This window comes from Gymnoscopelus microlampas (assembly GCF_963454915.1).
Source record: "Gymnoscopelus microlampas genome assembly, chromosome: 3".
NCBI classification, from domain to species: Eukaryota; Metazoa; Chordata; class Actinopteri; order Myctophiformes; family Myctophidae; genus Gymnoscopelus; species Gymnoscopelus microlampas.
This window is the reverse complement of record NC_139940.1, coordinates 27,251,188-27,322,024: the sequence shown is the minus strand read 5'-3', so window position 1 is coordinate 27,322,024 and position 70,837 is coordinate 27,251,188. Positions and strand designations below refer to the sequence as shown.

The following is a 70,837-nucleotide window of genomic DNA, read 5'->3' as shown; positions in this document are numbered from 1 at the left end:
ATTGGATGTTAGGGGGAATGGTGTTCATAGGTCAGCCTATTTCATGCAGTGTGTAAGGAGTTTAGTTGAAGTAATATGACTAATAATAAATAGCTGGTTCAGAATATGTATCTGTCACAGTGGGGTATCTATCAGAGATTTGATGATCTTTAAGGATTTATTGCACCAGTGCAGGCACATAAAGGTGTAACACAAAGGAAAAAGGTCGTCCTATAGTATGCAGCCACATGCTTACCATAAAGACATTCTTAAATAGGCTACTATGAGTCTATTCTATTAGAAAGTCATCTATGAATTGGAGTTATAATGAAAGTCATCATCATCATCACACTACTGTCATGAAATCAAGTATAATCTATCAAGGTGCAACAGTGCCCTCTTGTGTCTAAAGGTAGATAGGAAAGGTTGTGTCACACAGGGAGGCGGGGTTGTTTATGTTTTGCACATAGTGACACATGCTCCTTGGTTTCCTTTTCCTAATGTTTCGTTTTCCTTACCTCACTGATGTCAAGTTTATAGTTGTAAAGAATGTGACATAACCTGACTGGGCAGTTTGTTTCATTTGACTATTCATCATGCCAAATATGCCAAAGATTGTTAATGCTACTGTAGGCTATAACAGTATCGATGATGTTTGATATACCTTCCACCTGCAAATAGACTCATAAAAGTAACAAGGCTGTACACACACACACACACACACACACACACACACACACACACACACACACACACACACACACTCACGCACACAAATGCGCACGCACACACACGCACGCACACACACACACACACACACACGCACGCACGCACGCACGCACGCACGCACGCACGCACGCACGCACGCACGCACACGCACACGCACACGCACGCCCATGCCTATGAGCACTCATTCTGGGCATAGAAGTGGAACTGTGGAATAACGTCCTTAAGTAATGATCTATTACACTTGGTTAAGTTCACCATGTAAAAGATCAATTCATGTATGAGTTCATCATTAATTAACCGTTAATTACATGTCTGAATTTGCAGTCTCAAGTAAAGTGTGATCGATATAGTCAATTTCTGATAATTGCATGAGTCCTTATTACATGTGTGGAAGTTATTGGCACTATCATCAACTATGTATAAAGCCTTATCTCCCAACACCCTAAATGAAAAGCACAATGTGACAACTGGTCTGTGTACTTTGTTTTTGCCTATTTAACTATTTATGACATCAGTAAGGAAAATGAAACTCAAGGAAAGGAAAACTCAACTTGCTATAAATACAGGCATCACTCAGTTGCACTGCACAACTCTGTTCCACTGGACAACAGGCACAGACTCTGAGCTCACAATGGGGGTCCAGGGCTTAACTACATTTATCGAGAACAACAGTAAGATATTTAGAGATATTCGTTTCAGAAACAGTAAGCTTGTTATTGACGGCTGTAACTTGTATCATTTGCTCTATTTTAACGCTGGCTTGGAACAAAACCATGGTGGCGAGTATGATGCATTTGATGACCTTATTACAAAGTTTGTCAAGGCTCTGAGAGACTGTGGGATTGAACCTTATGTAGTGCTGGATGGGGGGTCAGACCGCTCCAATAAAAAATATGACACCCTGATGAAACGAGCTGAAGACAGGATCAGGAGAGCCCAGCTTGCAGCTATGGGTGGTAAGGGGAGCATCCTGCCAACCCTGGTTAAGTTGGTGCTCAAACAGACACTGACCAACCTGAAGGTGCCATTCGCACAATGCTTTGGAGAGGCTGACAGCCAAATCGCCTCCTTGGCTAGAGAGTGGAGGTGCCCGGTATTGAGCAACGACAGTGACTTCTATGTCTTTGACCTCCCCGGGGGATTTCTGCCCATCTCACACTTCAAGTGGCACGCAGTGTCACAGAGCGGGGGACAGAGCTACATTCCCTGCAAATACTACACCACATCCTGCTTTTGTGCACATTTCGATATTAAACTCCAACTCCTGCCTCTCATGGCTGCACTGGCCGGCAACGACTATGTCAAGCTGCGTGAAATGGGCCTGTTAATACGCTGGCCTGAATACATCCCACCGGGAAGAGAGACCTCGAGCCGCTTTGATGGGATGGTGCGATGGCTGAAGGACTTTCAGAGTCCCGATGATGCTTTGAAGGCGGTGCTGGGGCTAATGGGTGGCTTGAGCAGGCAAACAGATGCTGAGGTCCTGCAGGCCTTGACTCTGGGAATGAAGGAGTACCAGTTCCCTCCAACCTGCCTTCCCCGGTTCTTCAACGACGGTACAGCGCCGGATCTCGAACCAGAGGCGGTGGGCATAGTCCCCGACTGGGCTCGCCTTCCTTTGACCCAGGGCCGGTTGACCTCCGACATTCTGGACGTGCTGCTGCTCGGAAGACTGGTCCAGCCTTGCCAGGTGGACCACGCCCACTTGCCAAGCGCAAATATTACTTCTCGGCCTATCCGACAGGTGATGTACGGGCTGTTGTTGGGTAGTAAGACAAGAACCAGAGTGGATGAATGGGACAGAGAGGGCACACAGCTGTCCAAGATCACGGTCCAACCAATCGTCCATGGAGTTGCTAAAATAGTTCAAATTGACTTACTGCATCAGGTGAGATATAATGTTAAATTACAACATACATGCTTTATTTAGTTTTTTGTTTTTGTTTCAATGCACGTATTATGAGCACATGCAAGAAATTGTGAGCTTTATCTGTTTATCAGTGTTATTATACAGTAGTTAGCCTAACTATTACTAACAAAATAATTCAGAATAAAATTGGAAATACATAGTTACAGCTACCTTCTGTAATTTTCCTGCTCTACCCCGGTTATTTATTTATAATTATTTATTATTTAACTACTGAGCTAATAGAGCCTGTCTGCTTGCTCAGGGGAGACATTTTATTTTGACCCTCAGGCAGTAGGCCTACCACTTGTCAACCACTCGTGTCAAACCAGACACAGGATCTAAATGTCTAAATAGAAGATACAAATACATCCCAATTGTATAAGTTATCCACAAGTTTCCTTGGGCATGGTGGGCATCACTTCCTGTCAATTTGATCCCTGATACCTGATCAAATCGATAGGAAGTGATGCCCACCATGCCCTAGGAAACTTGTGGATAGCATATTAAGATACCATTCCATACAGACAAAATATCATTGTAATCACACGAAATAATTATTAATATTTTATGAATTTAGATGTGCCAATTTAAGAAAAATAAATAAATAGCAGATCCACGTTGTAATGCGAAAAACTAAAAGAATAAACTAAACTAGCAAACTAGTAAAAAACAAATCAAACTAAAATGGAAAAAAAAGAAAAACCTTTAAAAAGAAGCCAAAACCGAATAAAAATAAAAACAAATGAAAAACTACCTATTAACCTTGCTGTTTACTCCTGCATTAACAGACTGAGCAGTCCGTTGTTGAACGGGTATTTTTGGAGACGCTAGGGGTGAGCCACAACACTTTGAGTGGAGTGCCACCCAACCTGCGCCTGCCAGTCGCTGCCACTTGCTACTGGTTGCAGCACAGCAGTCCTCCCCCTGATGAGAAGGTCATTCAGGCTCTACTGCTTGGGATGGTGGCTGGAGAAATCAACAGACAAGGTACGACTGTTAAGAACAGCAAGAGAACTGCTGTAAATACAACTGTTTTAACTACTTGTACAAGGTAGCTTACATTTCTGTTAATCACATACAATAACTATTCCATGATAATGATATAGCACAATTTCCATGACAAATGTTCATTAATCAGTATTATGTAAACGTTCTGTTTTTGTTGAATAACTTACTTGAAGCCCATCTTGCTTTGATTATTTCATATAATACAGCTAAAAAGCTAAGTTCAACATGAAATGGTGGGAAAATGGTTGAATCTTTGATCTCCAAAACCTTTTGGATATCCTTTCCAAGCAGTACACCTTACATGGCATTGGCAATTCAAAATGGTTGTGTGTGTGTGTGTGTGTGTGTGTGTGTGTGTGTGTGTGTGTGTGTGTGTGTGTGTGTGTGTGTGTGTGTGTGTGTGTGTGTGTGTGTGTGTGTGTGTGTGTGTGTGTGTGTGATGTAGATGTGACGGGAGAGATCAAAATGGACGTACATGAACGGCCCAAAAAGGACTTTGATGTGACTCATGCCTACAACCAATGGCAGATCTGCTTTAAAGACAGCATTCACCTCAACCAGCTGCTATGTTTTCCTCTACAAGAGCCTCGAATTGCATGGTAAGGCATCCTTACAGGACTATTGTTACACTACAGTTAAAGCAAAACTGAGGGGGGGCGCCCGCTGGCCTAGCGGTCCAGGCCGCATATCACATACCCTGATAATCCATCTTGATAGCGTGTTGCAGGTTCGACTCCCGATCCCGACGATTTTTGCTGTGTGTCACCCCCCCCCATCTCTCTCCCTGTTTCCTGTCAAATAAAGGCACAAAAGCTCCAAAGAATATCTTTTTTTTTTTAAAGAACACAGAGGATTTTGTTGTGTTAACTGTATCAACCAATGGGCCTTGTCAATCAAGTTTGAGAGGCTACCAGATTGAAGCCATGCAGTTTCATTCCTTTCCTTTATGGTGTAGAGTGAGAGCAGCAGTAAAATATGCTTCATTTCATTGATTGCCAAAGTTACAAGCAACCAATAATAAGGAGTAGAGCCTAGAGCTGCATGATATTGACAAATATATGATATTGTAGGATTTTCTCTGAACATTGCAATAATATTTCAATCATCATATTTGGATGCCTTATTCTGTAGCACTTGAAAAAGCAGTTTTCAGTGATATTCAAACAAACATGGTGATCAACTTAATCTATTTTTCTTTTGCTGATGCTCTGATGTGCCTAACCTTTCATTTCTGGTGATGACCAGGTTGTACAAGGGAACACTGGTCCACTACCTGGTGCATAGGCTGAGGAAGGGGGTGGACCCTGAGCTGCTTTTGCAGAAGGAGACCAGCAGGCAACTCTACAAGGACTTGCTTACGGCTGTGCTCCAGTCTCAGGATGTTGTGTCCACCTCGCCAACCAGGAGGAGAGGAGCAGCTCCAAAGCAGCACCAGCCAGTAGATGACCTGACTGCCCACCTGGATGCCCTGCAGCTCCTGGAAGAAGACCTGGAAAAAGATGGAAGGAGGGGCGACACAGAGGAATACCCAAGCTGGGATTCAGTATCAGTGAAAACACGCTACAAGGCCAAAGACAGGGGCCAATGGTCCAAGAAAGAACTCACCCGAAAGCAGGGGCGTATTGATCGGGACTTCAGCATGCGTCCTCAGACCCGCGGTTAGGAATGTAGGATAGCTTCTGAAGCAACAGATTTGGACGGCCAAATCTTGGATGTTTATCATCAGCTATATTATCTATGTAAGCGGCAATCAAAGATTATTAATACCTAGCACAGATGTAGAAAATGTATATAATATTTTCAGTATTTAGAAATATCATTGGGTATTGTTGTATAACTTGTATTTGTTTTTAAATGCATATTACTACTATGATTCCTAGATTTCCTACCGTTGAAAATAATATAAGTTATTGATTTCTTTGTCTGTTTCTGTTTAATACTGTTTTAACAATAAAAAATAGAGCATGTTAAATGGGGTTTATTTTTGCACACAACAAGAGTAATAAACATACCAGGAGGGTAGGTGTAGAAATAAACCAAAACAGAGCCCTAACTAAAATCCTAACCAAACAAAAAAAGGGATGGGCTGGCCAGAAAGCAAAGTGGAGAGTCTGGTGAGCCAAGCGAAATACAAATGAGGAATCCCATAACTCAGGTGTTCTCTAAAATAAAATGTAAAAAATATATATATCTAAAGATTTGCACCAATTTTCACGTTTTTTCAAAAACAGCAGATCTGTAAGCTCATAGCGCGGCACGAAGTGACCCGCTATGAACTTGTGTATCTGCTATTTTTGAATAGCCAAAGTATAAAATAGTGGTTAAAGTGATTAAAATCTACAATGGCACAGATGCTTTCCCTAAAAGCCGTCAATAACAGCATTAACACCACACTAATGAAGCATTCTCTCTCTCTCTTGTCTCTTAGTTGGTTCATTCTCATGATTGATAATACAATGATTGCAAATAAATTAAAGGAAGAAATGTAAAATCTTCTGAAAGTTAGTGCACCGGCCTCACCCTGTTGCACATCAAATCTTTCCTAAAATATAAGATTATTATTATTATCATTATTTTAATCAAGTTTCATACTCAAACATACAATAGAAAAACAGGATCTGTGTGCGGTTTTGAATGGGATATGAGTGTATGTACTGTATACTATAAAACTGCATGGATTGGATGTTAGGGGACTGGTGTTAATACACATAGACCAGCCTATTTCACACAGTGAGTTTAGTTATATATGACGAATAAATAGCTGGTTCAGAATATTTATCTTCCTGATGGAATTGATCCGGTAAGAGAGTTATATAGTCCGAATATGAATCTGTCCCAGTGGGGTGTCTATCAGAGACGTGGTGATCTTTAATGATTTATTGCACCAGTGCAGGCACATAAAAGTGTAACACAAAGGGCAACGGTCATTCTACAGTATGCAGCCACAAGCTTGCCATAAAGAAATTCTTAAAAAGGCTACTATGAGTCTATTCTATTAGAAAGTCATCTATGAATAGGAGTTATAATGAAATTCATCATCATCTCACTGTAGTCATGAAATCAATTATATCTATCAAGGTGCAACAGCAACAGTGCCCTCTTGTGTCTAAAGGTCGAAAGGAAATGTTGCCACACACAGGGAGGCGGGGTTGTTTATGTTTTGCACATAATGCTCTTAAACACGAGGTTACTATTGGTTTCCTTTTCCTTACCTCGCTGACAGACGGACGGACGGACGGACGGACGCACGCACGCACGCACGCACGCACGCAAGCACGCGCACACACACACACACACACACACACACACACACACACACACACACACACACACACACACACACACAGGAATGCGAGAGCAGTTTAGTTTAGTTTAGTTCATTTCAATCATCATCAACAGTATAACAAAGCATTACATAGTGTATACAGTATAATGTATATGTAACATAATGTGCTACTGGGCCAGTAGTAGGCTAATGGTTATATGGTTAGGTCTGGCTATCTACATGACAATGGTAAAACATATATTCTTTCCCTTAATAGACAAGAGTCACACAAGAAATCAAACTAGGTGGCTACATCCGAAATAGTCTACTAAGTGTAGAGTTCCTAATCAGAAGCTGTGTCATATCCATAGACTGTAAAAATAATGGAAATCTAGTGTCGTAAATTGGTCCATTGATCAGACAGGAAAAAACACTATTCCATAACTATTCCCTGAATGCAAGAAGAACAAGGATCCAGTTCGAAAAGAGGGTTTGTCCACAGAAATGTATTTATTTCTATAGACGTGACATCTGCATTGCCAATCCGATTCAGTGTACCTGAATCACAACAACATCACAATTTATACAGACATACATTTGACTTAGGACCATCCTCCTAGTTCTCTTCTTGACCACTCACAAACAAGCTTTTAGAAACAAAAGGCTTCTTGGCCAGCCTCTCTCAGTCATCACAAGGAATTAGCTCGCCTAGATTTAAACATGTGACAATTTACTTTAACCCTCATCTATAAAACTATACTTTTACACAAGCTCATATTATGAAATCTTTGTTTAACATCTTATTAGCTTCAAATTAAGTCCACACACATTATACATTCACAATTGCAAACAGCAGTTAGAAATATAATGAATTAACAAAGACAACAGTTACCTCAAGACAGAATACTTTCCTTAAATGACATTTCTCTTTGTTAACAACACAAGTAATAGTTATCAAGACTGATAGAAATGTTTTGATTAATCATAATTTGTCTAATGTCCTAAAACCTGCTTTAAATGTCAAATTAATATAATGCTGTCATATTGGCCTAAATTCCATCATGTCTATTCTCCCTATTTTCTCATGTCTCTGTCTATGCAAGGTCGAACTAGTTACAGGCCTTTCTGTGGTTATCTATTGTTTTAAGAACACCATATCTCGGTGTTCTCCTCCAATGCATAACCCTTCTCACAGTTTCACTGAAGTAACCTGACCCGTGACCGGTCAGACCCGAGGCCAACGTGTTGTTCGAGACATGTGGACGCTGTTTGTTCAAAGATAAACTGTCACACCATCATCATCATCTACCATCATCATCCTCATCTGACGATGACGTACTCATCCTATCCACCAATGGCAGGACAACACCTCCGACGGCTGGACGCTCGATGTATCTTCAATGATGTCATATGTTTATGTTAACGGACGCTGTTAAAGACCAGTGCTTTCTCTGTTTAATGGCAGAGAGATGACGACCGATGATGCGTTAACACCTGCTGATACTGTAACCTTCCACTCTCTCTGTCTGAATACAAGATCTTTCACTACATCCATGGCTGCCTGTGTCCTGAGTCTGGTTTTTCTTTATCGCCTTTTATGAAAATGTTCTAATACTTATATGAATATCGATGTGATGTTTCGCCCTGTATCGATATTTATATATTTGGTTGATAGGGAAAAAACCTACTTTATCAATTGGTCCTTCGAGCCGGATATGTTTAAAACAGGGTGGACGGGGGGGAACTGAGCTATTGACCGGAACTGTACGGTCAGACTCTCTTCCCCTGGCAGACCATGTTTTAATACGTATCAAACGAACCAGCCCTGGGTGTAACGATTTATCACTTCTATTCAGATGAAGGTTATCTTTGAACAGTATCACATTTTTATTTTATTTTATTTTGTTTTGGACCTGGACGCGATCGCTGGACCTTTGGACTTGCCCCTTGACTCTCGACATGTCTCAAATTCCAGATGGTCCAGCCATCGGGGTCAGGATCCCTGAACCATCGATTTGATGAGTATATCTTTTTATTTTTATTTTTACCATGGTCCAGTGATTGGGATCTCCACGTAACTTCTCCATGTAAACCTTGATCTGATGAGTATACCTTTTTATTTATTTTATTTTATTGTCTTTACCGAACGATTTGTCTCATAAATTATAAGCCTGTTTTTAAATTACTGTTTAACACAGCTCCGCCAGGGAGTCAGTCAAGTAAAAATGTTTTATCACCTATATTCCTGGGAAGACATTCCTAATGTCTCATAAATTCTCTTATCTAGTGGTCATTTATTAAGGTCGTTTCAGCGATTTCTTACCTACATGTATAATTCACAAGTCAGTCCTTTTGTTATATACTGGTTACTGCTTGTTGTTACTACGTTCTGTTTCGGTGGATTTCGTATTGATTACTATATCTTATCTGTCTCTTTCTCTCACCACCTCCGGTGCGGGGGGTGAGCGTTTAATATATACATATATTTATTTACCTTTGACCGGTTTTATTTTGACCACTGTAGATTAAAATCATCTAATCCATTTAATATATTGAGCTTTAACAATACGTTTTAATGCCTTAATAATAATACATTTTATATTCCTTCGTTTGAACCTTCTGTTCTAATTCATTGAACCAGTAAATATTTTGCCTTAAGCCCCATAAATTCAGATAATTGTAAATACTTTGAATGCTTTGAATGTTTATGAATGTGGGTGAGACTGCGAGAAGAGTAAATTATCTCTTTCTCGGTTGCGCTCCATAATTCATTTCCTTGTAGCCTGCCGTTAGATAGATGACTTCATTTCCCATAAATCATTGCGGGCTTATACTTCAGGGGCGATTTATGGGAAACCCCGGTAGCTTCTGTTTCCGGGGTCATCTACTGTAGCATGCAAAACAAATTTTTGTAGAACTCGCTCCCTCGAAACTAATTCATGCTAAAAATACAACGCTAACCTTTATATCAGATTAATGCTTACAAGGAATCTTTTGGTGAACCTTTTTCTAAATACAGATAATTTTTATAGATCGTAGATCTGTGTTTTTTTGTATATATATACATACGTACAGTATGTGTACCCCGGCATGGGTCTACCTTGATGCCTGCAGGATGCGTACGTATGGATATAAATACCAGTAGTTCTTTGTATCTGTGGGTATATGTATATCGACAGGCATATGTATGTATGTGTGTATATATAGGTATAACTGCAAGATACCATTTATGGTCAAATCGCTCATTTTCCTGACTTTTATGTCGGGTCAACAGAGGGATTGTGATAATCATAGACATTACGTTTCAAGAGTTAAATCTTTTTCTTTTAATTGTAATATTGTTTCATTTATGTTACACAAACAAGACTTTATGAACAGACTACTCCTTAATTTTGATTTAATTTTATTTTGTTAATTTTGATTTAAACTAAAATGTTTTATAACCCCCTTAAATTCATGAAAAACATTCTTGAATGTATATATAATGTATATATATATTTTGTATATATGGTCTAGACGGTCACTTATATAACTCATCATTTATTTTCGTTCTTCAAAACTTTTTGAACGGGGAAGCTTTTTAGGGCTTTGAGCGTGCATAACTCTCTCATTAGTCTGTTAGAGCGCCCGCCTCCACTGCCATAAAGAGATTCTAGACTAAACGTTCTTAAAAATACAATATTTCACTATATATCTATCACTCTCTCTCCATCTCTCTCTCTCTCTCTCTTTTTCTCTTCCTTCCTCTCCGCGGTAAACATTTAGGCTGCTCGTAGTTGCTTTTGTGCTGTTAATGTGTTGACAAGTTGTTGACTGACATGCTAAGGGTAATTTTTTGTGAGAGCAGCCCTCTTGTGCTATGGAAAAGTGTAGGATAATGACGTAAGAAGGTTATATTAACCGCACACGATCTGTACTGGACATCCTCCATATTTTTTTACACTGGTGTTTGACTAAGCAGCTGGATATTCTCATTTCTGAATATTTCCAGTAATTTATTTATATATAGATACTTGTATGAGTATGTATATATGTATATGGATTTATGGTGTACCTCTGATCATATCATCTAGAATAACCCACGATCCAAACCTTGGGTGTTCGATGAGAACGTCTTAGGTACATGTATAAATCATTATGCTGGTCTCACACCAGGGGAGATCAAGTGTAGATAAGTGTGCGACCCCTCGTCATTCGCGTAAATTAATTTTGTGTACTATGTTTGAAACATAGGTTAATGTTTGTCACGAGAACTAATATATCTATTTTACTCTGTAGGATTATGAATATTGGTCGACTTGCATTCACAAATTATTGATTTTCGGGGATATGTTTTTCATAAATTATTGTACGTGTGGTAGACCATTAATCGATAAAAATGGTTGATTTAAGCAATCACAAGAGCTCATTCGTCTGCTAGACAGACTAAGTCGACTATTAAACTCAACCCAGATATGTGATTATTTTCTGTGGTCTCATTAAAAGCTGCAAGAAGCAGCCCTTATCTTATTTTCCCCTCTCACTGCTCCGGCAGTGAAAATGGAAACAAAAATCTTAAACTCAAACCTCTATAACCATATTTTGACTGTTCTAGTTCCATCCCTCGCCACATGTATGGGTATGTCTATATATATAGACACTAGAGTTTCGGGGGGCTACGCCCCCCTCAACCCCAGCCGCACACGGGGCCCAGCGTGGCCGTGTGTATATTGGAGGACCCAAATCGCCGGAGTAAAACTGTGGAAAAGTTTTTTTGAAAAAGGAAAAAATTTGAAGAAATAATATTTGTTATGTTTCAGGGGGTCCACAGGGGGTCCGCGGACCCCCTGATGGTCCACTGACCCCCTGTGGAGTGTTGGGACGCGCGGGGACACCCCTGGAACATTGCGGACCATTTGGGTTTTTTTTTTTTTTTCATGAAGGTGGTTGCTTGTTTCTGGCGCTGGCTGTGCAAACCTGGCAACCCAGCGCATGCTGCCGCACGTTACACCGCGCTGGCTGTGCAAACCTGGCAACCCAGCGCATGCTGCCGCACGTTACACCAGAAATGGTGCCTGGAGAAAATGGTGACCAAAAAAAAAGTTTGGAAAAAAAGGAAAAAACCCCCGCAGCGGCTGCCTGCTGTTGTGGTGATGAGGTCGTGCGCACGGTAAACGGTACGAAGCTGGCTCCCCTTCCGTTTTGTCCGACATTTGGTGAGTAGAATGAATTATGTTGCGCGGTGGAAAAGGTGTAGTGAGCAGTGAGATGTCCCCTACGCGAGGCGTAAATTCAGCGCGGCCGCCGTGGCGAGTCAGTTGGCAACATGTGGTCTGGCGGTGCGTTGTTTATTCGATAACAGAGCTGTGGGGTGTCGCCACCGAGGGTGCGGAAGTCGGACGCCATTTATATAGTTAGATATCCCTTAAATAATAAGTTCTACATTTTTTTTTGATTTTCTTTAATGGTCTCTCTTACACTCCATTTGACTACATTACCCATAATTCATTCAACAGGAAGTATCAGCTTCTCTGCCACGTGACTTTACCACGTCACTCCTACAGATTCCATTACATTCAATACTTATAAGGGTCACTCCTACAGATTCCATTGAATTCAATACTTATCAGTGAATATTAGATTAAATACATTACAATATTATAATATTCTTTATACTATTCTTTGGAAACATTTTAATGATGAATAAGAAGAATTATTTTAAAGTTTTAAAGATATTTGATCATTTTTGACTAAACTTGTAGATCTGCTATTTTATTTTTTTTCCAAAGTTTGTGTTTTCTTTTCAATTTATTTTGATGTACTTTATCTAACTCTTAACTCTTCGCAACGAATATGTTTATTTTTTTTAATTTTGTCATTGTTATATTTTAATTTTAAACATTTTTATCATAATTCTTTCATATATACTGTATCCATACGATGTAACGCCATGTATGGTTATAGGTATCTGAGGGTATTGGAAGGTTTAAAATTATTATATATATGTATATAGATATATGAATATATGTATTTCTTTATTTGTTTTCTTTTGTACTGTCACTTTTGTTGTTTGTCTATTTTCAGAACAAAACACAGCCTCACGTTCCAGGCCAATTCGTATTACGCTGTAAATAGTTTGACCTCTGAGGTAAGTGGGGTACAACCCCACAACTGATTTACATATTGATACGAATCCTGGAATGCATTTGTTTGTTTTTAGTTTAGATGAAAGATAAAAGGATAAATGTACCCTTCAGAATAGAACCTCAAATAAATATTTCCATATTTTCTTTTACATTTTCATGTTCCCATTGTGTTTAAATCTAATTTGTTTCTTTTACATGTCACCTCCATTACCCATTTTGTTTCTTTTCCATGTCACCTCCATTCCCCTTTGAATGTGACAAGGGGAGAGATTTGTAGATGAATAATTGATTTGATTTGCTGAATATACTTTGATTGAAAACATTTGAAAATTACACAAACAGTTTGTATTTACTCAGGTTGTACTTACTTAATCCATTAACATGATTCCTCCTACCAAAATAAACCCCATATACATGCAATCAGGAAGTATTACATTCGGGAAGTATTTCCTGGGTTTTGGGGCCATTCCACTGAGTTTTTCCCTAAATAAAGTAAAGTTATTTGTTAGTGGGGATGTGAATGGTTAATCAACTGTTGCTAAAGGCCGCAGGTGGAAGGCTAGACACAGCCCTACTACCAACAAGTAAAAATACAGGTCAGAAGTGTACCGTTACATTTTAAATACTTAAAAACTTGTTAAAGTATCTGGACCAGCTCAACACGAGGAGGGGTAATTCTCTTATCTGAATTGTCCAGAATCGTCTTTGATCAGTTACGTAGGTGTCTTGTCAAAGTCCAATTTCAAAAACTTGTCAGACTGGTCAATTTCCCCTCACTCTATCAACCAAAACGGCTATGGGTCAATAACAGGTGCTAAAAAATTGATCAAATCTAAACATATTTTGAAAAGGTTTGTTTGGGACAGTACATTAGCTGAGATTTTTTTTGAATTATAATAAAGTTATTTGCAAATTGCAAGGGAAAACTTTGTTGTGTGGTGTCTTAAAATGTCATGAAATATAACCATGTTTTGCTTCCTAATTGAATAAAATAACCATTATATACAGTCCTTTTGAAGTACCATTTTGAATTAATATCTGAATAAATTATACAGTCCTTTTGAAGAAGTACAAATGTGTATGTTATCCGAATAACTAACCATTTATTTTTGCCCTTAAGTCATTTGAAATCTCTGTGTCCTCACTTAGTCACTGTAAGATTTGCCTGTCTGTGTCTGGTTTGGTTTGAATAATGTCACAAGGTACAATCAGCTTGCCCTTTGACCCTATCCAAATCATGATAAAGAGGTAGGCTTGATAGAAATGTTTTGATTAATCATAATTTGTCTAATGTCCTAAAACCTGCTTTAAATGTCAAATTAATATAATGCTGTCATATTGGCCTAAATTCCATCATGTCTATTCTCCCTATTTTCTCATGTCTCTGTCTATGCAAGGTCGAACTAGTTACAGGCCTTTCTGTGGTTATCTATTGTTTTAAGAACACCATATCTCGGTGTTCTCCTCCAATGCATAACCCTTCTCACAGTTTCACTGAAGTAACCTGACCCGTGACCGGTCAGACCCGAGGCCAACGTGTTGTTCGAGACATGTGGACGCTGTTTGTTCAAAGATAAACTGTCACACCATCATCATCATCTACCATCATCATCCTCATCTGACGATGACGTACTCATCCTATCCACCAATGGCAGGACAACACCTCCGACGGCTGGACGCTCGATGTATCTTCAATGATGTCATATGTTTATGTTAACGGACGCTGTTAAAGACCAGTGCTTTCTCTGTTTAATGGCAGAGAGACGACGACCGATGATGCGTTAACACCTGCTGATACTGTAACCTTCCACTCTCTCTGTCTGAATACAAGATCTTTCACTACATCCATGGCTGCCTGTGTCCTGAGTCTGGTTTTTCTTTATAGCCTTTTATGAAAATGTTCTAATACTTATATGAATATCGATGTGATGTTTCGCCCTGTATCGATATTTATATATTTGGTTGATAGGGAAAAAACCTACTTTATCAAAGACTTTAATCATTTTAACTACACACTGCAGACCTAAGACTGAAGAATAATTAAAGTGTATATAGTTTACTGTTTACCCAGTCATCTTGACCTGGCTACCATCACTACACATTTGCTCTGTCTGTGACCTATGCCCAGGAATGATTACTCTGATTAGTTTACATGAATACAAAAGACTTCTTCTGATAATCAAGACAAGACAGAGGTTGTCAATGCCTCTGAAACCAAGGAACAAAAGGTTTATCAAAACGACTGTTGTGCCTCTCATCTCTTACAATGGCCAGGAACTCTGAACTGATTGCATTACAGCTGAGCCCACACGAAGTTGGGTGTAATCTCTCTCTGGCTTACACTATTTGACCAAAGGTCAAACTCAGTCCTAAAATACAAGCAGTGTTTTACCAATTAAATAGAATATCATAGAAATACATGCTCTTATGTTTGAAATGCTACTTTTAATTCTGGATATACCATACTAGCTTTATGCCCCTAGACTCTACAGTCTCTACAAGGGGGGGATGAATGCTATTGGTTGTGTAGCTTGTCAATCAAATCATCCCGCCCCTCCTAGAGCATAGCCTACTTTATCGTCAATTTTAAAATAAATGGGACCATAATTTAGCAAAACGCATATCATGATGATTGAAAGGACACTTTAAACTAGCGACTGGAAGCATATAGTATTTATGACCATTTTTATTAAGGTAAGAAAATCTAGTCTAAAGTTTGTCAAAAACCAATCCGCCTGCATTAAGATAAATTCTTTCTGACACCGGGGTAAAACAGCAAAACTACAAGCCATTCATATGAACTGTTTCTTCCGTATTGGAGTCAATGTAAACATCTCAAGCTGGCCCCTTGGTCGGCTCTTCCTTCAAAACCCTATACTGCTGTAGGCTACTACTGCCATATCTCACTACGCTGTAACTCACAATACTTCTTGCTCTAATCATCCCTTTGTACTCAGTGGTCACATACTTGAGCATACAAATTCATACACATAATTAATGATGAATTAATGATGATGAACTCATACATTAATTCATCGTGAATGTATCATGAACTCATCATTAATTCCTGTTCCTCACCATTAACTAATGGTGAACTTAACCAAGTGTAATATACCACCTCTGATGGTCGTTCAGAGACGACCCTCCTCGCTACTCCTACCCGCCTATGAGCACTCATTCTGGGCATAGAAGTGGAACTGTGGAATAACGTCCTTAACTAATGATGTATTACACTTGGTTAAGTTCCCCATGTAAAAGATCAATTCATGTATGAGTTCATCATTAATTAAGCGTTAATTACGTGTCTGAATTTGCATGCTCAAACAAAGTGTGACCCACAGAGTCTATTTCTGATAATTGCATGAGTCCTTACTGCATGTGTGGAAGGTATTGGCACTATCATCAACTATGTATAAAGCCTTATCTCCCCACACCCTAAATGCAAAGTACAATGTGACAACATTTCTGGACTTTGTTTTAGCCTATTTAACTATTCAACACATCAGTAAGGAAAATGAGACTCAAGGAAAAGAAAACTCAACTTGCTATAAATACAGGCATCACTCAGTTCCACTGCATAACACTCTGTTCCACTGGACAACAGGCACAGAATCTGAACTCACAATGGGGGTCCAGGGCTTGTCTACCTTCATCGAGAACAACAGTAAGATAGTTAGAGATATTAGTTTCAGAAACAGTAAGCTTGTTATTGACGGCTGTAACTTGTATTATTTGCTCTATTTTAACACTGGCTTGGAACAGAACCATGGTGGAGAGTATGATGCATTTGAGGACCTTATTACAAAGTTTGTCAAGGCTCTGAGAGACTGTGGGATTGAACCTTATGTAGTACTCGATGGGGGGTCAGACTGCTCCGATATAAAATATGACACCCTGATGAAACGAGCTAAAGAGAAGATCAAGAAAGCCCAGATTGCAGCTATGGGTGGTAAGGGGAACATCCTGCCAACCCTGGTTAAGTTGGTGCTCAAACAGACGCTGACCAACCTGAAGGTGCCATTCGCACAGTGCTTTGGAGAGGCTGACAGCCAAATCGCCTCCTTGGCTAGAGAGTGGAGGTGCCCGGTATTGAGCAACGACAGTGACTTCTATGTCTTTGACCTCCCTGGGGGATTTCTGAACATCTCACACTTCAAGTGGGACGCGGTGTCACAGAGCGGGGGACAGAGCTATATTCCCTGCAAATACTACTCCATATCCTGCTTCTGCGTCTATTTCAATATTAAACTCCAACTCCTGCCTCTCATGGCTGCACTGGCCGGCAACGACTATGTCAAGCTGCGTGAAATGGGCCTGTTAATACGCTGGCCATCTGGAAGAAAGACCATGAGCCGTTTTGATGGGATAATGCGATGGCTGAAGGACTTTCAGAGTCCCGATGATGCTTTGAAGGCGGTGCTGGGGCTAATGGGTGGCTTGAGCAGACAAAGAGAGGCTGAGGTCCTACAGGCCTTGACTCTGGGAATGAAGGAGTACCAGTTCCCTCCAACCTGCCTTCCCCGGTTCTTCAACGACGGTACAGCGCTGGATCTCGAACCAGAGATGGTGGGCATAGTCCCCGACTGGGCTCGCCTTCCTTTGACCCAGGGCCGGTTGACCTCCGACATTCTGGACGTGCTGCTGCTCGGAAGACTGGTCCAGCCTAGCCAGGTGGACCACGCCCACCTGCCAAGCGCCAATATTACTTCTCGGCCTATCCGACAGGTGATGTACGGGCTGTTGTTAGGTAGTAAGACAAGAACCAGAGTGGAGGAATGGGACAGAGAGGGCACCCAGCTGTCCAAGATCATGGTCCAACCAATCGTCCATGGAGATGCTAATAAAATTCAAATTGACTTACTGCATCAGGTAAGATATAATAATGTTAAATTCCAACAGTACATGCTTTATTTAGGTATTTTTATGTTTCAATGCACGTTTTGTGAGCTTTATCTGTTTATCAGTGTTATTATACAGTCGTTAGCCTAACTAAAACTAACAAAATAATTCAGACTAAAATTGGAAAGACATAGTTACAGCTACCTTCTGTAATTATCCTGCTCTACCCCGGTTATTTATGTATAATTATTTATTATTTAACCACTGAGCCAATTGAGCCTGTCTGCTTGCTCAGGGGAGAAATTGAAATTTGACCTTCAGGCAGTAGGCCTACCACTTGTCAACCACTCATGTCAAACCAGACACAGGATCTAAATGTCTAAAGATACAAATGCAGTTATCCTAATTGTATAAGTTATATCGTATTAACATACCATACAGACAAAATATCATTGTAATCACACCAACAAATTATTCATATTTTATTAAATATTCTAGATATGCCAATTCAAGAAAAAATAAAATAATAGCAGATCCAAAAGCTCACAACACGCTGTGATGCAATGCGTTGTGAGTTTGTAGATCTGCTATTTTTGCTATTGTTAAATCCCGCCCCTGACTAATCCATATACAACCTAAAACTAACACTAAAACTGAAACTAATAAAAACTAAACTAAAACTAAGCCTTCAAAACTAAAAGAATAAACTAAATTAAACTAGTCAAAACAAAATCAAACTAAACTGAAAAAAAGAAAAACATTTAGAAAGAAGCCAAAGCCGAATAAAAATAAAAAAAAACTAATGAAAAACGACCTACTAACCTTACTCCTGCATTAACAGGCTGAGCAGTCCGTTCTTGAACGGGTATTTTTGGAGACGCTTGGGGTGAGCCAAAACACTTTGAGTGGAGTGCCACCCAACCTGCGCCTGCCAGTCGCTGCCACTTGCTACTGGTTGCAGCACAGCAGTCCTCCCCCTGATGAGAAGGTCATTCAGGCTCTGCTGCTTGGGATGGTGGCTGGAGAAATCAACAGACAACGAGGTAGGACTGTTAAGAACAGCAAGAGAACTACTATTCCATGATAATGATATAGCACAATTTCCATGACAAATGTTCATTAATCAGTATTACGCAAACGTTTTGTTTTTGTTGAATAACTTACTTGAAGCCCATCTTGCTTTGATTATTTCATATAATACAGCTAAAACAGCTACGTTCAACATGGAATGGTGGAAAATTGTTGAATCTTTGATCTCCAAAACCTTTTGGATATCCTTTCCAAGCAGTACACCTTACATGGCATTGGCAATTCAAAATGGTTGTGTGTGTGTGTGTGTGTGTGTGTGTGTGTGTGTGTGTGTGTGTGTGTGTGTGTGTGTGTGTGTGTGTGTGTGTGTGTTGTAGATGTGACGGGAGAGATCAAAATGGACGTACATGAACGGCCCAAAAAGGACTTTGATGTGACTCATGCCTACAACCAATGGCAGATCTGCTTTAAAGACAGCATTCACCTCAACCAGCTGCTATGTTTTCCTCTACAAGAGCCTCGAATTGCATGGTAAGGCATCCTTACAGGACTATTGTTACACTACAGTTAAATGAACACTGAGGATTTTGTTGTGCTAACTGTATCAACCAATAGGCCTTGTCAATCAAGTTTGAGAGGCTCCTAGATTGAAGTTGTGCAGTTTCATTCCTTTCCTTTATGGTGCAGAATGAGAGCAGCAGTAAAATATGCTTCAGTTCATTGATTGCCAAAGTTACAACCAACCAATAATAAGGAGTAGAGCCTAGAGCTGCATGATATTGACAAATATATGATATCGTAGGATTGCCATAATATTTCAATCATATTTGGATGCCTTATTCTGTTGCACTTGAGAAAAACTGTTGACATGGGGATAAACTTAATCTATTTTGCTTTTGCTGATGCTCTGATGTGTCTAACCTTTCATTTCTGGTGATGACCAGGTTGTACAAGGGAACACTGGTCCACTACCTGGTGCATAGGCTGAGGAAGGGGGTGGACTCTGAGCTGCTTTTGCAGAAGGAGACCAGCAGGCAACTCTACAAGGACTTGCTTACTGCTGTGCTCCAGTCTCAGGATGTTGTGTCCACCTCGCCAACCAGGAGGAGTGGAGCAGCTCTAAGGCAGCACCAGCCAGTAGATGACCTGGCTGCCCACCTGGATGCCCTGCAGCTCCCGGAAGACGACCTGGAAAAAGATGGAAGGAGGGGCAACACAGTGTCCCTAGAGCAGCGGTTCTCAAACTATGGGTTGCGACCCAAAGTGGGGTCGCAGGAAGGTGTGCATTGGCAACCAAAAAAATAAGAATTTATTTTATTTAAAAAAAGAAAAGTGAGGTCATCGCGACCAGAGCAACGTGAAGATGACGGCCACTACACACACACACAGCTGACAGCTCCGCCTCCAACACCGACCGAGAAACAGCATGGTATAAAAAAGTTTGAGAACCCCTGCCCTAGAGGAATACCCAGGCTGGGATTCGTTGTTAGGAATGTTTATTCTTCACACATCTACTTCCGTTCCTCCACCACATGTGATGCCTGTTCAGAACTTGTATCTTCAACAAGATTTGTGCTACAGATGATTCTGTGCTGGGTATCAATCTGGGTACCTGATTCTCTTGACATGCCAAATCAATATTTTTAGTATTTTTAAATATCTTTGGGTATTGTTGTATAACTTGTATTTGTTGTATTTGATGTGATGCGTTGTGAGCGTGTAGATCTATTTTTGTTGCATGACACCATTGTGCGATGACGTATACATAAAATAATTAGAACGTAGCAGTTAAAGGCACGCATCAGTAAAATTTTATGAATGAATAAGACACTTTATTTGTATTTCCATTTCATAATGTAAGTTTAAATGTAATATTTCAATGATAATTAAAAAAACATATCAGGCCGTTTTTTAAAAGATTCATAGAAAATTTTAATATACATTTTCATCCAGTGACAAAGTATTAACTTCCGCTGTGCTGCACACACAAATTATAAATAAAATATTATAAAGAGAGTGAGTTCATCATTTGACTAATGTCCACGCCTAGTAGCATGAGACCAAAGCAGTAGCTGACTCAGAAAGAAAAGGGAAAGAGAAACTCAACTCAAACAGGAGAAACTGTCTTCCACCAGCCAAAGTGGCAAGGTGCTTCCAATAACTCAAATAGCCCGAAAAACAAGAAAACATGACTTTTAGAACAGAGCAGTATAGCTTGTCATCTACCGCAGTGGCTGGTAGAGTATAGACAATCTTACTAGCCACAGCAAAATTTGCAGCATTTGACTGTGGCTGGTAGTCCCACTCTACTTAGCATTCCAGTTCAGTTAAAATCCTTCCATGTCGGCCATCCCACCCATGACCCAATATTGCATTATAAAACCAAATGCCAGGCGACAAGGATCTCTGTTGCTTTACCGATAGCAATTTCACAAAGAAATACAGCTGGCCAAGGGGATAGCTTTGCATTTAGTTGCTGTCGGGCAAAAACCTTGTATATATTTCAACTTATGCTTTTTCATAAATTAATACCAACTACCATCATACAAGAGTGCTGCACAAAAGTAGTACAAATAGCCAACAAGCTCACAACGCATTACGATGTGATGTGTTGTGAGCTTGTAGGTGGCCATTTTCACCATTTAAAAATGTTTAATAATAAATTAACGGTTTTGGACATACAAGGTTTTCACCCGACAGTAACAATTTAATACTATAACAGAAATCTAATATGAAATTGCAGACAGGAATATATCATATTGTGGTGGCTGGTAAACTTCACCAGTTCTCCCAATGTGCCTGGTAAAGTAAACAAATTTACCAATCATAGCCAAAATATAAACAGCATTTTGCTGCAGGCATTTGAAGCTACTGCTTCCTAACTTATGCCTAGCGGGAGCAAAACTCAATGCTAACTCGGTAAACAAGGCCCATTTGCTCCCTAATGCAGAACACAATTGTATCTAGAGAAAAGACTTTATGTCAATCATGTTTGGCCCCGATACACAAGATACAGTAAGCATCATTTATATAGCAAGCGCATATGAATGTCATTAAGACTGAGACATATTTGCACTTATATTACAGTGTAGACTGTACAAGTTTACATACAGTACCTAGTATCTTCCATCATATCCAAAATTGATGGAAAAGTTTGTTCTGAAAAGTGAGGAAGAGGAATTCCAGTCAATCTTGGGTGGCTGGTTTCTGGATGGTGTGAAAACTTAATAACTGTACATCTGGAAGAAACCTGGACACAGGAAGTGGAATAGGCCTCAAAAACACAGGAAGTACAGGGATAAGAAAGAGATACTTAGTATTATGAAGATTATACTTTACTTTCAAAGTTTATAATAGGAAAAAGTAGCCCTACTTTATATTTCTACTCCAGTTTTAATTTGCTCTATCAGTACAGACATTTTTGTGCAATCTAAGAGCATTGTACCATGGCCAGTGTAGGCTGGGGAAGTAACAAAAACTACAGTTATGTGCCAGTAAGACTGCACGATAACATTTCTCATAAAGCACCACACATCCTGTTTAAAAATAAATAAAAGTAGGGATATAACTGTCGACAGAACATATGGGTAAATGTATCAATCATCTGTAAGGAACTGAATGTTTGAACCGAAAATGTCCATTTAATTTGGATGAGGCCGATATGGGTTGATTCTTTCCCCCCTTCAAGTGTTGCACCTCCTGAACATTTAGTTAACACTTGAGTGAAGATGTGTTTTTGTCCAGTGATGTAAAGTTAAGGAAAAAGTAATTACTTTTCTAAGGCACAGAAAGAGAGAATGAGAGAAAGCCATAATAAAGGTGTCCACATGGTACCCTGAAGCTACCATATCAGTGCTGTCCTGTTCTGAGAACAGATTGTTGCGGTTTTTGAGGACTAATTCCACATTTAAAATGAAAGAATAGTTTGCATCAGGATGCAGGACAAGAATCTAACACCAAGCCCAAAGGCTGATTCATTCAACAGCCACAAAATCAATTGCACCTGCCAAATTCTTAGACACATAACTGTCTGTCTCTTGCAGAGTAAATTAGCCACAGACACATGTTTGCAATGATTTGGCTGTTGGCTGGTGTTAATTTTCCGAACTCTTAGGACAGCATGGCACTGCACTCCCTGTTTTTTCTTTCTTTTTATCACTTGCTCACAGAGGAGCATTATGCATTTGGAATCATAGTAAGTGCAATGAAGCCTAAACATGACATGTGAGAAAAAAACTCACTTTATGATTAAAATAATAATAATAACAATAATAATAACATTTGCTATCGTCCGTATAAACCAAACCATGGTTTCTTTTAATTCCTTAAACAATGTGCTTAGAATTAACCAGAAGATCTAATAGACCACAGAAAATGCTGTATATTCACTTGTATAAGAGTTAAAAGTATTCCACCCATTGCAAATAATTTACCATTATATTCAACCACACAAAGCAGGCTGTGTAGTGGTCAACACCTCCTTAACTATAATACCAAAACAAAACATTGAAAAGAAGGATTGCACACATTTCAAGCCATGACTCTTTCAAATTTAGCCTGCATGATTCCTTGATAACAGGAAGATTAACTAGGAAGTTAAAAGCTGGAATGCAGGAAGGCCAGTGCCAATCTTCCACAAAGCTATGGTCTGGTACCTTCACTTAAGCCAGACAAGAGGGGCAAAGAGAGCACAAGTCAAACAAAAGACATGGATAGATGGTGCGTTGAGCTGTAACAGAGTCGTCCACTGGGCTGAGTACCAAGTCTACAGCGAGCTCTCTCAGCAACTACACTGTCCTCCCACATCTGTCTGGCAAATCCAGCTCCAGTATCCATAGCCTGGGGGCCAAGAGCCATGTCCAGTGCCCAACAAAAACCTCTGCTGGGTCAGGGGGCCCCTGTCAGTGACAAACATGGATCTTTTTCAGCTTCCCAGCAGCCTCAGTTAGTGGTTGCCGGTTGTTATCCCAGACTCAGTGCAGTCCCCAACCACTACCATCCTCATCTCCATCAATCAATCCCCTTTGTCTTTACATCTTAACTCCACCAGTCATTGCCCAAAACCTCTATTGTCCTTTGGCCTGGAGGTCCTTGTGCGTCATACTTCGTGGAAGGACTCTATGGCCATGCCAGTTGTCCTCTCTGCTCCTCTCCACCTCTCTACCTTCTTGATAGCCTCAGAGACGACACAGACAGATGAGGTGAGGGCCACTAGGAACAGCAGGTCTGAAGGAAAAGAGATGCAGATAGGGGAGAGAAGAGTTAAAAAAATGTCCTTCATCTCACATAAGTAGAAGTTGTGCACATCCAGCCGCAGAGAAATCTGTCCACACAACAGTCATCTTCCCCCAAGAATGCATTAAGCTCCCAGTACTTTATGAAAACAAAGCTTCAACCAATTAGGTCTTCACATTTGCACAGCTTTTAGCACCCAACTCCATCCATCAGCGGTTGTTTATTGTATATTGTACATTTTAAATTATAATTTGTACTCCAATTTTTGACAATAAACGTCTGGGCTAAAGCAATATTGGGGGCTTCATTCCAGTCTGCAGACAGGCATACTTTTTTTTTTTGTGTGCCGTCACATCCAAAGTTCCATGTAAGCCAAGCAGTTCTGAATCTACACCGAATGGTGACGTGAAACGCTGCATACTATTTATTGGTGAGAGAATCCTCACTAGCAATGCAAAGACCACGGAGAACAGTTTTCATGGTTGCGGCGCTTGATGACCATCACCTCTGGGAGGAGGGGCTACAAAGAGGGGGGCCCATATCAGTCCAGTACAGTGGAAAAGCGAAGTAAACCGAGTAATGTAGTGGTGTGGCGAGCTGGGACTGTATGTATGGAAAAGGAACATAACAATCTAAACAGGACTTGACATTATTGACCACATGCTAGTAAATATTTTCTCGTCTACAATATATAAAGTCTTTACAATTTTTTTAAAACTTAGTTTGACAGCCAAATGCGACAACACTAGCCACTGTAGTATGCTGTAAAAAAAAAAAACGTACTTGCAAGATGGAGAAATAGAATGTGCTCCTAAACATCCAAAAGTTGAATAGTTTCTAGGCTTAGCTCTTACCAAAAAAGCTCAGGCTCTCAGTCTGGAAGACACTCTGGAGAGGAGGAAAGTAGATGACCAACAGTTGTCCCATAATGGAGCCCAGCACGGCGTAGCAGAACATCCGGTTACTGCACAGACCCATTTCATGTACCATACGGGTCTGAGAAATAGGTAAAGGATGTGTGTTAAAGCTGGGTGCCCAATTTACCTGTTTTGGGGTTTGGTATTGGGGCAACAGAAGCATTCTGATACTCAAAATACTCAAATCCATTAACCCAGAGAAAGGTGTTCTAATATTTGACTCTGATACACGCCCATAGATTCTGAACACGCCTCAGTGGACCATTGAGGCCCCAATACAATGTTGCTGCAGCTCACATAGAATTCAAAAGAAATTCTGGTTTTCCTACATTTTCCAAACAAATAAATACATCCAGGTTAATAGTTTGAATATTGTCTCATTAACAGCTGAGGAGGCTTTAAGTGGTTTTAGTGTACGGTCACGATTGTGTATCGTACCTGTGAGCGGGAACTGAGAGCATTGAACATGTCAAAGAACACAAAGCAGGTGAATGTCATGGTGGTGTCTCGTGGAGTGATGACGTTGTCCCGGAGCTACAACACAACAGAAACAGAAAAGACAACAAAAATCACACCCAGTGTGAAGAGAGTGGTGCCTTTACGTGTTTTTACTCATTTTAACATCTTTTACGTGTTTTTACTCATTTTAAGTATTTTTACTCAAAAGTGTGTGTGTGTGCGTGTGTGTGTGTGTGTGTGCGTGTGTGTGTTGCACTCCTGTTTGTGTGTAACTGGTTGCATCTTTGTGTTGCAATCAGCCGCAGCTGTTGAGGTCATGCTGAGTTCGTGCTCAAACATACATACAGACAGACAGACACACACACACACACACACACACACACACACACACACACGGACACGGACAAAGTCACGTATAGGAGTGGTTGGCACCACTCAAAAATGGTCAAACAGTGTATCCTTCTGATAATGGTTTAAGTTAAAAGACTAAAATAACCACTCCATCACTAAACAAGCACCATATACTGTATTTTCAAATATTTAAATTCCTATCAGGTAGAGCACTGTAGATTTTTGTCAGTGTTTTAATCGGAAGAGACGATTTGGCAAATCCCAATATCAATGCAGCTTAATATTTATCAAATCAAATAAATATGCAAATAATTCAATCAAAGAAGACGACAAGCTAAATCGTCACAAATGTTCCAGAGGTTTCAGTTAAGAAAGAGCTCACCTCTCTCCAGAAGACAAACAGTGTTCCACAGACAATGATGAGTGCTGAGACCAGAACTTTGATGAGCAGACTGCGGGTGATGATGCTGTCTCTGACGTTACGAGGAGGCTTTCGGATCACGTCTCTGTCCACAGGTTCAACCCCCAAACTAAGGAACAGGACTTATATCACTCAATATCCATTGCGTCTATGACACCTGATTTTCCCTCCAGGCAAAAATAAAGGTGTATCTATAAAACACTGGTGGAAACCTCTTAACGCATATATAAATGGAATTCATGTTTTTTTTCTTGGGGTAATTTTAAAATAATGAAAGTAGTTCATGACAGCTTGCGCGCGCTCTCTCTCTTTTCAAGTTTGGACCCATTTTCTTATGCACCTGTTGCTAAGATACTTAAGTTGTGCATTGGCCTTCAGCCAGGTTCTTGGCGTATTTTTCCATTCCAGAGCACATACACCAAGGTTTTGCCCATTGGCTAAAGCCACCAGTGTATTTTTTTATGTATTCATTTTATTTTTTATTTTCTATTAATGATCTTCTCTTATTTTACCAGCCAGAAAGTAAAAAAAAAATATATATATATATATATAATAGAACCGTGCCTCCAAATGATGTAGCAGCAAGAAACTAATGACCCTTGGGTCCATTAAAATCATGCAAAGCACAATTCCATGTAAGATTGTCATCAAAAAGCAACAATATTTTAAAATGTAAACAGTATTGATAATAAGAGCATTCTACATACATTTAATTTCTGAGACAAAGTCTTTCCATTGCAGTAAAATCCATGTTACTGTTACTGTACCTTTGGGCTGGAGGTCCATCCATAATGATGTTGATCCACAGGATCTGCATGGCATTCAGAGGGTTAGGGAAGTTCATCAGTGTTGCCAGGGAAATCAGTGTCAGTGCTGCGATACTCCTGTTGACCACCAGAGGGCCAGAATGCATTAGGGATTAGGAGGAAGAAGTGTTAGGTCACTACCAAAAGCAAACTTTGGTAATTAAGTATTTACACATGATTCTTGACATTTGTTTTATAGCCTGCTTGACGTACTCTGAGTGGGTGGGATTTGCCACAAAGTGGTAATGAATGCTAGATTTTTGACAAACACAAAATTAACGAAAACTGACCTGACTGTGTAAACCCACCCATTGTCTATTAAAAGGAAATAAAACAGTAAATATGATCAACTTCATTCCAATTGTTACTCACGTGCTCAGCTGGAAGCGAACAAAGTTTTTGATGTTGTTGTATATCCCTTTACCTTCCTCTATGGCAGACCTGAGAACAAACCACAAGGACGTACAAAATAAAGACAATGTTCTCCAATGACTTGTCTGTGATGTACACATTAAACTACATTTTAAAGACAAGCATCAGGATTTTCAACAGCACAGAGCAAATATAAAAACAGAAAAGCTAATTTAAACAAATTTACAGTCAGCAATCAAAGCATGAACTCGTCAAATTGAGCCTATGATTCCTATTACATGTTTGCAAAAGAAACGATTAGACATGAAATTCCTGTTAATCACCGTACGTCTTTTCCAGGACTTGTCAGAATCTAGTTGTCCCACCCTCACCTGCCTCTGATTGGCCTACTGAACGCCCCCTTCTGTGACGCACGCGGAAATTTCCAGCTGCCCCCCCCGGAAGCGGAAGCGCGCCCGCCATACAGACGCTTCAGAGCCAGAGGAGGCGTCTACCTTTATATGTCTATGGCCCTTCCGCTTCTGCGAGGCAAGCGGGAAGCTTCCGCGTGTGTCACAGAAGGGGGCGTTCGGTAGGCCAATCAGAGGCAGGTGGGGGCAGGACAACTAGATTCTGACAAGACCTGGAAAAGACGCGCTGTGATTGGCCGGTAGTCACTTTGAGTGGCAGCGTGCCGCCTCTAATATGGCGATCGTGATACAGGTCGCTCCAACGAACTGCAGCGGCCAATGAGGTATCTAGGTTTCTATATCTATGGTTCCGAGTATCTGAACAATGGAGGTGGAAGTCATTACAAAATGTGTTGGTTGCAGCTTGTTTGGAAACCTACCTTTAACAAAATAGGTACTATTCAAGGTTATACTGAACATGGGATGAATTTAATTAATTTTCAAGAGATGAAAATGGCAACTTATGAATAATGAGTATCTGTTCTGACCATTCATAAATTAACACATCAGAGCACTCTATAACGTCAACACCAGAGCATATTTCTGAATGCACACATTATGAAAAGTATTTCTAGGCCTGGAAAACGGAACATGTTATACACAGTTATTTCATTTCAAGGTTCGGTCCCCATACAACGCATCACTACACGTACATGATGGTCTGAAAGTCATCATCGACAAGGATCATGTCTGCTGCCTCTTTGCAGACGTCAGTACCCGACTGGCCCATCGCCACACCGATGTCTGCTGCTTTCAGAGCCACAGCGTCATTAACCCCATCCCCCGTCATGGCAACCACAGCCCCGATGTTCTGTAGCGACTGGATAGACATGGGAGAGCAGGAGTTGATCACAGGTGAAATCAAACATTCACATCATAAAGTGACACATGTAAAGATGGCTTGATATAACTACAAGTTCTGGGTCTCTTTCAGAGACCTACAATGACTCTTTTTAAATAGAAAACTTGAGAAGAGTGTGTAACAGTATAACCTTCATAAGATGACAAAGCAGCAGCGTTAATGTGCAGCTTTCAGGGGCCTTATGTGTGCAATTCAGACCAGATATGCATTTGATACTTCTGAGATGCAAAAATATTTTCTCAACAAACTAATTATCGCCATCATCTTATGCCTTACCTTGACTATCTTCAGCTTGTGTCTGGGGCTGGCTCTGTAAAACACTGCTATCTGTGGAGAGAGAAAATCCAAGGCGGTTACAGCACCCCCAGCCTTTAAAGAGCCATTCTATTATAGCTTTATGAATAAATTAACTTACAAAAAATGCAAAAGCTACAAAGCAAAATCCTCAGTGTAAAATTGCATTGGAGCCTAAAATGTAAAACAAAAAAACACTCTCAGGGTTAAATTAATACTGAGCATTTTAATGTGATTTCAATGTATTAAATGTGTCATTGATATGGGCAGTAGGGCTGCAACTATTAATTGTTTTCTTAGCGTTTATTCTATTGACAATAACTTTTTCGATTAATTGAAAAATAATGGAAATAGCTGATGTACAAGCTCACAATGTGTCACACCCCAAAAATAGATGAATGAATTCTATCCCTTAATTTGTATATTCATTGATTAGTTCAATTAGCTGTTAACCCTACCCCTAATGGGCAGTGAGGAACAGTTTAAACATCAACATTGATGATATGTGCAGTGAGAAAATGGTTGTGGGGTGGACAGCAGGGAAGCCTACCCTGGGGACAATCTGTGATAACTGCTGGATATCCATCTGATCCACCTCTTCACCTGACAGCGACTGGGAGCCCTTAGTGTACAGACCTAGACGACTCGCTGGACACACACACACACACTTTTTCGGTTTCTTGTTTTTCATGAACATGAATTGAATGTGTAAAAGAAGTGAAAAGCTGAGACCACACACACCCACACACACCTTTGCACTTTTTCGGTTTTTTGTTTTTCATGAACATGAATTGAATGTGTAAAAGAAGTGAAAAGCTGAGACCACACACACCTATGGATACTGCTGTCTCCTGGGAGTCTCCAGTGACCATTTTGATGGCCACTCCAGAGGCGATAAGTGTACCCACTGCTTCTTTGACCCCTGACCTAGGTGGGTCGATGATGCCTACCAGGCCAAGGAAAGTCAGGTTGCCCGTCTCTGTTCCCGATGCAAATGCCAGGACTACAAAGATAAAAGACAGACAGCATTTAAGTTAATTTGACTGTTAATACTAAATACTAAAGGACCTGGCTGAAATGTGCTATACAAATAAACTTTTCAAGGAATGAACACAACTTCCAATAATTGGCGAAAATGTCATGTCTCACCCATTTAACATTTCATAGAAATATGCAAAATAGAGGTAGAAGGAGAAAAATTATAAAGCAGCATAAAACCAATAGGGTTTCAGTCCAGAACCCCCAATAAAGTAAACACTGGCAAAAGTATGAAGTAAACACTGGCAAAAGTAAAGCTGCTTACCTCTGAGTGATGCAGTGCCCATGTAGCTCTTCTGCTGGTGGTAGAACTCCCTTTGCTGGTTGTTGAGGGGAAGAGTAGCTCCACGACTGTTGTATGAGCTGCACAAACGGATGACCTGCTCATAGGCACCCTTCATGAAATATACTGCAGGCTTGTCCTGAGGGGATGAAGATGGTGGGGAAAAGGTATAAATCATCCAATATTCATGTGACCTAAATGGTCTGTAATGGCCTGTAATGTTGTCTGGGACTGAGAGGATGAAAAGCTTCCTTTAAAGACTTAAAAAAAGGACTGTCTTATCCATCGTATCTATCTTTCCATTGTATGCATCTATCGTATCCATGCATTTATCCTATCTTATCCATCTTTCATCTTCCCTAGTGGTGGTGAGGTTGTGCTACTGCAATCACTGCTGAATAAAAATGGACAAAAACAAAGCTGAGAAGAGAAGTAAAGCAGGTGAGAATCAGGTGCAGACCTGCTGGGTGCGGTGAACACAGCGGACGGACATCCACTTCTGCTCGGAGGTGAAGGGTTGCTCTTGCTGACGCACATACTCTTGCTTGAGGCCTTCCAAACCCATCTGGAGAGCAAAGGGAGCAGGGGAGATTGTGGCTGAGCCAAAGCACCACTACCATCTTCAAAATCTCACAATGCACACATCCAAAACATAAGTTGTTAACCCATAAGGCCTGAGGCCGATTCTACAAATGTCTTCTAAATCTTAACAGTTTTCCGAAAATACTTATGTTTCTATATCAGAGGTGCTCAAACTTTTTCCTGTCAAGGACCCCACAAATGATATGCATTTGGCCGCAGACCCACATCTAAAAATATTTTGTTCCAGGGACCCCTAGAAGCAAAGATTTGAGTAACAAATGTTCACTTTGAAAAAAAAAATATATATATATATATATTCGAAGATTTGCACACATTTTCACGATTTTTCAAAAATAGCAGATCTACAAGCTCGCTATGAGCTTGTATATCTGCTATTTTTGAATAGCCAAAGAAATTTAAAATGACACAGATACGTTCCCGGTCTTAATGGGTTAAATGAAAAGAAAAGCATCGCTTTTTTACTCTAGTGCTGTTTTGTGCCTCACTAACCACAAACACATTCATGCAGAACGCAAGAGAAAATCTTATAAATAGACAAAGCAGGACCATACAGTAAATACAGGAAACATCAGATGTTAAACAATAATTTAGGGCTGTATTGGCCAAAATAGTAATAGCTTGTTTGATGTTGGCAGTTTTAATTGCACCTTGGAGGTTCTGAATGTATGAAGTAACACACTCTCCAAATATTCAGCTGGTCTTAATGAATTTTAACCCCCATATAAGCAAGGTGACCAGGACAGCCTTCTTTCACCTTAGAAACATTGCAGGGGTACGCTCGTTTTTATCCCATAATGATGCTGAAAAACTGATTCATGCTTTTGTGTCAAGTCGGCTGGACTATTGTAACGCCTTATTTACTGGTCTGGCCAAGAAATCCTTACAGAGACTGCAATTAATTCAGAACTCTGCAGCTAGACTGCTAACAAGAACCAGAAGACGTGAGCATACTGTATCACCCCAGTCTTGGCTACTTTACATTGGCTCCCTGTTTCATTTAGAGTAGACAAAGATTTTGCTTCTTGTTTTTAAAGCACTGACTACATGGTATGGGCCCAGCCTATCTCATGGACTCATTAAAAATATATAGGCTTCCATGAGTACTTAGATCTTCTTCAGCAGGTCTATTAGAGATTACAGATAACACCCAGAAGAAAATTGATGACACTGCATTCATCAGTTACGCTCCTAATCTGTGGAACACATTACCTCAAGAAATCAGGCAGGCAAGCACTGTAAACATCTTTAAAGGAGCTACACCATGAATTTAAAAAATAATAATAATATTTGATATCATATTGTTTATGTCCCTCAAACGTTTTTCAAAAGGTTTGAGCCTAAATCAAGCCTCAGATATACTCATTCCAACTAACTTCTCTCTGGCTTATAAAGCACTTTCACCTGCAATACCACATTGTCCTGTTTGGCACGGGGCGCTATTGAGCCAGTTTGTATGCATGTCATGTCCTGGTTCTGTGTGGAAAAAGTAAAAAAATAAAATAAGAAAAATTAAAAAAAAAAAAAAAAATGAAAAAAAATATATATATTTTTTTTGGATTTTTTTTTTTGGTTAGAACTGAAAAACGTTCCCAGACGTGACGTAGGGTGGGGGAACAAATCTGACGGACTGTTTTCAGACCAATTTACATAAAAACCACAGATAGCCTATGAAAGCCTGCATGCTCGAAGTCGGGTATTTGTTGGAACAGAAGAGAGGTGGGGGAGACCAAAAACACACAAAAATGAAGAAAAAGTTAAAATTCATGGTGTAGATCCTTTAAGCGTCTACTGAAAACCCACCTTTTTAACTGCGCTTTTAACTAGCATCTTACAGATATGTATTAGTCAGCACCTAGATGTTGCTGCTGTTTTGTTGTCGTTTTCATCCGTTTGACTTTTGCTGTATTGTTTTTCATCCGTTTAGATTTTTTGCTGTATTGTACAGCACTTTGAGCTGCATTTCAATGTATGAAAAGTGCTATATAAATCAAGCTCGTTATCATTAAGCAAGCATTTAACCCTCGACAACCAGCAGTTAGAGTATGGTTGTATTGGGCAATCTGCAGATTTGAGATGTACCGGTATGTGTATGTGAAGAAGGCAATTGCTGAGAAGCATATCGACAAATATTCCTGTATGCAAATTGAAGGTTGAAAAATATGGTAACTATAGAGATTAAGCCCAAAGGTATATTGCAATCTTTAATGGACCCATGGCAGACTTTACATTTTCAACAAGCAGAGTTTTTTGTTTTGAGCTTCGTGCTTTGTAGTTACTACAAAGCATGTATACTAGAGTCTAGTATACATTTCTGAACAATGTGTAGCATTGTGTTCAGGAGAAGTAAACCGAGGAGGTTCTCTCTTTCCACTGTAGAACTCAGAGCAGTTTCCTTGGACTGAATTGCAAGTGCGTTGATCACCCTAAACAAATACTCTGGATACACCCTTGTGTATCCACAGACAAAGCTACAGGCGTTTATTCTGTGCAAATAATTTGCATTAATTTAAACTTCATTTTTGACAAGGACATCCACACAAAACGCAAATAACGAGGGGCCTGTAGTGAATGAGCATCACCAAAGTAATAGTTTGATATGACATTCAAGACACATTTTCGCATATTTTATTCATCACTCTCCCAGTGGGTTAAAGGACAACTTTGTTTTTTTACAACCAAGGTTTATATTTTAGCTTGTAATTAAAGTAAATAAAAGATGAGTGTTATTTTTTTTTCATTTACTGCTTTCTATAGTTTTAGCAATTTTCACGATATTTTTTTACAGTGGGTGGGGGCATTCTGTCCGGTGCTAAATATGCCTTTTTTACACAATAAAAAAAGGTCCTGTGGTCTTTGATGGCCAGATGTGAGTTATTGGGGGCTAGAAACAAGCTTCTGTAAATACTAATAAAGAAAACGCTGGGTTATTGTGTAAAAAAATACATATTTAACCACCGGACAGAATGCCCCCGCCCACTAGACACACACTGTAAAAAATATCGCGAAAATTGCTAAAACTATAGAAAGCAGTAAATTAAAAAAATGTAACACTCATCTTTTATTTACTTTAATTACAAGCTAAAATATAAACCTTGGTTGTAAAAAACCAAAGTTGTCCTTTAAGGACCTTAAGAGTCAGAACTTGGTTGGAATCAAATTATATTGAATAGATGGGAAATACTGACCACATTGAGGTTCAGAGGGCTCAAACACTGCAGAAAGTGTAAAAATAGCAAACACCCTTTAAAATACGTGTGTCAGCAGTCACAATAGATAGATGTGAAACGTCATGCTTCATCATATTACACATGCACACAAATTTAGACAGGCTCAGCTAATAAGACCACAGGTATGACCTAAGAATTCCATGGACGCCTTTAACCTTTGTACTTTACAATACTGTGAGCACATAGTAAATTTTATTTGTAAGGGTGGTTCCAGTAGCAATTGAAACCTAGGCTGGTCACCCTAGGCGTAGTGCCAAGCCACACACAGAACCACACAAACATTTAAGAATCAATAGACTGGTGCAGTTGCTGGGGGAAGGAAGATTATACACAACATACACTCCACAGACATTCAGTGACTTCCCACAGTCACAGGGATTGGTACTGTACCTTTGTTAAGGGCACTGCTGAGGGAGGTGAATGAGTCACCTCAGCTCAAGGTTTTTCAGTCAAAGAATGTGAACCAGCAACATTTACATCAACAGATAACTTCTGACACTAGAGGGGTATCTCTTTACTCGTTGTGTGGAGTAGAATGTAGCATGTGAAATGTATTTTTTTGTGTACAGTATGTCTCTAGAGTGAGTGGATGAAATTCTGGAGAATATTGAATTGAAAATTTAGTAACATCAGTCAGGTAAAAGAGGGAAAATATAGCTGAAATGAGCTGATATTATAACGGTTACACAAACTTAGAATTACATTAACAGTCAGGTTTTTGCTGTGTAATCTACAGTATGTTGTGTATACTGTATCAAATTACAACCATCTTGCAAACATCATCCCAGTTTGTCCGTTTTATCAACACAGTTACCTGGCTCCAAGCGAGATGTGCCTTTACCCAAGGCAATCATCTAAAGCAGATCATTATCAGTTGTCATGGCAGCATGCTCGCAGCCAGCCACTCCCAAGAGGCTCTTGTCTTGCTTGTTCAGCAGAGACATTCACACTCACACTTTGTGATATGATGCAACAAGTGTTAATAAGGACTACACGTTCCTCTTTGCTGGGATCAACTAAAAAAACATGAATTTTTACCACCTACAACAAGGCCGAAAACAATATGTTCAAAGCACGATGGCTGCCTTCCAGACATCACTGAGGGAAATAAAGAACCTGTGCCCATTAGTTTAATCCATTAAGACCGGGAACGCATCTGTGTAATTTTAAGATGTCTTTGGCTATTCAAAAATAGCAGATCTACAAGCTCATAGCGCGGCACTCTGTGTGCCGCGCTATGAGCTTGTAGATCTGCTATTTTTTGAAAAATCTTAGAGCATTTGTGCAAATCTTTGAATATATATATGTTTTAAAGTGAAATTTGTTACTCCAATCTTCTGGGGGTCCCTGGAACAACATATTTTGAGATGGGGGTCCGTGGGCCAAATAAAATACATATCATTTTGGGGGACCTTGACATGGAAAAGTTGGAGCACCACTGATATAGCAACATACTGTTAGGATTTAGAAAACATTTGTAGATATGTACTTGGCTGCAGACCCCCATCTCAAAATATGTTGTTCCAGGGACCCCCGGGTATTTGGCCGCGGACCCGCAGCTTTCAAAAATAGCAGATCTACAAGCTCATAGCGTGGCACTCGGTGCTGCGCTATGAGCTTGTATTTCTGCTATTTTTTAATAGCCAAAGACATCTAAAATGACATGATAGAATGGGTTAATCAATGAAGTTCAATGGACAGTCCTCACAGGTGCAGTAGCACTAAAGTATTAGTGTTGGTGTTTGTGTTTCTACCTTCATGGCCAGGGCGATCAGCGCTCCCTCGGTGGGCTGACCCATGAGTGTATTGTTCCTGATCAGAGAGTCATTGCACACGCAACCAGCCTAGCAACACAAACACAAACGCACACATTAAGAACACACAGGCATCCAATCTGTTTTGCATCAACCTTTTTTTCAGGCCTTCTCTTAATGAACATTTTAATTCATTGGGTACATTTTTTGTCTGGGTAGTTGTACAGTATTTATTATACAGCATTTTAGAATTTTCCGTTACAGCCGTTTGGTATGCTGCAGTTGTGCTTCCTAGCCTGGTCACCATGACTCTGGACTGTGTCTGGGAAGGCTCCTTTGATCTTGTCTGCATAATATGCTGATTATTAAGGGGATTTGCCAGTAGGATCCTACGCTGGTCGATACCCCCAGCTTGAATCATGATCCATGTACATGGTGGGGATTTAACGATTCACTGAACTCACAATTAGATAAGATTCATGATACTGGGTTCACAATACAATTATAATATTTATATATAAATGAGATCCTACAAAGAATGGTTCAGGTTATGGTTAATGTATACTCCTTTGTACGAAGGTGGCATGCATTGAAAATAACTGTACAACTACAATCTCATAACACTGTGATGAGAGGGGTTAATAACTTGTAGATCTGCTATTTTCAGGGTTTAGGTTTCCATTTTAGGCTGTGAGGTCAGTCTTACTCTGTAAGTTAATTTGAAATGAAACTTAAGTCACACTGGAAGCACCGCCCCAAAAACAAATGTTGAGTTGATCATTACGGGAGTTCACGGGTGGACATGCCCCTCCACCAGATCAAAAACATCTCCAAGAGTAGGATCAGTAGGAACAAATAATCTAAACTGGACAAACACTGCTGTGTTCACAACTTTACCACTAAAGAGTAATTTATAATCCCAATTGTCTAATTGTAGTACGACAGACACAAACACACACTTACAGTAATTAAGTCTAGCTACCTGGTACGTCTAGTGGCTGTGTTGAGTGAGCTGATTGACTGGTAGGCAGGGGCATTCAAATATGAGAACCAATCAAATTACGCACTCTGGCTGAGCAAATACTGAAAAATAAATGGAGCCTTCCCAGACCTAGTCGTATACAGTAGCTCACAGACGTTGCACCACGCAGTCAGCATTAGCAAGACTAGATGATTCTTCCTCACAGCAATAAAAGAATATCAGGACTAAAAAACATTTTGTTTCAGTTTCCTACAAACGTTTTTCTACTTTTTCTTTTTATAAAGCATCTACGGTAATGCTCACAGAGCTGCAGTACGAACACTCACCTCTACTATTTTAGTGATAGAGGGGTTAGAGAAGCCATGAACCACCTCTCCATCCAGCAGCACCTCTCCGGCTCCATTGTAGCCAACACCCGTCACCTGAGAATGGACAGCTTGGTCAATGATTCCATCAAATACAACAATGAAAACACACTGCCCCAAAGAAAAAATATCAGGAATATCAACTGAAAACGAGGAAAAATAGCTGTGTTCTCTCCAGTTAAAAGATATTTAAATGACTTGAAAATAATGGTGTCATTGTTGATTCTGTGCTCTATGGGGTAATGTTAGACAAACTGTTCCCTTATGACAGGAAATGGAAGTGAGCGTTTACAAAGAGTAAACAGTCCCAACCGTCCTTAAGGGCATAGGAATAACACAAAGTCAACATTCAGTTGTTCTCCCTTTAAAGTTTAAAGGCATGAACTTCCAAGTTCTTAGTTCTGAATAAGTGCAGTCCGGTGGACTGTATGTTTCAAAGTGAACACAAATGAAGGAGATGAGACCTCAGCATGGAATCCATCTGATGTGAACAGGTGAGTAACAGTCATCTCATTCTTGGTCAAAGTGCCTGTCTTGTCAGAGCAGATCACATTACAGCAGCCTGTAAGGAAGGTTCAGAAGACAAAATGATACTCACATCACTATAAATATAATACCCTTCAATCTGTTGTATAATACTCAGTCATCTGTGGGTGAACGCCTCAAGCAATTCAGGAAACCATTCTCTAAGAGTCCAATTTCCACAACCAAGGAAACATTTATTCACAAACCATGGCTGTCTCATTTGTTCACGTGAAACTTTGCTCTAACAGGAGCCATAAATGCACTATGCCTTCCCATCAACTGACTCAATCTATTTGCCAACAGCACTGTGATGTGGTTGCTTACAGTGTAAAGACTAGAATCTACTGTGTTACATGCACCAGGAACATACCAAGGGTTTCCACGATGGGGAGCTTCTTGATGATAGCCCTTTTCTTCACCATGCGCATGACACCCAGAGCCAGGGTTACTGTCACCACGATGGGCAGACCCTCTGGGATGGCGGCTACTGCCAGGCTGAAGAGGGAAGGAAACAGATCCACAATCAATACAGAGTGCTGTTTCACTTCAAGTGTTACACAATACCAAAAGGGCACAATATGCACACAGTAAGCAAAACGTGAAATTGTGTAATCTTAATTACAGCCATAATATTTGTGAAATAAAAGTACAAATAAAATCTGGGTATGGGTTCCCACTGAGCTAACCAGCTCAGTGGCCTTGTGGTTAGAGTGTCCGCCCTGAGTTTGGGAGGTTGGGTTTGATCACAGGTTTACAGGTATAAAGAAGTGGGTGAAATGATTTGCCGTACAAGCTCCACGGCTCCAATGCCGATTCAATAAAAGTGGAAAGAAAGGAAGAAACAGATCAGATATCAACCGCTGCATACCTCACACCAATAGTGAACATGTCCAATATCCGTTTTCCTTGGAGCCAGCCCACCAGCATGATCACCCCTGAAACATGACACACATTTGCATGTTGGTAGTTAACAGACAAAACTACATAGGCCTGGGAGAAGTTACACACAATGACTATACATTAAAAATATTAATTTGAGAAAACAAACATGGCCAACCTATTATCCCAAAGGAATATAGAGAGAGCTGTTTCCCTAGCAGGTCCATGCTTTTCTGTAGAGGAGTTTTAGGTGCCTGGATACAATAAACGATAAGGCTTATTTATTTCAATACAGTGAAAGCTTCAACAAGAGTGAAGATATATATATATATATTGTGTTCACACAAGATGCTGGGTCTACTGTACATTTAACTGTCATGGAATGTTTTTCCCCTACAAAACGAATACATACCTCCTCTGCTTGCATCATCTTAAAAACTTCCCCAAATTCAGAATTCTCTCCGGTTCCTATGACGATGCCCTGGAAGATACCAAACCAAAGGGAGACGAAACCTTTTGGTGACCAGCATTCAAATTACAGTAGAAGACAAATATTTTGCTTAGAATAGTTCTAGTTTCAGACAAAAAACACATTGATAACAGCAGAATTCACCTATACTGTCTTTAATGTTGTGCATTGTCTTTGTACTGTACACAAAAGGTATTGTTGTCTTTGTACTGTGTGCGTCAGCATGTGACTACTACGTAACAAGAGCAGCATTTAATTTCATGAGAGAGATTAAACCAGTGATTATGGGGTGTCTAGGCGAGGTGAGATTGTGAGGTGTTGTTGGTACCTTGGCTTTACCGCAGCGCACCAGGGTGCCCATGAAGGATAGGTTGCTGCGGGAGGCCGGGTCTCCATTAAGGGCAGCAGGCTGGTGAAAGGTGGACTTGGGGCAGGGCGCTGTCTCTCCTGTTAAACTGGACTCATCCACAGACAAGTCAGTCGCCTGGCAAAGGGGCACACAGAGCATTGAGATTCAAAGTTATCAAAGTGGGGTCCGGGGACCCACAGGGTTCCTTGAGGAGGTTCCAGGGGGTCCCCAGCAAAATGAGTCAACAGTTTAATTCCATGTTATATTTAGGATATGTGTACTGTAAATAGCCAATTTACAAGCACGCTGTGAGCCATTATAACTGCTATTTTTGAAACATTTTGAAAAGTCTTAACACATTTTACTCTTATGGGTGTGCCTGGCACAAGCACTTCTCTAAAGGGGGTCCGCGGCCTATTGCATTTCAATTTGGGGGTCCTAGAGAACACTGTTGTATAGGACCACCTACAGTACTGTGTTGTGTGCGTGTCAGTACCTCAAAGAGGCGGAGGTCAGCTGGGACCCTCTCTCCCACAGACAGACACACTGTGTCTCCTGGGACCAGGTCCCTGGCTAAAAGGTGCTCCAGTTTCCCTTCTCTTACACTGGAGGATGAGCAGGGAGGACGGAGACGGACATGGACAGAAAGATGGAGTAAGGTGGAAAGACAGAGGAAGGGAGAGAGAAATGGAGGAGGAGATAAGGAAAAGAGGTTTTGGGTTGAGACATTTACTAACATATTTTTCCCTTGTTTTTTTTATAATTGTATTAGATGTATTTGCCTTTATCACTCAGTTATTAAATACAACAGAGAGAGAGAGACACACACACACACACACACAGAGATTGTGATTCTCACCAGTAGCATTCTGGAGGCACTAGTTTTCCCAGTTCTTCCAGAGACTTCTCTGAGCGGTACTCCTACACAATAGTTCCAATGTAATTATTTTTGGCAGTATCATGCAGCCCATTGCTTACGTACAAAATAAGTAAAGAGTATCCAGAGTAATCCACAGAGTAACATTGGAACACCGTTCAAACATACACCTCTAAGTCAAAAAGCAGTCATGCATGAACACACATACACACACACACAACTTGAAGCTTACCTGGACAAAGGCAACTGTTACAACAATTATAATGGCCTGTCAGGGAGAGAAAGAGAGGAGAGAGAGAGATGAAGGGGTCTGTGAGTGATCAGCAAAAATGACACCAATAGCAGTGAATCCTGATCAAAACCAATGACATATGCTCGTCAAAAGAATCTAGAACTATCAAGCACAGCTCATCTCTCATGCTTTCTGGTGACGACACACGTGATAGAAACAGGAAACTTAGAATGCCAATTTCATAGTGGAATACTAACAGAGGGAGGAATGAAAATGACCAGGCATATTCTATCATGTAAAAACTAACATATATCATGTTAAGTTGCCATAAACTACCATTTTAAACAGTCAGCTCGTGATGTGAATCAAGTATTTGTCTTCATGATTCAAAGTTACTGCACTTCCCATGGACTCTGCTTCTACACCTGACCTGTCATTAAATACGACTGCTGTGTTGAACAACCTACTGTCTGTTTAAAAACATTCCCAGATTACAAAAATGTTTTTCCAGACATTACGATTACGGTACACACTTTTATACCAAGACTCTCTAAGTTGAGGTTGGGCTTTTCTATGATCAAGATTCCTGAGACCCATTTCTCAGGAATACGTAGCCAAGACACCCATGTCTTGGCTACCTAATTTGTTATCTGAGAGGGGTAACTGATTGAAAAGCTCCATAGAGGTATTCCCACAGATCTACAACTTGGTTTAGGCTATATAATCTAAAATGAAGTCTACTGTATGATACAAGTCAAATGATCTATTCGTGTATGGAATTGGAAGTTTCCACCCTGCAGGAATGGAGTATTCAGTTGGCTTAGCAGGTCTCCATGTCTTATATAGTTTCTGCTTCTTATTTAAACATGTTTTTAGAATAGTGTAATAGCAAAAATAGAAACATGCGACACTTCTGCCTGACAACAGCAACCGTAGCAAATTCATTAGGTTTTATTATATCTTCAGATTTTGAGCATCATGTGCTAGGCATTACTTGTGGATTGGCTATTATTGAGGTAGGTAGGGGACTGCTGCTTGTTAATTTGTTTTTGATGTAATACGCGAGACCTGTATTGATTCGGTACGCGTTTCATTATGGTCAATTGAGTTGGGGTCAGATCAGATTCAGTTACCTTGGATCCTGGGTCTGCATCATTATGTGTGAATTACACATAATGATAAACAGAGTGGATCTGAGAAGACCTGTACTCAGGAGAGAAAAGCATTAAGTGCTGCGTGATTAGTTTGACCTAGGATCAGATTACTGCAGCGTAAAATAAAAAAAGGGGGGGGGGGGGGGGGCGGGGTTGAGCTGCCAGCCGAGTTCAGTGAGCTGGGAGAGCGCATCAATCTATACCTCCATGGTGTTAAAGGTGCGCGATCATAGATTACTTCTTCATGCGAAAACATGCAATTATATTTAATTCTCTCTTATTGTAGGCTGCTCCGTAGCTGCTAGATTCCATTATGGAGTGTAAAATGGCATTTGTAATAGGAATTGTAAATACTAGGTTGGCAGGTCCTAATAATACCCAACAGTTGGGAGTCAGTTTCATAATATCTCGGAATCAATCAGATCTTGGAAAGAATTTCATGGGTCCCAAAAATGTTGGGACCAGTCGGATCTTGGAACAACTTTAATTTGTCATTTTGGACCCGTGAAGCAAACAAACGTCCCTTCGAGAAATAATAAAGCTTAACTCTACTCTGCACTACATGAACTAAGAAATAATGCTATGGTTTAGTCTTCAACTCAAGGACTTTAGTTACATCATCCCCTCTCCTCCATGTTTCTCTGCACGGAATACTGATGAACCAGAAATGTCAAAAATTATCTCCACAAGCTCGTTCTCTGAGGCCCCAATTTGCTGGCGGTGACAGGTAACCTATATAGAACTAGATGACAATGACATCATTAATTTTTTGCAGACCATAAGTCAAGAGTGCTTTGCATGGCACACTTCGATGGACACACACACACACACACACACACACACACACACACACACACACACACACACACACACACACACACACACACACACACACACACACACACACACACACACACACACACACACACACACACACACACACACACACACTATCTTTGCTGTCAGGTTCTGTTGTCCTGGAAACATTCGTCAGCACTCAGAGTGCAAAACCTAATTCATACTTAGCTGAAAATAACCCATGGCGACATCGTGCAACATGTATAAAGGCTTTACTATGTAAGCTGTCCCTGCATCCATGTCACCAAGATGAAATTAAAGTGCATTTGATTCAATCCATGTTTTTAATTAGTGTAGGCGTATAAGAGAAGAACAAAAGAATGACCAAAGAAAAAGTAAGAAAGGTAAAGTCCCAGTAACAGTAATTTTATTTAAATAAAGAAAACTGAAAAATGTCTGTGCACGTACCACAGTGATGCTACAGGCGTCATCAAACTGGTGCATGAGAACACTGATGACTGCCGAGGCCAGCAGCAACATGATGAGAGGATCCTTAAACTGCAGACAGAGAAAGAAAGAAAGAAGGAGAGTGTGTGTGTGTGTGTGTGTGTGTGTGTGTGTGTGTGTGTGTGTGTGTGTGTGTGTGTGTGTGTGTGTGTGTGTGTGTGTGTGTGTGTGTGTGTGTGTGTGTGGGGGAGTAGTGTAATATAGAAAGATAGTAGTGGTTCGGAGAAAGAGAGAGAAGTAGTTATGGCATAAATGAAATGGGTTAGGCTTACAATAGTGCAAAATCAATGTCAATGTTCTACATTCAGTTAATATGCCCCTGTTACTCAACTCCTGTGTGTGTGTGTGTGTGTGTGTGTGTGTGTGTGTGTGTGTGTGTGTGTGTGTGTGTGTGTGTGTGTGTGTGTGTGTGTGTGTGTGTGTGTGTGTGTGTGTGTGTGTGTGTGTGTGTGTGTGTGTGTGTGTTTTGGAAGGTCAATACCAACTTGACATGTCAACATGGTCAGAAAGGTGTCAATCATTCATTGTGGAGCACATTCTTTCAGTGATCCAGGCCAACAGGTCCACGGCTATTTTCAGCTGCACGCATTCAAATGACCCCATTTCCATCCTAACAACAGGATCGAACAGACCAACCAACAAAGCGCTTCTACTACATTCTTCTGCATTTTTCCAGTGAACGGCAGCAGCACTGCAGGAAACTAAGTGCTCGGCTCTAAAATTGAAAAAACACTTAAGCTTCTTTATTTTCCAGTGAGCTAGTTCATTTGAAGAGAAACTTGGTCGATATGTTTATATTACTGGTAAAAATTGCTGGTATAGTATCCAGGATGTGGGAGGAAATGAACCACCACCACCAACTAGCCAAATGCATTTATAAGTCCTTCATGACTATATAAATTCATCATGAATGGTACATTATGAGAGAAATTAAACCACTGCAACCTGTAGACAAGATTAGTTTCCTTCCATGGTCATAAAGTCCATGCAATTAACTGGTAGTAATTTCCTGTTCCGAGTAGCATCTGCCTGTGACTACTGGATCCAGCCCGTCAGCTATGTGAAGCTGTTGTGTCTATGGCTCATTTGAAAAAGCAGACTGATGGGCATTCTGGTGGCTACGTGGGCTGAAGTGCAAGCAACATTTAGTTCACATTCTGCATGTAATGTAACTACAACTAGTAACTAGAATTTTCGCAATTCAGGGAAAATTGCAAAGTGTGGTTGCGCCAACGCTTGTCGCGGGTCGCTGCCGCCAGGACTCGAGGAATACGCTGGGAGGAATACCGTCGGAGGCTGCGCCAATTACATTGTCACGTGACTCCTGAGATCACTTGTGTTTCATTTTGAGATGATTGATCCCCCAAAATAGGGTTTTTGCATCAAATGGTTCCATTTTGTGCATTTGTGGCTATTTGTGGCTATGGATCAAAGTGGAAATGCTTTTGGGGATTCATTGAGTAAACCACCCTTGACATGTGATTCAAATTTGGGATTGACCAGACGTTTCGTTTGTGATTTTTGGCCTTTTTTGTAAAACAGGCCCCTCCCGCTAACTTTGGAAGCCATTTACAGACGAACGGTATGGACTATCAAAATTCTGCTTATGGTTTCAAATTGCAATAACATCAAGTGTATAACTAGTTTTATTATCAAACAATGCGTAAGCATTGTGTGTCACTTCTAAATGCTTTTCTAATAGCAGCAAGTGATAACAATGACAAAGAGCTAGCTAGATGGAGCAGGAAGGAGATATGAGAGAGTGAGAGACAAGTGTAAATGTGTGTCTGAAAGACAGAATGGAAACTGAGGGTAGAAAAGAGAAAAATAGGACAAAGCCCTCTCTTTCATTTCAGGGAAGAACAAACAGCCTCTCCTCTGCTCCTCTCATCTCCTCACATCTCCCATACCATCCTTCCCATTTCTCTCATCTCCTGCCCTCTCTTCTGGTGGCTGTGCTATATTTAACCTCTCTCTGTTCTGCTTGTGGCCACAGAGGACACAGCTCAGCACCATAGCACACATCTCTCCTTTTTCCTCCTTCCCCCTAGAAACCAACACATAACATTTGGGAGTTTGTGTCCTTGTCAAAGACACCAAGCTCAGGGGTTGCCTGCGATTGCCTGGGGCAGAGTAGCAAAGATATTTCACTTTGAAAAACTAAAGGGGCAATGAACGGACATTTCATCACCAGCCACTGAAACAATTTGACCAATTTGATATTATAAAAAGCAATGACCGATTACCTGCCAAAGCAACTTGTAAATTAGGCAATTCATGACTAATTCCACTTGGTCTAACACATTCATTTTGTATCCACCATAGTGACTTTGAGAGGAGAGTTTGGAAAAGAGGCTAGGAGAAAGACTATTCTCTGTGCCTCAGGAATTGACCGATGCCCAAGTCCCATCCCCTTAAGCTACTATTGGAGCTGACTAGAGTAAGAGTGACAGCTGTCAGTGTCAAAGCTACAGATTTATATTAGAATATAATAAAATAATACTAAAATAAATATGTCTCTCTAGGTCGTCCTCAGACGAGCCCTCCATCGTCGCTTCCAGTCATCCCGGTTCTCAATACATCTGGCCAGTTCATTGGTACCGTGCTTGCATCATTCTTGAGTACATCCATGTACTATATGGTATATGCTGTAACTCTATGGTCAAAACAATATTCCAAGAGGCTGTATTTTACACAATATTTGGAGCATACAGTACTAAAGTAATCTAGAAGCCATCAAAAAGTCCTTTATAATGTCATGGAGATAAAATGGGGGATACATTTTTTTCTATCCCATGCACATCTTTATACCATTTTCTACACAAACACAATTGGCCAGTCTGTGTTCAAGGGGAGGAAGGGGCAGGGTTGTGGGTGCATGTGCTCTCATGAGAGTATGTGTCTTTCTTATACTATTTATAAAGGGCCTACTTTTGCTTTCAGAAATTGTGCCATGCTATGGTAAAACAGAGTTGACTGGAATTCCAGTTTTTGTTGTAAAGTAGTAACTACTCAGATACGTTGTCGGTCGTGAAGAAAAAAAAGGAAAGAAAAAGCACAAACATAATCCTGGTGTACATACATGGGTACTACTCTGCTCTACATACATGGGTTTAGTGCTGCTAACAATGAGAATGTGAGACCTGGCTCTATGGCTTTCCAGCAGATCAGTCTTGAAATTATGTCTTTAAGACTGTAACATTCTTAACATGTTTTCTTTGTGTTGTAGTGTGTTATTTATGTATTAAAAAAACGTTTAAAAAACATTTAGTACCTGGGAGATGTATTTCTTCCATAGCGGCTCCTCCTCACTGATGTCAAACTCGTTCCAGCCATGATAGGCCCTTCGCCTGCACACCTCCTCCTTGGTCAGGCCTAATTGTAGGTCAGCCTGGGAAGAAGACACATTGCCACATCAGCATATGTGACAGCGATGTTTTGATATTCAATGTATTTGAAAGGAATCCTCATCAGTACACTCGTTTCTGGAGTCAAATTGCTACAAAGGATCATGACATGATTATATTTATGTCGTTGAGCAATAGACAATACTGCTTTTAGTGTTTTCACCTTAGATGGTGTCTGAGCAGTAGTAGTACTGAGGAAGAAGCTAAACTATCATTTTAACTTTGTACAATTCTGCTCGGCCAGAATATAAATCAAAAGAGATACATCATGGTTTGCCATGGTTTGTCAGTGGTGAGGCAGTAGTAGATGGTATAAGAGTATTTCCTTAAGTTAACTTTCTTAAGTGCTTCTCTCACAAGCACGCATACTACTGCACCTACCATTCATCAATAGTATTTTGGTTCATACTGTAAGCTTTGGTCCTAGTCACCAGCAATGTGGCGGTTCTATAGGATACGTGCACTGTTTTGCACTGCCAACCAATTTCCCCTCGGAAATTAATAAAGGCCAACTTATCTTATGTTATTGTGTACAAGTACTCTAGCCACGTATGGTACAGTTTGTTGTCTTATTACCTGGAGGATACACGCTACTTCGTTGACGGGGAGTTCACTGGCTTTCTTTGAGGCTAGTACTGGGACCATGGTCTCATCTTCACTATAGGGTTGTCTCTCGGAAAGCTGCAAGACAAAGACAGAAAGCTCAGGCAGATAGAAACATGCAACACTGGGGAACAAATACAATACTTTAAGTGCTAATGTTCCATTAGTGCCATTAGTCTGTGTCTAGCATCTAGACACGTAATCCACATCTGATAGTATTACAAGTACCGTATATGATCTGCCTGTAATCCGTACGCAGCTCAGACAGAGCAATGTTTTCTTGTCAATGGTCACCTGAGATTAACTAGTAAATCCCCACAGATTAAATATATCTATTACAGGTGACAAAATGGTTAGTGTAATCTTAATCTGATCTACAGTATTTCAATTACTGAGACTCATCCTAAACAGTACATGGGAAAGTACATCATTTTGCACATTTGGAAGTAATGGATAATAGTAATGTAGATCATGGGTCTTCAACAGCTGGTCCACTAAATCTGTGTGTGCTAGGGACTATATTATTTTGAATATTTTCATATTAACCACTTCAACCCTCGCATCCATATTCTGGGGGGGGGGTAACATTAGCCGAAAATAGCAGATCTACAAGATCTATTGTCGGAGAAGAGGTTTGGTATACAGGGAAAAAAAGAAGTATAGAGCCAAAGGTCAAGTTTACAAAGTATTGAGGGTTTAAAGGTTTAAGTGGTTAAATGTCTGAAAACACACATTTAACATGAATCCGATATGTAGTGGGGGTCCCTGCTTCATCTCTCTCTCAGTTAGGGGGTCCTTGGCCGGAAAAACATTGAAAACCCCTGTACTACATGATGATAATGATAATTCATAATAGGCCTACATAATAGGCCTACATAAAAACAAAGGAAATATGTCTGTCTTCATTTGGAATACATTAACTCTCTCAGTGCCACACAACGAGATATCCCGAGTTTTTTCTGAATGCCCTCAGTGCCAAAACTTTTTTTTCTGATTATGTTTGGCCTTATCGATTGAAATGTGCTCAGTTTTGATATTTTTTGTGTGTAACCTTAATTATAGTTTTTTTGTTTTTACAATGAGGAATTTGTTTTGTAAGCCTTTTTTCTTACACATTTACCATTAACTGACTGATCTCAAACATCCCTGCTGCAGCCTAAGGCTATTTACAGAAAATATGCTAAAATAGACTAAATATATTAGACCCATAGTTAAACAGATGGAAAGTCAAACTGCCTCATAGGCATCAAATGGTTAGTGTGTGTAAAGTTCAGAGGCTGTCTCGGTAGATGTTCAGTTTAAGAAATCAACAGAATCATTGGATATGAACAATACAACCATTCATCACAAGTTTTAGCCTGTCATTTTGTCTATGCTGGGTTTTTAAAAATACTGGGCCAGTATTTGAAAAGGTTTCAATACTCTCATTTTCTGCACTATCGATACCAGATGCACTGTCTCCTAATATGTAAAAAAACTCAAATACAAAAATATAATAAAAACACAGAACACACACACACACACAAGTATTTGGTTGGGCAGGTTTGTGGACAATTTGAGCAGTGGCTCTCTTTTTTGGCTTCAGTACCCTACCCCTTTCCCCTGATTTCTGGATCCAAGTAGTACCCCCTTTACCAGATTTTGTGCTTAGAAAACTTAAAACAAGTGAATAGGAGAAGAATTGTGTACTGTGGGGCATGCATCTGCTGTAGACCTGTTTTCTTAAATAAAAGGTTGAAAAAGAAAAAAGAAAAAAAAAAAAAACTTGGGGTTGATGTTGGGTCGCGACAGCTTCAGATCTAGTAAGTTTAGCTACTGGGTCGAGAGTGAGAGCTGTGTGTGACAGCAAACCAAAACTGTTCAATGAACAACATGCTTCCCATATTGGCATAACTGAGAAAGGTGAAAAATATCTTTGCATGGAGATGAAGTGTCCAACTACAAAGCGCGTTAAAGTAGCATAACAGCATTCATTACATTGTGGTGTGCGAAGGGAGTGTGTGTGTGGGTGGGCGCGAGAGAGAGAGAGAGAGAGAAAGGGAGGGAAAGAGATCTGTGACCAGAGTAGAGTTAGATGGTCTTGCAGCCTGCAGATGGATATTTATTGTTTCTGTTTGTTCCAAATACATATTATTTTATCATCCCCAAAAGATTAGAAATTGACAATTCAAAATATACTCCTCGTTGACTTACATTGTACTCTGAAACAGCTCTCAAAGTCACTCTTTTAGCACAACGAACGCAAACAAAGTTGATTCAGACAATATAGAGCATCACCAAACCCAGTACGTTTTTTTTTTAAATAAAAATGTACACTTCCTGTTGATTTTGCCATTTTTATTAGGAAGAAAACCCGGACTGAATCCATGGATCCGGATCTTCAAATAGTAAAATCAACAGGAAGTTAACTACACAACCAAAACCTCTACCAAAGTGGTATTGCCCTTTAAGTACTACTGTACTGGTAACACTCTCTTGTGAGAACATTGCATGATGTAAGGAGGGTGATGTGTGAATGACTCTTCCCCACCTATTCTGGCCATTTATATAAAAGAAATTGCCGGCAATACTGGTTGTTGTGTAAAACGTTATAGATAGCTTAAGCCTGCACACATACACGGTTGGCATGCCATGGTGTTCGTTTGCAGATCTGAACACGGTGTTGGCTTCCTAAAGTTTGCGAATGCAGGACCTATGTGACTAGTTTTGATGAGCAAATATGAGGCGGCATTCTAAGCAAAAGTCAATCCAAATTGTGCTTCAATCTCTCCCTCACATGAGTGCAGTTTGGAAATATGTCACATTTTAGGCTAATGAACAAGAAAAGGCAAAGGATACCAGCAAGCCCATATCATGCAAGTGATGCTAAAGAGCAGTACCAACCACGGGTGCCAGGCCTCACAGCTGTGCAAATGGTCATTGTGTCACAGTGCAGCAGTGAAACGACCTGGGCAGGAAACAGTGCAGCTGCACATTGTTGCTGACCAGCAAGGAAAAACGTATCAGCCTCCGTGGCCAGAGCACGGCAGTCAGTGATTTTAGTGTTGGCCAGAGAAGCCCGTACCTGAGAAGATCGCCGTCGCTGGAACAGGTGGCCAAAGACGAAATTGGGCTTGTCTTGTCGCAGGAGATTCAGCATTTTGTCCATGAGTTCAGACGGTTTGCTCTCGCCCAGATCTCGCTTTGTGTCGGAGTATTGGAACCTTTGCAACAGATGAGCTTTGTGTGTGTCGTATTTATTCCCTCGGGGGAGGACTGCTAAGTAAGCTACTCTGGCTGCTTTCGGTTTCGAACTCCTGCGGGCTGATACAACATAATAGTATTTATTTAGTAACCTCTTCAGTTATGCCCTGTAGGCAAGCCACGTTGCAGGTAAAGCCACGTTGCATGTGCCACCACCTTTTTTTGGGTGGTGGCACCCGCTAGTGGTTGAGGCCCTAGGCGACCTTTGCATCTTTGTCCCTTCCTTGTGTATTATTACCTCCAAGGAGTAATGCACAGAACATACAGTAGGTTCTACTGATCTCTAAAAGCAATATTAAAACTAGTCTACTACAGCTTTTCTCCATCTCTCGTTCCCTGCTCTCATCTCTCCGTCACTTATATACACACACCTCAAATTGCAGGGCAGGCAGAGCGACAAAATGCAAGCTGAGACGGACATTGTAAGACCTTTGGATAAGCTTAGCTTGTAGTATCCCCCAGCAAAGTGTATAAATCCTCATATAAAAAGGGGGGAATCCCCGCCCATCATCTTGAAAAATGAATTTTAGGCCCTGCTCATCACACTGCTGCTGCCGTTTCCAGCATAGTGTAAATACACAGAGCTGAGCGCTCCCGTTGAAAACAATTCAAAACATACGCTGCACTCAGGAAAAAACACCTGGTGGACACAGCCATTTAATGGTACAAATCAGAATATGGGGAAATACTGCATGACCCCATAAAGTCACAACAACAGCACTGTACCTACAATATACGCATGTTCCCCTGTTGGCTTTTTCTTCTGCATCATCCTTGTGATGTGCAACACCTCAGTATTTCCCAGTGGGGTGAAAGTAGTTTTTTGTAAAAAAATGTATTTTGCTATATATTGTGATAGTAGTCGTGGTGCTATAGAGTTGTTGCCTTGCAACAGTGGTCTCCTCATCTCTCCAGCTCTTTAGTAAACAAAAAAAATGGTTTTCAGGTTGGAATACCAGTTTTATCCAATCATCACGTAAAAATTAACCACATCCCCTAAGCTATAAATACTACATCTCCAGAGTCACCATATCAGCACTGAGGCCCAGGAATTTTAGCCTCCTAGCCTCTGCCAAGACATTCAAATTCAAATCATCACAATTAGCCAAGATTCTGACATTTTTAATACTTCAGAATGATATTGGTAGTGTATTTGAGAACAGTGACAAAGACAAAACATTGAAAAGGCTTTAAAAAAATGTACAGCTATAAATAGGATATGCATGTGTATATTTGGAAAGGATATGCAAGTATTTTGCATCAAACGTAAGTGCAACCCACACACTAAATCCTTTGTTCCAGCTTGACATACTGTAGACATATTAAAGCCCACCACCAGCAACTAATTTACCTACTTTGATTAAACTGCAGGGTCTACAGAAGTACTGGTGGCTGTTTGCGGTCGTTTTTCTTGACCCCTTATCCAACAGTCAATGGTAGCCTCGAAGACAAGCCGACCATTAGCATGAACCAAGACAACAGCAATGCATTCCAGATTTCCAGAGCCACCTATCCCCTGCCGCAGTCACCACCTGTAACTCTCAAGAACACTAGAGAGGGATACAAGCAAAAGTGGCATCATGTTCCTTTGCTCCTGGAGACACTGTCCTATTGCCCTATTTGAAGGAGACAGTAGAAGGCATTGCATAAGATGAGGTTGAGTAGTTGAGAGGATTGTTTCTGATTAAGAGTGACAAGAGCTTAAAGCTGAGGTACTCCTGCTGTCTCCTCCCTCTCTGCTCCACTTGATCAATGAACACTAACACCTTGTCTGATTAAAAAGGGAAACTCAATCCCCCCAACCCAACCTGCCCCCCCAGTTGCTCTACTGCTTCCATTATGGTTGCTAAAGAAGTGATCAAATATAAATAAAAAACAAGCAACAACTTATACTTATAAGTGAAATTCCCCTTTAAGCTGGAGCAGAACAACCAAATGAAATCTGAGGTGGAAAGAATAACACAATGCAAGACCTTCAGTTAACATAGCATCAATGTACATATGTTTTGAGGACCCTGGAAGAGCCACAGAGCCTGGGCTATTTTCAGTGCATATTTACTTATTGTTATCTGTCTGGATATTCTTTTTTTCAAAACAAATGTTCTAAAAATAAAAACTCAAAGAAAAAAGGTTTCAGGCCCCCAATTCCATATCTTACATCAATTGTGCCAGGTGATTTTTAATTGTCTGTGTTGTGATGTTTCTTTATATTCAACTTTTGCTGTCTGTTTTAGTTTGTTTATATCGTTTGTAAATCAAAATATCTAAAAAAAATGACATATGAAAAGTGAAAAATCAATAAGAATCGTTCTCCCCTTGCTGCTAACAACAAAAAAAACTTTCAAAGAGCTACTAAGTTAGGTACTAACCCCCTCTGCTCCAATGACAATGTAGATGCTGTGAGGCCAACAGGAGCCCCCAGCAGTTCTGGGTATTGGGCAAATGTCCAAGAGGTTCAAGATGAGTAATATAACTGCTCTCTTCTCTTATCTCTAGCCTCGTTCTCTTCTTCCTCAAGTGTACAACCTTTCTTTCCACTCAGTGGGGTTAATTATTTTCAGGCAACTCCAATTAGATCCAGGTCAAACTCTATTAACGATCTTGGAGACAGTGATGGAGAAGTGCCAAAGCCCTGAAGGGAGGGCCTCTTTTTTTAACCACAGCAACTTACAGATGAGTCACGTCACACTGCCTTTAGAATGCACATCACATAAAGCTGATAAGAGCTGAGACCTGTTTCACAATTCCGTGAGCGTGATATACATGCTAAGTGAGTATTAAGCCATGTCCAGCACATGGAGATAACTGTAGTTTATGACCAAGATTACCAGGTAGATATTACAGCAATGAGCATGGGGCTAAACCCACCGGCTGCAACTACTGCAAGCATATAAACTATGCTCTTAGTGGCACTAAACACTTTCCACTTGGAAGCGTCAAAGTCAAATTTACATTTTCTGAACTCAACTACTTTCAACCACTGAATAAGATGTTTTTGTTGCCATTGTATTACTATAGTAGCCAGCTATAGTAGTCACTTACTCAAACCTATTTGATTGGTTTAGATACATTAGAACAGTTTGGGTCATGTGTACAGATCACATGCAACAAGACAACGCACACAAGACTGAAGACATACACAATACACAATCAATACAGCTTCACATGACTTCACACATGAGCACAAAAAAGGGCAAGATGCCAAAATGCACAGTGCAGGGTCTGACATCTACCACCTACTAATAGATGGCATGATATTCATGGACATGTCTCTGTTACTAAACTAGTCCACTGAAATGTAAGCCAGTCTAACCGCCCACAACGGACGCAAGTAAACTTTCCTTGCCTGCATTCTAAATCAGATTGAAACATCATTCTAACATCCTGACTATTCAGCACTGCAGGAACGTGTTTGTCGAGTTCAACAACAGTTTCTGGTCCCATTTTAGGTGAGAAATAGGCTATGCAGTTGCTCAATCATGATCAATCGAGCATCTACAACTGCTTGTTTAAAACTTTGCTTGTCTGTCAAGTGGTGTTGTGTATCGCTCATTGACGAAGCGGTTGATATTCACTTTGACGCTTTCCTCTGCGTCCTCGCCTGCTCTGCTGCCAATCCATGATCTTTTGGAGGGGTCCCTCTTTTACTTTGGATTAAAATGATTATGTTAGGCTATAATCTTCACTGTACTTTCCAGCCATGAGTAAATCCACACTGAAAGTGAATACGCAGCAATAAGGCAAACAATGCATGCATTTTTCTAAATGAGGTAAATGCTTTATTAAATGTTTTACCGCAAATAAAATCATCCACCTGCATGAATGATGCATCACCAAATTAATAGTTTGATGTGTAATATTCCCGGACGCATTTTCGTATTGTTTATTCGTGTTGATCCTGATAAGGAGCAATATATATTTAGTCTCCTTAATGACTCAGGTCTCTCACTGTGTGCGAAAAGGGGCTGCCTTTTGTCTTTTGTCCGGGAAAGAATTAAAGCCTGACCAATGCCAGATTTTTCTGTCCGATGCCGATCCTGATTTTGGAGGTTTCCTATCTAGACCAGATTACTGATGCTTTGACCGATATTTTGTGTAATTTATTTTAATTTAATGATACATTTGAAAAAAGTAGATTTGACTAATGATTCTATTTTGAGAACATTTAACTTATAAGCAAAACATATTTTAAAAGTATATTAAACTTAAATACATGCAATGTACATTCAACTTTAATTCTACATTGAACTAGCAAACATGTTGTAAATAAATATAAAACACAGAAACTACGTGAAATCAATCACAAAAGGTTAAAAACAGGGTTATAAAAATAATGTCAAAAACAAAAAGGATATTGTTAATAGTAACTACCCAAAACGTGGTTAAAAATTGCCATAATTGCCAAAACTCTGACTTAACTGACCAACACTGCAGCTAATGAGGAAAGGACATGAGTAATTTATTATCAGGAGCGACATGAATGTTAAGTGCACCCTAGAGACAGTTTGATCATACCACCTCCAGTTACTTTAGCCTAACTAGGCTATAATATCTATCTCCGGCATCACCTTGTGAAAATTCTGCCAATTTTGTGTCACAATTCAGTCAAAATGATCACTGCCGTCTACAGTGAGATCACGGTGAATCAGGTCATCGTCAAGGACAAGGCAAAACTTTCTAACCACAGATTTGAGACCAGACAAGACTCGATTAACTATTTCAGCCCTGGAGGAAATGTAGGGAGGCAGAAACACAAACCTGTGCGTGACTCGTGCACGCGCGCGCGCGCGCACACACACACACACACACACACACACACACACACACACACACGCACACACACACACACACATGCACACGCACGCACACAAAAAAGAGCTGTTGAAAGTAATGACCAGTGTGTGAATGTTACAAGTGAGGGATGGCTACCTGGCTAGCATAGGAGATCGCTGGTCTACCTGAAGAGGTGTGAGAAATACAGACTGAGAGAAAGAGAGACAGTTCGAGAGCTGGTGATGCCAGCATGGCCACAAAATGCCCTTCCTCCCTTTGGCAGGTACACAACAAGAGCAAACATACAGTTTCAACACACATCGCACTGAGTATACAGACAGCTTTTTAAATACAAGCAGACAATATTACGAATATCTGACCAATAGTATATTATGGAGAAGGATGTATGAGTTGTTTACATGCATTTTCCTATTCTTCTGAATCTGATGACATATTCATGCAATACTCTTGCATGAATCAACATTCTGAATCTTTCCATGGAAAACAAGGATGCACACAGATTCAGGTTACCCATGTCTCAGTATCTCAGATAAATATCTAATCTGGGTATCTGAAAACAAAACCATCTCATTATTTGCATGTTACTTTATATGATTCTTTCACTCAATGAATTGCAGGCAACATGACACTATTTGTGGAAAATACTCCAGCTCAGAAACTTCACCGTCACGCTTACTGCACTAGTTGCTTTGTGCAGAAATTTCACAGGTTGGTGTAGCCTCAATGGGCAGAATCCAGGCTGAAATCTATATAAGACATGCTTGGAAGCTCTTTTGTGGTAGGGTTAGTTATGAGAAAGAAATACCTAATTTAAATGAGGGGAAACGTGAATTATTTTTCTTTTCACTAACAATCAAGACTAAGTAGGTAATTCAGTAGGTAAATATAGAAATTGTGGGTAGTGTTCAGCATTCAATCTAGCCAAATACGTTATTTGCAAATATTCTACTGTAAACAATCTCTTATTGGGCACTGGGGTGGCATAGAGGTAAAGTGCCCGCCCCACCCACCCCCATCAGGGACTAGGGGTTCGAATCCAACGTGGTGCCTCCGGCTTGCCCGGGCATCCTTATGAGCACAATTGGCCATTTTGCTGGAGGGAAGAGGCAGTCTTTGTTGCTGCACCAGTGACTCCTACAGGTTGGTAAAGGGTGACAAATTAATTGTGTATAGGAGGAGGATGTTGTTTCAATACTGCCCCTAGGATAAACCAGTTCTCCTCCGTTCTCTCTTTGTAGTCAGACTGCCATTGGACAATGTAAAATGTAGAATTTCATCACATTTCCAGCCTGGCCACCATTGTGGAAACTCCCATTAAAACTTTTTTCCTTGCATTTGAAGACAGTGTGCCTTCAGTCTGGCCACCTACAAACTGAGTACGGGTTACATCCATACGAATGGCGAAAGGGCAGGTGACCAGCCTTTGTAGCATACATTTCACAAACAATTTGATCTTTTTTTAAAATATATATATATATATATATATATATATATATATATATATATATATATATGACATCTGAGTAGTTGGCAGAGTAGACAAACCTACAGTACCAGCTCCATTCTAAATATACAAGACTTTGACTGGTGGTTTACCATTAGTTAGAACTAAATATTGGGTGTAATTCTGTGACACATAACCATAAACATCTGTCACATCAGTACTTGGTCGGTACCCAATAATCCAAATTTCCTAAAAATCAAGGGCCTCAGTACCCATTTTAGATAGTAAACAAACAGAATATGCTGAATGGACACACTGCACAACCACATCCCTCTGAGAATATTCTGGATCGTGGGTGTGCTCAGAAGTTAAATTATATAGTACAGTAGCTAATGCTCTCACAAATAACTGAAGCTGCTCCATCTTGACTTGCACCGAGTCTGAACATGCCGTGTCCATCCTCATAAACATAAAGCACTGTGGGCTCCATCATCACAGACTTAAACACCCATACAGGAAGGTTAGCAGGACTGCAACACTCATATTCAAACAAACACACAAACACCATAGTAGTCTTACTAATGTCGTTCCTTAAATGACATATGAATGTTGCTTGAATATTCAATATAAACTCGTTTGTCTCATGGGTAAATAAATAAATATACAATGTTATGATTCCAAAACTCTCCCAAAAAAAGAATAAGGATCCTTAACGACGTGGATCAACTTGAAATGTGAAAGTTTTATCGTTCATGTTTGCAAAGAAATCTAAAAGTAATCCATTGATTACCAGGCAAAGCCAAGTTTATTTACAGACCAAACACCAATAAATAAAGGACATATCGTTGAAGCTAAAGCTAAATGGTCAATAACTGGCTGACAAGCCATAACACTGCGGACTATAAAATACAATTATTTTCATAAATATTCGATCCTAGAGGATATGGCGGTGGAACGAACGGTGGCATCAGCAGCGACCATGTAAACAACAATGTCACCTACATACTAGTACTACCCAAAGTTAGCAGTGTCTCTAAGCTGCTAACGTTAGCATGATAGCCTCGATCAGCAGCTTTGCTAAAAGATGCTGCTATCGCTGCGGAAGGAAGGAAGTTCAAGGCAATGTGGGTTAACTATCACCGACGCACATTATTTAGTTTAAATGGGCCGTGTTGTGTTTTCAAAGGCCGCGGTTTTGATGGAAACGTGGCGATAACACAGAAACTTACCAAAAGCTCCCGTTTCTTCAGCATCTTCCGTTAAATCCTGCCAGTGTGTCGTTTCGTTTTGTCTTTGACGGTCGGTCGCTCGGTGGGCAGTGTTGCCAGGTTTTACGAGAGAAACAAGCAACCAGGTTTATGAAAACAAGCCCAAAAGAAGCGGTTACCGGCTATTTTCAAATACATCTTTAAAGAAAATGTGGAATATTTGGAAGATGTTTTAAACATTCTAACAACACACGGGGCTCCCTGGCACAACACATTTTCAGATGGGGGGTCCATAATGACATGAAATTATTTGAGAACCACTGGTTGAAATGATAATTTAAAACTTTTGGGAGCAAGCCCAAATAAGCAACTACACATTAGAAACAAGCCCCAAAAAAACAACTCGCAACTACCAATGTTTAAATTACAAGCAACTTTACAGAAAAAGTAGCTCCCAAAGTCGCTTATAATAAGCGGACATGGCAAAGCCGTCGGTGGGTCTCGGTGTGGAAGAGGCGGAGTCAGTTGTCATGCGTTAGTCTGGTTGAAGAGAGGGCAATGGGCATTATTTTGCCCTCATAGCAGGCAGCACTTCATCCCATTATTTCACAATATCGTGATATTTTTGTGTTAAAACAAAACGTTTTTTGTTAAAAGGTTAAAGCACTATATTCTAAATCTATATTGTTATATATAGAGTGTTTTTTGTTTAGTATTATGAGTCTCCCTGTCTTAGCCTTGGATCAAGACTATCATAGATATATTTGATCGAGTCCGACTTTTACTTTCGTATGATATCTATGCAAATATCAGAATCGGTTAAATACATACTATGACTTGATCCAAGGGCAGGGCAGGATATCCCTGTCAGGTGGGTTGCCAATTTAAGCCAATCAGGAGAGAGAGAGTAAATCATTTATAATTTATTTGTGTCATCAATTCTGATTTCACTTGTTTAATCTGACTGTATCCTTTCCTGTGTGAGTTCTCTTTCCTGATTGGATACAATTGATATCCCGACCTGAAAAGGCATTTTCTGTTTACTAAAGGGCTAGAGAGACAGGCAGGGGGAGACCCCTACTGAACAAACATGCTATAACGAAGTAGTACTATCAGAATAATCTCTCAAAACGGATTCAGAGCTCCGAGCAGAGGGTGCTGTTTTTCCTTTTTTTTTTCCTTTGGGTTCCCAGATTGCTATCAGAATATAGAGCTATTTAACACAAATAAATATCACTTACCTACCTTTAAAACCAGGGTACCCGCGGATCATTAAAAAGTCTTAAAAGGTCTTAAATTTGTACTTAAGAAGTCTGCAGATACCCTGTTTAAAACAGCGGTTCTCAAACTTTTTCATGTGGAGTGAGACCCCCAAATGAATCAATTTAAGCCAATAACCCTCATGCAAAATGTGTGTTGTTAAAATGTTGAAAATAGCAGATCTACAAGGTCAAGGTGCTGTACAGTTCAGTATAGGGTTAAAGTGGTGAAACTGATGCTGAAACTGATGCTGTATTTTGCTGTATGTTCCAGGGGACCCCCTGGACACACACACACACACACACACACACACACACACACACACACACACACACACACACACACACACACACACACACACACACACACACACACACACACACACACACACACACACACACACACACACACACAACAACAACCCAAAGTGACTTCTGTCCATTTTAACCCCCTAACTGTGTGAGCTACAAGGTTGTTATGAGGGCAACCAAGCTAAAATATGTCAATACCTATGGTAAATTGTGGAACATAATATGTTTTTGTTATTGCTTGTGCTTAATGCATCTTTAGTCTATATAGCCTTCATTAAGCAACAACAAAAACATGTGTTCCACAATTTCCACCATCACAATAGAACATAATGTGACATATTGTCCGCAAGGCACATTCCAACAGCCGAATGCCAAGTATGCCTTCTTCTAGGCCTATATTAAAATAAAGAAAAAATAATGTAGGCTATATGTGTTGGTCTCATTCAGTTCCAATCCTAGAAAGTTCCTGCTATAAATACATCTAAAATAGAAATGTTTCTGAGCAGAAAGAGTAGCCTAGTAGTAGTCTATTCTGCTGCTCAGATACTAGATCTAATTCAGAATAATGGAATTTCCTTTCTTAATTAGGTTAAGTGTCTCACACTCAGTCATATGACTATGAGAGTTTGTGACATGTGGGGCTAAAAATGCAGTGGCATACCTTACTGTTGGCCATTAAACACACAGCAGTTTTGATAAAATCCCAAGTTTCACATTTCCAGGCAGACAGTATAACCTAAGAATACCAGTCATTTCGCCCTTTCCGCACTTCGCCCAAAAAGTCGGTAGAATAATTGTCAGTGATATTAGATGCAAAAGACCAAATACACAAAATGTGCCATTATTTGATGTTTTATTTATATTCATATATTTTTTACATTGAACATTTTCATTGACCAGTGACACTGATATAGTATAGTATGCTGTTAAAGCATGTAAAAAGGTCATAGTATGATGTTAAACCATGTAAAATGGTCATACTATAGTATGGTATGATGTTAAACCATGTAAAAATGTCATACTAGTAGTATATGATTCCATACTATAGTATGTTAACCATGTAAGAAGGTCATAGGCTACAATAGTATATATTCAACCATGTGAAAAGGTCATACTAGTAGTATGATGTTAAACCATGTAAAAAGGTCAGAACTCTTATTGTGCAATAACTCAAACTGGCCAGCAGGGGCACTAGTTCTAAATGTGTTTCACGGTGGTATTTCTCAACCAACCAACCAACTGAACACACAAGGAAGAAACTGAGTCAGCCCGCAGCTTAGCTGAGTTAGTCCGTCAGGGCTGATGCGGCATTTATTTTATGTTTACCACGGGATTTAAGACGATCACAAAACACATTAAAAGCCAGACAGATGTTTGAGCAACTATGTCACGTAGATAAAGCATGAAACTGAATGACACGTCTCCACGTTAAGGCTAAAGTCAGTCAAATGAACCTAGTGTAGACGTCGGCACCATTGTCAACAACAACAACAACAGTTAGTCTGCCAAAGACTATTTCAACATCATCTGGTAACGTTAATCGCCGCATGTGCCTTTTTATATTTGCAGTGATCTTTAAACACTAGCATATATGGGTAACCGGAGCCCCTCGGTGCTACATTCCAGTGTATTTTCTGTTTTCTGTTATTGTGGGGAAAGCTTTAGCTGAAAATAGCCGATCGACAAGCTCACAACGCAATGCCTCGCGTTGTGAGCTTGTCGATCTGCTATTTTCATCGAAAGCTTTCCTCACAATACCGATGCCGGGGTTTTAAGTGGTTAAACGATTTTTAAATCTTGCGAACAGATATTTTATCCAGATCCACCCTGGCTAACCGCTAACGTTAGCAAGCTAAATAATGTAGCTCTGCCGTGTTTTTCTTGGTCATGGTAGCCCATAGTGCAACGGTTCGCAAACGTTTAAATTTCAAGGTCTCCCCTTAACTCTGACAGTGTACCCAAATGGCCCCTAACGGGTCCATTTGGTTCCATTTGTGCAGTCTGAGTTACATACTTGTAAGGGTCCATTTAGAACCCCTAAAAGGAATCAGATCCACCCATCTGCAATCCACTTTGAGAACCACACTGGCCTAGTGTGTCATGTGATTGCTGGATGCAGCATGCACTGTTAATAATGTTCTCTCTATTTTCTTCTGTTTTGCATTATATTGATCGTGTTTTGTTAGCCACCAAAGAAACGGGATGAATCACTAACTTCACATTTACTACATTTTTATTTTTTTTATTTGGAAATTAAGCTGTTGATAACTGACATTGCTTGTCTAATTACCACCATATCATCTCAATTCTGTGCAGTCATGGGGAATCAACTGGCAGGCATCGCTCCCTCACAGATCTTGTCTGTGGACAGCTACTTCTCTGACATCCATGACCATGAATATGACAAGAGCCTTGGAAGCACCCGCTTCTTTAAGGTGGCACGTGCAAAGCACAGAGAGGGGCTGGTGGTAGTTAAAGTCTTTGCCATTCAAGACCCTTCCCTGCCCCTCACCAGCTACAAGCAGGAGCTAGAGGAACTGAAGATAAGGCTCCATTCCTGCCAAAACTGTTTGCCCTTCCAGAAAGCATCTCTCACAGAGAAGGCTGCCATCCTCTTCCGTCAGTATGTTCGGGACAACCTGTATGACCGCATCAGCACACGGCCCTTCCTCAACGGTGTGGAGAAGCGCTGGCTAGCCTTCCAAATTCTCAACGCTGTTGACCAGGCGCACAAGGCGGGCGTACGCCACGGAGACATCAAAACGGAAAACGTCATGGTGACTAGCTGGAATTGGGTGTTGCTCACTGACTTCGCCAGCTTCAAACCCACATACCTGCCCGAGGACAACCCAGCCGACTTCAACTACTTCTTTGACACATCTAGACGGAGAACCTGCTACATTGCTCCTGAGAGGTTTGTGGATGGGAGCATGTTTGCAACAGAGAGCGACCAGAACACCCCTCTGGTAGACCTCACCAACAACAACCAGAGGAGCAGAGGAGAACTCAAACAGTCCATGGACATCTTCTCTGCAGGTAGGCTGTGTATTTATATTTGAAGATCAGCAGCCAGAATACCCACACCAGTGAGAAAACATGATCACATTAGGCATTAGCCTCGTGACTTAACTTGTTAGAGTCTAAATTACTTTTCTCACCAATAGACTACTGATTTGTATCCTCCATGTTCAATTATGAGTTTTGTTTTAAGATTGTTTTTTAGATACATTTGAAATTGCAAGCTGTTAAATAATCTCCTTACTCACTCTGCACTGCCTTTTGTCTTTTTCAGGATGTGTGATTGCAGAACTCTTCACAGAGGGGGTCCCGCTATTTGATCTCTCCCAGCTACTAGCTTATCGTAAAGGACACTATCAGACAGAGCAAATTCTAATGAAGATAGAGGACCAAAGCATTCGGGAGTTGGTAATTATCTGTTTTAGCTGCAGTTATTATGGAGAATGTTCTATTAAGCATTTTGTTGATACATTGCTCTATATTAGTGATTAAGGGAGTTTAGGGAGGCCCTCTAGTAACTGAAGGTTCACTACTTTGATGGTGCAAAAAATTATATAATACAACATGACAAGCAGTTTTGTGTGTGTCCTTGTTGTCTGTCTTTATATAAGGCCCAAACATGCATGCAAGAACATTGGGTGTGTGTTTTGTTTTCTCTTTGAATGATCTGTGTAAACAACGTCCTCGTCTGTCTCTGTATCAGGTTGCCCAGATGGTGCAGTGTGAGCCGGAGAGGCGGCTTACAGCAGAGGAGTATCTAAAGCAGCAGAGGGGTAAAGCCTTCCCAGATATCTTCTACACCTTTCTACAGCCCTACATGGCCCAGTTCGCCAAAGAAACCTTCCAGTCAGCCGATGAGCGAGTGCTCGTTATCCGTAAGGATCTGGACAATATCCTGCATAACCTAAGAGGTGGAGGAACAGGAGCAGGCTACTGTTCTGAGAAGGCAGCCCAAGAGAGTGGCTGTGGAGCAGTAAGTCCCAGAGAAGAACAAGGCCTTATCGTGTTGGTGTCAGTCATCACCTCTTGCCTGCAGACACTGCGATCCTGTGACTCAAAGTTAGCAGCGCTGGAGCTGGTGCTCCATCTGGCACCACGGCTCAGTGTGGACATCCTGCTAGACCGAATCACACCTTACCTGCTGCATTTCTGCAACGACCCCGTGCCCCGTGTGCGTGCACAGGCGGTGCGCACTCTAGCCAAGGTGCTGGCTTTGGTAAAAGAAGTGCCCAGAAATGACGTCAACATCTATCCGGAGTACATCCTGCCAGGCATCGCCCACCTTGCCCAGGACGATGCCACCATTGTCAGGCTGGCATATGCAGGTGCCTATTTTGGATGGTGGTGGAGATAGGTGCTCTATGAAGGGGCATTGTTATTGATGTTAACAAATGTATACCAGTAATGGTATTCTAATATTGCACAAATGTTTGGGCAAGGAGCTCTTCTTCAGCGTGCCAGAAATGATATATAGGCTGACATACAGCACACGGCATGCTGAAGAAGGACTTCTTGCTCGAAACACTTGTGCGATATAAAAATAGTAGAGGGCATTTCTTCTCAAATATTCTATTCTACAATAGGATTACCAAAGTAAATTCTTCAATTGAGTGTTGTTCGGGCAGTCATCCAATTCTTAATAATAACACATTCTAAATCCTAACCTTTCATTAAAAAAAAGACATTTCTGAAAAAACTTTACCCTTTTGTAACAGAGAATATAGCCCACCTGGCAGAGACAGCACTTCGTTTCTTAGAGCTGGTCCAGGAGAACCACCTGAACACAGAACATGACCTGAGTGGAGAGGATGCAGAGGAGGCCCTCCACCCTAATGAAAACTATGACTCAGGTAGACATTTCATGTGATCATTACAGTCACTTTCTTCAGATGAAAACCTTGTGACTTCAGAAAAACTAAAAACATTTTCCATGTCCCATCAAGAACTTTTTAAACCTTCATGTTACGTAAAAAAACACAAAAGAAACATTCTGCTACAAGCAGAATTATGGTATATACCTAACGTAAGGTTGAAAATTATTCATATGCATTCTATTTTTTAATCGTTGACAGCAATCCAAATCGCCAATTCAGTCCACATGTTTACCACCAACCACATAGTCCTCAGATTTGGATTATATTTTTTGTACTTTGACACTTGGCTGTGTTTGTGGAGACCTACTGAACTTCCCTTTTGTCTGTCTGTCTCAGAGCTGCAGGCCCTCCATGAGATGGTACAGCAGAAGGTGGTGACTCTGCTGAGTGACTCTGAAAACATCGTCAAACAGTCTCTGATGGAGAACGGCATCACACGTCTTTGTGTGTTCTTTGGCAGACAGAAGGCCAATGACGTGTTGCTCTCACACATGATCACCTTCCTCAATGATAAGAATGACTGGCATTTGCGTGGAGCTTTCTTCGACAGCATCGTGGGTATGTGGGTTCGTGGAGCATTTACAGTAGGATAGGACTGGGTATCAGAAAATGATGAAAATCTCAAATGTTTTGTAATCATTCATTTAGTTTAAAATGGTCAGATCCGCTCCGTTTCTATCAGCAAAACGAATAACAAAAATCTTTTTTTCGTCCTTGTTGAGGCATCTAAGAGACAAGAAAAAAACATGCTGACACATTTTGGTGTAGACTAGAGCCTTTGTCCAGGTTTTTACTCATGTCTGCAAATTAAACAAGGAGGTGATTTTGTTCTTTGTTTTGCTGATTCTAGGAGTGCTGCATATTTCCCATCTTTCAGGGAGGAAAAAGCTGTATAGCGATTCAATATGCATCTTTCACCCATTGTAGGATTTTAGTCAATTGCTTTTGAGCAGTATTAGAGAAGAGACATTATTTATTTATGTTCCATCCCACAATGTGTGCCAGCGAGTATGACTTTGACCAAACTGTTGACCCCATTACCTGTATTGTGTTGTCTAGGAGTGGCAGCCTATGTAGGTTGGCAGAGCTCTTCCATCCTGAAGCCTCTCCTCCAGCAGGGTCTGAGTGACGCTGAGGAGTTTGTCATCTACAAGGCCCTCAATGCCCTCACCTGCATGTGCCAGCTGGGCCTTTTGCAGAAGCCCCATATCTATGAATTTGTCAGTGACATTGGTGAGATGAATAGCTGTTAAAATTAATGAGTGCTGTGTTTTTGAGTGACCTTCTAAAATATTTGATGTATATTTTATTTACTTTTCGTTATATCAAACAGAAATGTTAAATAGTTTAATTTCAATTGAAATCATTGACTTGAATCAGTTGGAAGCAGTAAGAAGTGTGTTCAAATTGTTAGGGGCACAAAGTAAAATCTTGTTGTGTGTTAATTAAACACTGTAATGTTAAAAGTTGTCCTTTTGGGTACATTTTCTCACTCTCAGTTAAATAAACATGAATTTGACTGCGCAATCCTAAATACAAACTTAAACATACTGTGCATTTTATGCTTCTGGTCATAGCGCCATTCCTGTGTCACCCGAATTTGTGGATCCGCTACGGAGCGGTGGGTTTCATCACTGTAGTGGCGCAGCACCTCAACGTGGCAGATATATACTGTAAACTAATGCCTCACCTCAACCCCTTCATCACCCAGCCCATCATACAGGCAAGTCCTCAATTTATGATGTATTCATCAGTAGCACTAATCCAAAGATTATTAAATCTAAGAGTTTGCCAGAATACCAGAACCATCGTCTTCAATTACAGGATCAATGTCGAGGCTGGATGTCAGTAAACATTGGCATGAGGATTTTTAATACCTGTAGTGAACAAGGCATTGCTTCCTCTTCAGATTGACAAGGAGTTAGTGCTTCTTAGTGTGCTGAAGGAGCCAGTGAGTCGTTCCATCTTTGACTATGCACTGCGCTCCAAGGACATCGCTAGCCTCTTCCGCCACCTGCTGCTCCGGCAGAAGAAACGCGCAGGCTCCATTCCAGAGTGTCCAATACCTGAGGACCCGGCCATCGCCCAGCTACTAAAAAAGCTCCTGTCACAGGTCAGAAAAAAGATGATTAACAAATATCCATTTATATATAATATAAAACAGGTAGAATCACTCCTAAATCCAGATCAGAATGAAAGCATTTCTTTAGTTAATTGAACAAAAAATGGTTTATTTAAAATAAGTGAGTTTTGGTTCCTCACGTCACTAATATGGGTGGGGGTTCACTGCTACTCGTAGCTTTTAACTACAGATCTGATAATAACGGAGCCATTTATTTCTCAGCGTATCTCTGCTGTTGAAATTAAATATTTTCCATGAGTCGAAAGGAATTTTAGCACATATGGACGGCCCTGCGATTGTGCCATACCCCCTCACCCAACCATAGACACAAACTCACACATAATCATTTTCATCCCTTTTGGCTGCCTTTTAAGACATATGGTGTGTCATTAAAGTTCCGCCTCCTGGATCCAATCAACTTCCAGACACTGTCCGGGAAGTAGATGTGTGGGACTCCCTTCTGCCTTCTAGTATCACTGAAGTGGTGTAATAAAAATGTAACTTTACTATAAAATGTTTGGCCGTGTGTTTTGGCACTCAGTTTAAAGTAACCCCATATGAAGTGTTGAACAGACATCCTGGATTTCGTTAATGATGTTGTTTGCACACCAGGTGTAAATATTGTTGGGAGAAATTTTAAACAGTGTGAAGCCACAACAAAGTTTTTGTACTTATGTTTTTTTTGATAATAAGGTGATAATAGCTGCACTATGGGGCATCCTAGTGGTGGCTCAATCATTTAATGCTACAGTCAGATAATTACAACTTTTCTGGTTAGATTCCCAGTGCCCCCCCATCTCTCTCTCTAAAAGCATAAATGCCACAATCCTCAAAAGTCACACTTTGAAAACGACGAAGATTTGTTGCTCAAAATGTAAGGGTTTCTTTACATTATTTTCAAGGCTAATCTATACAGTAGATCCATTGTTAGAGAATATATATATGTATATTGACTTATTTATTTTACAGAGCCAACATTTCAACACAGTACAGATCAAAACATTACCTACTTCAACCTGAGACCTCCATTTTGGTGTTGCGCCTGAAATGTTGACCCACCCAAAATGTAAATCCTGGCTACGCCAGTGCATTTGGCCCAGACAGGAAATCATAATGATTTAGTGCAGTATAGCAATAAATACCTTTCACTTGTAGAAATGAATCACTTTCTTTGCTAAGTACAACCTGTTCACATTTGTGGAGCCGGGCCAGAGTCAGAATTCTGCTTGGAAAGGAATCCCTCCACATGCGGTCAAGGAGAGGTCATGTCTAGTCAAGACACATGGTGTGTTAACATCCAGCCTACTTGGTCTTTGCAGGGAATGACTGAGGCTGAGGAGGACAAGCTTCTGGCGCTAAAAGACTTCATGCTGAAATCCAACAAAGCCAAGGCTAACATGGGTGAGCAGAGCCACCTGGGAGAGACGGCCCACACTGGTGTTATTGACCTGGCCACGCTGGGCATCACAGGCTGCCAGGTGGACCTGGTGAAACCCAAGTCAGAGACAGAGGACAAAAGAGGTAACGTGTGATATGATGAGAAGAAACATTGTGTGTCAACTGTCAAGAGATGTTAAGGCCCCAGATCCCACCAATATGTTTCCTGTGTTTACGTTATTGTGTCCATTCCTCCAGTATTCTTTCATCAGATGTAATGCATTATTTGTCACTGTATATTTGCACATACGTGAAATTTGTCCTCTGCATTTTACCCTATAATCATTAAGAGCAGTTAGCGCTCGGGGAGCACAGGTCAAACAATATAACTTCAAAGAAATTACCACACTATTAAAGCAATTACTAATGCTATAAGATTTAAAAATGACATTTTAACCACTTAGACCCTGTATACTTCATACTTACTAGGCCCTCTATGTTTCCCTCTACACCAAATGTTGTGATTAATCGTCACACAAATATTTGCGATTAACGACTTAATTGTGTCGTTGGTATTGAACATATGAATAAAACTTAATTTCTGTTTGCCTTTTTAGGCTTTGTAATCAAAAGTTGCACAGGGCAGATATGACAAATAACTGAAATATTCATCATTTGATAAAATTAAATTGCAGAAATAGCTGATCTGCAAGCATACAGCTTGTTGATCTGCTATTTCTGCTATTTTTGGAAAATGTTTGAAAATATAACATTTTTCAGCATGGAAACGATTATGACCGTTATGCAAAATAATTGTGATTATCTCAAAATAAATGCGATTCGGTGATTATGTAATAATCGTGACAGGCTTCTAAGCATCATATGATGTCGAGCCATAAGACTGGCTTGTAAGCAACAGTATACTAGTCATGTACATTAGCTAAAGTGCAAAAAGCTTTGTGAAAGGATCAAGTTTTCTGATTGAGTGAAACGGATCCCAATGTTGGTCAACTAAACATAATGTTCTGATGAAGAAGGCTCAGGTAATATAGTCCAAGTGAATGGGTTAATTCTTCTCCATGCGTTTCCTTTGCATTTAATCAGACATAGAAACCATTGGTGACTGCTCTATTTAATATTGTATTGTGTTTTGGTTTTGTTTTTTCAGACCCCATCACCACAACATCTGGTATATTGTTATGTGATCTAGCTTGAAGTGATATGCATGCATGTTTGATTTGGAAATGATAACAAATAACTGATGGCATAACATTTCCCCCATATTTACCCCCCAGCCCAGTGTGGGCACATAGGCTACTGTACATAATACATTACTTATGCCAAAGACTACCCTATCTTACCACACATTTTCATATTGGTTTTGCCTCCGGTCAACTAAGTATATAGGGTTTAAGTGGTTAAACCTTTTTGTCTAATGGAGGTTTTGGTCTCAAATCTGACTTTAACCCATTTTGGGCGGGAACCCCTATTTGTAACTATACCTTTCAAGACGGGAACCGCTTTTGCTATGTACAGTTTATAGCAACATACATTTGTTGTAATTTTTGAATAAATATTTGAAGTTTTTCAGAAAACCTAGGTCAGGATTTAGAAGGCGTTTTTAGAATCGGCCTCAGGTCTAAATGGGTTGAAATATGGCCCTGACTAACATTTAAATGAAACTGGCTTATTTTCTCTCTCTCTCTCTCTCTCTCTCTCTCTCTCTCCCCCCCCTCCCTCCTCCTCCCTTTCCATTCCTTCTACTCCTTCCTCCTATTCTTGTCCTCTCCCTTCTCTTAACCCCTCCTGATGTCACTACCGAGTTTGTTGTCAGTGTTTAACCTTTGCATTGTTTGTGTTCCAGCCGGTATGTTACAGTCGCACGGCCACGTCCTCCTGGAATGTTGGATTGCCGGTGACTTGCACTTAACTAGTAGCGACAGTGTAGTTGTGTTTGCTTTTAGTTTGTGCCGCATATGGTGCAGCTGTATTATTAGCAGACATTTAGAGATGAAGAAACAGACCAGTGTTGACATGATCTGAAGGAAATCCCCTTTAGTGACCTTTTGCAAAAAATGCCCTCAGGGATACTGAAGATCTTTTCAATTCTGTCCTGCCCCATCTTGCCCTGTTCTGCTGACTAATATGCCCCATTCAGAGCTTAAGCTAGGTCTTCAGAGACTAACTTTAGTGTTTTAATACAGCATAATATATGCGAGTTATTTTACTCTGGACCAAGCACAACGTACATTATTATGCTACCATAAACTTTGGAAGATTAGACGTAGAAGTCTGTGTAGTTCACCCCCTGTGCTATGTACCCCTTTGTTTTGAAACAAAAGGCCTTGAATTAGTCTGAGGTACAGAACCCCTCTGATGTTCTGTTTTCACAGAAACATTTTCTCTCTCTGTCTCTGTATATCTTTTCTAAATAATTACAAATCCTTGTTTTGCCTTGGTAATTGTGAACAGCCCTAGAAGTCATGGCATGTGGTAAACAACCTGTAGAACCTTGCTGAGTTTTCCTTAATATCCCTAGCTGTTAAAACTAAATCATGGTACTGACTCCATCAACATCTCATTCTTCTATACTGTGTTTTGTGTTTTTCCCCATAGCGAGGAAGCACACCAAGCAGGACTCCAACATGAATGAAGAATGGAAGAGCATGTTTGGATCACAAGAGCCAGCCTCGCAACAACCCCCCACGGTAAACTACCCCTAAAGAGCACATTGGTTGCACAATGGCACACAATGAAGTCCTATTGTTATCAATTGTTTCTGTTCTAAGCATAGCAAAAAACAAAGTCATATTAATCCCTGCATAATCAAGGCATAAGAAAATCTGTTTCTTTGCAATGCTTATGGATGAAAAGAATAGAAAGCCATGTCAAAGACAACCCCTCTAAACTACGGGAGAAAATATTGCGTTCAGCTAACATCCATATTATAAATGATACAACACTGGGGAAAAAAGTTATGTAACATTGGCCACAACCGAATGCTCCACCCCTACACTCGCATTGAATAGAAGTGAAGTGGGTTACTTAGGCTACATCTGCTGTGGTCAGATCCGGAACATACTTG

The 70,837-nt window shown here is 40.4% G+C and overlaps 4 protein-coding genes across 6 annotated transcripts in view; 3 read left to right on the top strand and 1 right to left on the bottom strand.

The window, feature by feature from the left end:
• Window positions 1–1,339: 1,339 nt before the first annotated feature.
• On the top strand, window positions 1,340–5,305 carry LOC311041803 (single-strand DNA endonuclease ASTE1-like; the record flags this gene model as incomplete). Its single annotated transcript, XM_084052288.1, has 4 exons — window positions 1,340–2,596; window positions 3,406–3,604; window positions 4,071–4,224; window positions 4,871–5,305. The coding sequence occupies 4 exons, from the start codon at window positions 1,340–1,342 to the stop codon at window positions 5,286–5,288; spliced, it is 2,028 nt and encodes a 675-aa protein (XP_083908414.1). The 3' UTR covers window positions 5,289–5,305.
• Window positions 5,306–16,589: 11,284 nt separating this feature from the next.
• On the top strand, window positions 16,590–20,397 carry LOC311041672 (single-strand DNA endonuclease ASTE1-like). The gene is made up of 4 exons (XM_084052154.1): window positions 16,590–17,884; window positions 18,696–18,897; window positions 19,261–19,414; window positions 19,828–20,397. The coding sequence occupies exons 1-4, from the start codon at window positions 16,640–16,642 to the stop codon at window positions 20,186–20,188; spliced, it is 1,962 nt and encodes a 653-aa protein (XP_083908280.1). The 5' UTR covers window positions 16,590–16,639; the 3' UTR covers window positions 20,189–20,397.
• Window positions 20,398–22,430: 2,033 nt separating this feature from the next.
• Window positions 22,431–57,917, bottom strand: atp2c1 (ATPase secretory pathway Ca2+ transporting 1). Of its 3 annotated transcripts, XM_084053801.1 has the most exons (28): window positions 57,812–57,890; window positions 51,700–51,894; window positions 47,075–47,179; window positions 46,366–46,482; window positions 43,053–43,142; window positions 40,633–40,668; window positions 40,383–40,444; window positions 40,020–40,128; window positions 39,503–39,658; window positions 39,118–39,186; window positions 38,884–38,959; window positions 38,695–38,761; window positions 38,197–38,321; window positions 37,766–37,863; window positions 37,263–37,358; window positions 35,955–36,044; window positions 30,831–30,935; window positions 30,353–30,509; window positions 29,882–30,052; window positions 29,600–29,697; window positions 29,032–29,082; window positions 28,547–28,713; window positions 27,445–27,513; window positions 27,034–27,150; window positions 26,228–26,375; window positions 25,474–25,569; window positions 24,973–25,114; window positions 22,431–24,109 (listed from the first exon to the last, which is right to left on the bottom strand). In XM_084053801.1, exons 3-28 carry the CDS (start codon window positions 47,141–47,143, stop codon window positions 23,982–23,984), a joined length of 2,709 nt encoding a protein of 902 aa, XP_083909927.1. In that variant the 5' UTR covers window positions 47,144–47,179; window positions 51,700–51,894; window positions 57,812–57,890; the 3' UTR covers window positions 22,431–23,981. The 3 variants fall into 3 exon arrangements, with proteins under 3 accessions (XP_083909927.1, XP_083909926.1, XP_083909925.1); XM_084053800.1 differs by lacking the exon at window positions 51,700–51,894 and having other exon boundaries at window positions 57,812–57,917; XM_084053799.1 differs by lacking the exons at window positions 51,700–51,894; window positions 57,812–57,890 and adding an exon at window positions 50,166–50,352.
• A 2,713-nt stretch (window positions 57,918–60,630) lies between these two features.
• The window catches only part of pik3r4 (phosphoinositide-3-kinase, regulatory subunit 4), a 17,171-nt gene continuing 6,964 nt past the window's right edge, over window positions 60,631–70,837 (top strand). Inside the window, exons 1-11 of the mRNA XM_084050503.1 lie at window positions 60,631–60,891; window positions 61,678–62,397; window positions 62,654–62,787; window positions 63,083–63,704; window positions 64,095–64,229; window positions 64,590–64,811; window positions 65,313–65,486; window positions 65,831–65,976; window positions 66,163–66,366; window positions 67,695–67,896; window positions 70,369–70,460. Of these exons, the coding sequence (XP_083906629.1) occupies window positions 61,680–62,397; window positions 62,654–62,787; window positions 63,083–63,704; window positions 64,095–64,229; window positions 64,590–64,811; window positions 65,313–65,486; window positions 65,831–65,976; window positions 66,163–66,366; window positions 67,695–67,896; window positions 70,369–70,460 (2,649 nt within the window). The 5' untranslated portion in view covers window positions 60,631–60,891; window positions 61,678–61,679. The remainder of the gene's footprint in view (window positions 60,892–61,677; window positions 62,398–62,653; window positions 62,788–63,082; window positions 63,705–64,094; window positions 64,230–64,589; window positions 64,812–65,312; window positions 65,487–65,830; window positions 65,977–66,162; window positions 66,367–67,694; window positions 67,897–70,368; window positions 70,461–70,837) is intronic.

Bases quoted from the DNA above. Each gene is read 5' to 3' on its own strand.
- atp2c1 (XM_084053799.1), bottom strand. From the start codon at position 50,249: ATGGACAAAATGCTGAATCTCCTGCGACAAGACAAGCCCAATTTCGTC. The intron at 36,045-37,262 runs GTGAGTGTTCGT...TTGTGTTGCTAG, and splicing joins CTATCACTAAAATAGTAGAG to GCTGGTTGCGTGTGCAATGA. The intron at 30,510-30,830 runs GTCTGCACCTGA...TCATCCCCTCAG, and splicing joins GTGTTCACCGCACCCAGCAG to GACAAGCCTGCAGTATATTT.
- LOC311041672 (XM_084052154.1), top strand. From the start codon at position 16,640: ATGGGGGTCCAGGGCTTGTCTACCTTCATCGAGAACAACAGTAAGATA. The intron at 17,885-18,695 runs GTAAGATATAAT...CTGCATTAACAG, and splicing joins AAATTGACTTACTGCATCAG to GCTGAGCAGTCCGTTCTTGA. The intron at 18,898-19,260 runs GTAGGACTGTTA...TGTGTGTTGTAG, and splicing joins AGAAATCAACAGACAACGAG to ATGTGACGGGAGAGATCAAA.